A 72089-nucleotide genomic window follows, 5' to 3' on the forward strand; every position below is an offset into this window, starting at 1 on the left:
TTTTAGATTTTTTTTAAAGAGGTTAATAAATATGTGGACAGGGGCAAGTTGGCTGATATACTGGGCCCGATAATGAAAGGTAGCCGGATTTGTAGCTTAGCCGGATATGACTTATCCGGTTAAGTTACAAGGGATATTCAGCGGCACAGCTATGCCACTGAATATCTACATACAAGCCACTACTTAGCCGGATAAATATCTGGCTAACAGGTCAATCCAGTAACAAGTGGTAGGAAGAGCTGCGTTAGTGCCCGGCACACCCGCGGTTGCCGCACGCACAGTCCAGCTTACCTACCGCTCGATCCTGTATGTAAATAGCTTGCAAATGCAAGCTGCGTCTAAGAAGCGTCCGTGAAGCATTAGGCCCGCGCAACCCATTTTACTGTATAGAGCGCTATACAGCGCCTATACAGTAACCTGGGTGCGCGGGCCTAATGCTTCACAGACACGCTGGTATCTGTCATTTCAAATGTCATTTCAAATGACAGGTACCAGGAAGTGGATGGTTCTCCGACACTCGGGATTGTCAGCCCTCTCTCCCCTCCTCCCGAAGCAAGGCGCGAAAAGCAGCCTTGCTCCGGGAGGAGGGGAGAGAGGACTGGCAGTGTAAAGCGACGAAGCGACTTACTTTTTTTGCAGCCCCCCTCCGGAGACGGACATCGGCGAAGACGACGGCGGCTCCCCTGCCTCCAGCTGCCCGGGAAGATGGACGCAAGGGCGAAAGCGGCCACTGTGCATGCAATTGGGCCGCTCAAGACGTGACATCACATGCCGTGACGCCAAATGTCGTGACATCATGCCTTGAGCGGCCCAATTGCACGAACAGGGGCCGCTTTCGCCCGTGCAGGCATCCATATTCGCGGGCAGCTGGAGACAGGGGAGCCGCGGACGTCCTCGCCGATGTCCGTCTCCGGAGGGGGGCTGCAAAAAAAGTAAGTCGCTTCGTCGCTTTACACTGCCAGTTCTCTCTCCCCTCCTCCCGGAGCAAGGCTGCTTTTCGCGCCTTGCTTCGGGAGGAGGGGAGAGAGGACTGGCAATCCCGAGCGTAGGATTGCCCTTCCCCTCTCCCCTCTCTCTCTTGCAACTTTTTTTTTTTTTTCGCTTTTTCGCTTTTTTTTCGCTTTTGTTGCTTTGGGAGGAGGGGAGAGGACTGGGGCTGCCCCGGAGACCAGCACCCATGGACGCGGCCAGGGCAGGTGAGCGGGGGCTGGGGGAAAGTTTGCCGCCTACCTTACCCCTGCCTTTAACGCAGGGGTAAGGGTAGGCGGTAAGTTAGCAGGTTAAACGCGCGGCAAAACGGCAGAGTAAAAAAGTGATAGTCAGGGCGCGCGTTACTGGATGGTAGGGAATAGCTAATTCGATCGTTTACATGTAATATAATACATTTAATATAATAAATATAAATATAATAAATATAATAAATAAATAATATACATGCCGCGTGCGGAAGGGGTTACCCAGGGATTTAAGGACGCGGTAAGAGTAGGTTAAAGGGGATTGTGGATCGCAGGAAGGGCTAACGCGGCCGGAAAGTGAGTAGAAAGCAGGTTAGGAGCGGGGTAAACGTGGCCGCACTTTACTGGATTGACCTGTAAGTAACTCTATGGCTGGTCTAACTTATCTGGTTAACTTAACCAGATATGAGTGAATATCACTAGATATCAAGTTGAGTTAACTGGATAAGTAGTGCCACCCCGACCTGCACATTGCCCGCCCACAAAGTTCTCAGGCTAAGAGATCAGATAAGTTACTTATCCGGCTATCAAGTGCTGAATGTGCTTTGAGTTTCAGGCCCACTGTATCTGTATTTTCAAACAGTGTTTACCAAAGTCTCTTGAGGGGCTTATCAGGAAATTAAAGAGTCAAGGGATAGGAGGCTATGTCCTGTTGTGGACTGATAACTGGCTAAAAGACAGGAAATAGAATGTAGGACTATGTGATCATATATCTTAATGGAGAAAGGTAAATAGTGAAGTGCCTCAGGGATCTGTACTGGGACCGGGGCTTTTAATATAATTTACAAATGATCTGGAAAGGGGAGTGATGAGTGAGGTTATCAAATTTGCAGATGACACAATTTTTCAAGTTGACTGTGAAGAATTGGAAGCCCTTGCAAGACTGGAGGCTTCGATGTCTAAATGGCAGATGAAGTTTAATATGGACAAGTGTAAAGTGATCCATGTAGGGAAGAACAATCCAATCTATAGTTATGCAATGCTGGGTTCTGAGTTAGGCATCACCATCCAGGAAAAGAATCTTGGAGTCACTGTGGAAAATACTTTGAAATCTCAGTCTCAGTGTACAGCAGCAGTCAGAAAAGAAAACAGAATGTAAGGAGAATAAGAATAGGAATGGAAAATAAAATGGAAGATTTCATAATGCCTCTGTATCGATGCAAGGTGCAACTGCACCTCGAGTAGTAAGTGCAGTTCTGGTCACCGCACCTCAGAAAAAAAAAAAATAGCGAAACTTGAAAAAGTACAGAGAAGAGCAACCAAAATGATAAAGGGGCTGCAACAGATCTCTTATGAGGAAAAGCTAAACAGAAGAGCTGGCTGAGAGGCAATATGACACAGGTCTGTCAAATCATGTGCTATGGAACAGGTAAATAGGGAATGATTATACTTGCACTAGGGTACACTCCATGAAGCTAATAAGTACAATTTTTAAAACAAATTGAAGAAAGTATTTTTTTTATTCAGTGCACAATTAATCTGTGGAATTTGTTACAGAGACTATGGTGAAAGCCATAATAACCTATTAACATAACAATGATGGTAGGTGAAGACCATGGTCCGGCCAGTCTGCCCAGCAAGTTGCTCATGGTAGTAACTGCTGCTTCATGCAGGCTACCCACCCCACCCCACCCTACCCCTATACACATAACTATTCTAAATATGTTCTCTCATGGATGTCAAATGATTTGTCTAAGAACATTCAGAAAGGTGCAAGTGCAACTAGAACAAAACCTCTGCAGTTTCAGGATCTGTAATTTTTTTTTCGGGGAAGGGGGTTGGTCTGGCGGCTACTTCTTTCAGCACCAAAACCCATGCCGAGATTCTCAAACCATGAGTCATCATTAACAACTATTTTGAAGGAACCCCCCCCCCCCCCCCCCCTACAGCCTGACCTCCAAGGCTGGGAGACAGGCACCGAATTTTCTTTCCAGAACTCTTGTATCACGGGGTCTGAATTCTCTCACCAGGTATTGCCCTTATTGATGAACACAATCTACTCCGCTATCCCCACCAAGAGTTATAAATGCAGGCCACAGCACCCCCCAGCTCCTGTCTCAGCCAGCCCAGGATGCAGAAAACCTGAACCAGGATTAGGACCCTTTAAGTGGCAGCATTGCCTCTGAGCCATCAAGTCTGTTTTAGAGTTACACCTCCATCCACCGAAAGCATATCATCACATTCTTAGCTTTCAGACTGATGACCCACATACAGTAGCAGAGACTGTCTGATTTTTATTTCCATAGTCCTTTAAGGATTTGAACGTTGGCAGTACTTAAATCAGCCAAACTTCCTGATTTAGGGAGCAGGCATCACAGGCAGCTCACATACGTTCTGATTTATGACTTACAACACATGCAGAACTTTTGTTGCCCAGCAATAGCCCCTATTCTCACAGGAACAGCTGACAGGCATTGCAGGACTTTTGGCTCTAAAGAAAATTAATGTTGCAATTATGTATCCCAGCAAAGTTGAGCGTGCATCCTCTGGGATGAACATATATCTTCTGGGACTCCTTGCCTATGGAAAAACTATTCACTCAGGTTTTGGAGATCAGGATGAATAGATCATCAGAATTTTTTTTTTTTTGTAACACCTACCAGAAAGAGCTTTTGAGCTTGGATCCTACTCCCTGAGCAAGCAGTGCAAGCAAGACTATACTTTTAGAACACCTTTAGAAAAGTGTCAAAACAAAAAAATTAGAATAGGATTTAAATATCAATTGAACTGCGAACAGAGCCACATCTTTTCTGCTTTCTTGAATCAGATTAATCAGGTGTCTAATCAGGCCCAAGTTTCTAGCATTCAGTTTAATGGTTGTGAAGTCTATTGCAGTTCTGAGAATAGAGGTAAGCATTCTTCCCTTTTGCTCTTCTTGGTGTGTAGGTGTACATTTTTGCTTGCTTCTTGCTTGCTGGATTACTTTGAGCTTTATTAAGGATACCATAAGTATCAGATTTTATCCTCCCTCGCTACATAAGATTTGCTATAACCCGGGTCAGACTGAGGGTCCATCAAGCCCAGTATCCTGTTTCCAAAAGTGGCCAATTCAAGTCACAAGCACCTGGCAGGATTCCACACAGTAGAACACAATTCCTTTTTAAGCCATTTACATGGGTTAGAGCAATTTACCCAGAGGGCAAATCTAAAAAAAATCCTCCTCCTCAGAGCAGATAAAATACACACATGGGGTTCACAATGCACATATTTTTATCTGCACTAAAAAGGGGCCCTTTGTTTAGGTTGACGGGGAGGAAAAAATAAAGCCTGTGCATTTGATATTTTCAAAAGCATGTAAGTCATTTATCCCTTTCTCAGGTGCCCACCCAAAAAATCAGGTGCAAATTACGAGTGGTTTTAATGCACATATTTTACCCACATTTTCAAAAGGAAAGTACCCGTATGGTTTCCCTTTGAAAATTCAGATAAAGTACACACATTAAAACTGTTTGAAAAACTGTCCCCATGATACTTATTCATTCAGGCATTACTTGTTGGGATCCTGCAGCTCTTGCTATATATCACGATTTTATCATCTTTTGTAGTGTAGGACTTCTTGTAACTCCTTGCTGCTTACTAATAATAAGGCTAATATTTAATAAGGAGTCTATTTACCTCCACTCAGAAACTTTTATAGCAATAATGCATTTACCGGTGCAGGCAAATTAAAAATAATCATATCCTGAGTTTGGGAAATGACATAAAAAGATCCTGGATATCTTGGCAACCCAAGTAACCCCAAACATCTTTGTACCTTGATCATACATTACATTTCTAACTTATAAGCTTCTGTCCTCAAAAAGAAACCAGAGCAGCTCACAGCAAAACAACAACATAAACATAACATCAGCAAATACAATAATAATTCAAACAGTATAAAAATACAGACAAGTTAATTACTATCCCTTCCCCACCTCCTCCCCCCTCCTCACAACTAAATCCTAATATTTCCAGTCCCCATAAATGCTGCCCATGTTTACTGGTTCCTCCCAAAGGAGCTCTTAAAAGGGCAAACCCCTTTGGCTTTTCCCCTTCAAGACTGACTTGCCCTGGCAGAGGATTGTCTCTTGTAATCAGTCTATGATGGCATCCTGGGGATCGGAGCCCCAGGTACAGGTTCTTAAGCAAATGCCTTCAGTACTATCCAGGGGAGACTCTGATTGTAGCAGTCACTTCCCCTCACAACACCCTCACTCATAACTCACTGGTTCTTTTTCCTCTGGAAAAGGGATGGCTGTTTTAGGGTTAGAGAGCTATGCACTAATCATATTGTATTGGATGCCAATGGCACAGGTGCAGCACAGTACAGAAGATAAGAGGGTCCAGATGTCAAAGGTTCGAGCCTGCAGCCCATTCACCAGCTCTAGTCTCTGGTTAGCTGGTGTCGAATTTTTCTGGACAAGAAGCCATTGTCCTGAAAGCTTTTTATCATGTTCTCTATGTCAATGAAGAGCCAACTGTGTAGAAACTTCTGAAACTGGCTCATCTTGCACCTCAAACAGAAGTCATACTGAGCCTTGGCCTCCGACATAGGATGATGGAAAAAAAGGATCTATGAAAAATGAGAGATGTGAGTTCTGGCCAGTCTGAATCTATTTAGGTACTGTTGCTCAGTTAGTGCCTCTAAATCTTTCCTAAGGCAAAAACCTCTGCTATAAGAGACTCGGCATCTTCTACAATGTGCATAAAATACTAGTTGCACTCTTAGAAATGCTGAGGTCAGGGGTGTTTCTATCATGAGGTGGGGTCAGGTGGTTGCCTCAGGTGGCAAAATTTATCAGCAAAACGTGCCCCCCACAAAGCACCCCAATGGTGGCTACCTCAATTTGCCAAAGAGCAGGGCCACAGTGAAGCCCATCCCACCAAAGTCCAAAGATTGAAGGCCCGAAAGGGCCATGGAGGAGTCCATTCCATTTCGGCTCAATAATTCAAAACCTGGTAGGCCTTGGTGAGGCTGTGGTGGAGACCATTCTGCCATGGCCTGAAGACTGAAGGCCCAGCAGGGCCACAGCAAAGCCCATCATGCTACAGCCTGAAAAGAAGCCCTTTAGGCTGCGGTAGACCTCATTCCACAATGGCGAAAGAGGGGGGAATGCCCAGAGAGAGTGAAAGTCTGTATGCATGTCTGTGCTTATGAGAGAGAGGGTGTGAGTGAATGCCAGCATGTGTGTGTGAGCAAGCTCGTGTACATGTTTGTGTGTGTGTGTGTGTGTATATGTGTGTGAGAAAGAGAGAGGTTGTGAGTGCATGTATGTGTATGTGGGTGTGAGTGCTTGCATACATATGTGTGTGTGAGAGAGCCTGTATGTGTGTATGTATGTAAGAGAAGAGGGGATGAGTGTTTACATGCAGGTGTGTGTGCATGACAGAGGGTATGAGTGAGTGCCTGTATACAGGGGTGGGTGTGTGGGTGTGAGAGAGAGCCTGTATGCATAATTTGGGTATGTGTATATGTGAGTGTGTGAAAGTCTGTATGTGAGTGTGTGTGTATGAGAGAGGGTGTGTGTGAAAGCCTGTGCACATGTATGAGTGTGTATGTGTGAGAGAGAGAGTGTATAAGTGTATGTGTGTATATGAGAAAGAAAGAGAAGATAAAATTTGTGTGGCTCCCTGCCCAATGCAGGATAATAGGGTGACTGGAAATTATGGAGAGTGGGGAATTTTTTTTTTATTCTTATTAGTTTTAATTGTTGGGTGTTATTTGATGTATCTATTGTTTTGAAATATTTTATTGATTTTTGGGAACTTTTTAAAAATGATCTTAATTATTGCATGATCTATTATTCAGATGTTTTGAAATACTTATTTCTGTTAATTTAGTTTTACTATTATGATCAATGTTTTATTACTCTTTTATTGCTTTTTGAAGAATGATGGTGTTTATTTCCCCCCCATTGTTGCACTGTTACCTGAGTCTGGCTTCTTGCAGTTTCCAGTTCAGTTTTTGTCTGCACATTCCTGTTTATACTTTAAGGTCACTTTATTCTATGTTTGCTGATGGTCTGTCTATGTTCTGCATTTGGGTTTGAGGTAAGGTATTCTGCTGACATGTAGTTTTTGTGCAAGGTTCTAAAGCAGCCTGGCTTGTTCTTTTTTCCTAATATGAGGTATATTAATGTTTTAGGGCCTAGTGTAATATTTGCAGTGTTGCCTTTTCTTAGGAAGGGTTGTTACTGTTTGAGTGCGGGCACTATGTGCTATTTTGGAATGGAAGGATTACTATATTATAATTGTAATTCAGTTTATTCATGGCTTTCTGGGGGCCAAGCCCACATCAAATGCATTTTACAATATGCCTAATACAATATGGGTTCCAAGTGTATTTTTTGCAGGGTTATCTGGTTAGTACCAAAGCAGTGCATGTAAAAATAATATACATATTGTGATAGTTTTACCTCAGAAAAATATGATTGTCCTTTTTCATGTAAAATCTATTATTATAAATTCATAATTTTTAATTTTGTGTAGTGAGGGCTGGGAAGGAGGGGGTACAAGGCTGCAAAGTTTGCCCAGGGTGCCTAAAATGTTTGCTCTGACCTGAAGAGAGTCCACCACACACCGACTCCCACCATTCACCCACCTCTCAGTTCTTCAGGGGGCAAATGCTGGGGAAAGGTGAGAGGCGGGTAGTAGGATTCCTGGGAGTGTGGCAGGGTTGGAGGCTTCCTAGAAATGTTATCACTGACACTCTATCTGCCACTCCTCTGCAAACTCTGATGCCTGCTTTTTGGCAAAAGTAGGTTCTTTCTCCTTTTTCTGTTATGGAAGGTGACGTTGATCTACGTTTTTTCCATCAAAGGAAAAGAGTGACAGATTACATTGGGAGCTGTTTGACTGTGGCAAGGGATCTTCAAGTGTTTTGGCTCATACGTCAGAGGCAAAGTCCAGCTGGTGCCTTTTTGGAAAATGGCATCAACTGGTCTGAGGCCTAGGGGTGCTCCAGGCCCTATTAGACAGCAGGGATTTCTTCTAAACATATTGGGGGGGGGGGGGGCACTAGACTACTAGGGACCTGGGGGAGTAGCCGGGGTGGGGGTAAGGGGTTAGGATGCTTTTTTCTTTTACACATTTTTGTGGCTGCACTATCACTACAAGCAGCAGGCAGTGGGCGGGAGTCTTCCAAGATTCCCCCGGGAATTTGTTTTTTTTTTTTACAAATGGTGGGGGGACGGGTTAGGGCCTGCCACTTTCCTCTCTTAAACCTTTTGCATTTATTGCAAAATGCCACTGCAAGGCTTTTTGAAGGAAAAAAATCAAAGGGATCATATTATCCCTGTTTTAAGTAAGCATCATTGGCTTTCGATCCCGCAACAAATCAGCTTCAGGGTCCTTTTGATTGTTCAGAAATTGCTTAATGGAACATCTTCTCCTTGGATAAATGCTCTCCTCAGAATTTATCAACCCACTAGAGCATTAAGATCCTCCCAGCATAGACCTCTGGATGTACGGTCTCTAAAACAGGCACCTCTAGTTGAAACAAGGGATTGTTAACTCTCGGTTGCAGCTCCTGAGTTGTGGAACACTCTTCCCGTGACTTTATGGCAGACGGAATGCACCAAGATGCTTTTTTTTTTTTTTGTCTATTTGTGTTTTTCTTTGTTTTATTATGAATCTCTATATTGTACGTCACTTAGTGCTTTTGGTTTAAGTGATTAACAAAATTTTACTAAACTAATCCTTTTAGAAGATGGAGGCCCTGTGCGAAGGGAGCTGACATCATGCGTTTTTACCCTTTCCCCGTGATATTTTTTATCATGGGTTGTTTCTGCGATATTGTACCAGGGAGGGGCCAATTATCATAGGAACTTCTTGCTCCCTTCCCGCGATATTTTCCCACTCCTGTGGTAATATATTGTGGCTTGATAAATGACCGCCTTCATCTCCTGTGCAATAATTCCGAATTACACCATTCGGTGATCACTGGACCCAAATGATCATCCACTGCAACATCAGAACCAGTATTCCTATTGGTAAGTACCAGGTCCAGTATCAACCCCTCCCTTGTGAATTCCATTGCCAGTTGACGGAACAATTTTCCTTGCAGTGATTCCAGGATCTCCCTTCTTCTAGAAAACACAACAGCCGGGATGTCTCAATCAACATCCCTCACATCAAAATCTCCTAGCAATAGCACCTCCCCCTTCATAGCAATTTTGCTCTTTCAATACGTGGAATTTATTGCCATAGGTCAAATAAAATACAATAATCACGAAATAGTCAGATACAGGGTGATAAAGGGAAGTGAAGAAAGAGAGTTACATTTAATATTTAAACCCGGGAGTTTCCCCAGTCAAGCACATGTAGTGCTAATAAGTGGCAGCGATCATTTCCTGAGCAGATGGGGAAATGAGGTCATGTAGTGTATGTGCAAGGCTCTTTTTCCTAAAAGTCTTTTTCTATAGTGAACTTGCTCCTCAGTTACTGCAGCTATATATCTCTTGTTCCTATTCCTTTCCTCTTAAATCCAAATAATAATCTAGGAAAAGATAAAAGCCGCTACCAGAAACCAATAAAGTGGGAACAGTACCATCGCCAATGTGATGAGGACATGTGCCTCAGGCATTAACTTAAAAGGAACACCTTTGACCACAAAAAAACGAAGGCATCTACTACTGTTTTAAAATAATGCAAAGAAATTGCTGCTAGCAATAGTGTGACATTTCCTAGAACACTTCCTGATGTGATATTACTATAGTAGATCCATTAAGTAAAATGATGCCCCCGCAGAGCGTGGCACCGTAAGTAACAAGCTATTACGAAATGCCAGCACATTCACTTTTAAGTTTACTTGTGTGCCTCTGGTACCTTGCCACTTTTACTCACGGGGCTACTGGAAAGTGGAAGCACTGACTTTGCAATTAAAAGGGTGAATGATGATATTACTAAGTAAGTAGGTCTGTGTGCCTAGTGTTTACTTAGTGGTAGATGAAGAAGGAAGGAGGAACAGGGAGGAGAAAAGGTGGAGAAAAGAAAAAAAGGTAAGGTGCACCAGTTAAAGGGGATCCATCTCCTAGTGCGCTCCTTAAGCAGATTCTTGTTACTTTTTGATATGCCACAGCTGCTGTATCAAAGTTTAGCTGAGTTTTCTTAAAGGGTGACCTTTTCAAACGTCTCTTCTTGCCATTATCAAAATCCAAAGACTTATACTAGCTGTCCATCTTACCGCATACTAATTCCTTTCTCTGAAATGTGGTATAGGAAAAGGGGTGGCAAGAAGATATGCAAAGTGCAGACCACAGACTCAGCAGGGCATAAGCTCTCTATTAGAGGGGAGAAATAACAGCAGCAGGTTCAGAGGCCATTTCATTCAGAAATTAGCTGACCAAACCTATGAGGCAGGTTGTGGCTTCTCAGTTTAAGAGAAATCTCTACTTGATACAGCTGATCTGAAAAGGGCTGTCTGCTGGGGAGGGGAGGAGAGAAGAAACCCCAAGTGGATGGAGGGAAGGATCACATGGGGGTAATTTTCAAAAGGATTTACACACTGTAAAAGTAGCATATATTATAGCAATTTTCAAAAGCCCGTTTGCACGTGTAAAACCCAGTTTTAAGCATGTACATCCTTTTGAAAATTACCCCCTACATGTAGATTTACAGTGTAGTATAAATCTTTTCCAGTAGTTGCCTGTTTGCTGATTTCTTAAACAGAGAAAGAGTAATGATGAAACACCAGCCAGGAACAGCAAAGAAAAAAATTAAATATAGAAAGGAAGAAGTCAGAAATGGCAACATTTCAATTTGAACCTTCTGAATGTTCATGAAATTACATTTTTGTTAATGTTTCTGATTTGTATTTCTTTATTAATTCTAATAGAGAAATACAATAGGCTTCCTTGGTCACCCAAATTATTTTTTGATTGTCCTGATTTTTGTGAGCGCTTTCCTGGACACCTTATCATAGACGAACAAAGAAAGATCATAAATCTGTTTGGAATAAGAGAACATAAAAGAAGTTTGATACAAATCAAAATTATTCACTTCCACTTTTTCTATCCTCACTGGATAGCAAGCCTAAGTGACATGAGGAAATCCCCTCTAAGACTAGGCCCACCAGCAGTTCTGGTCACTGCATCTCAAAAAGGATACAGCTGCACTGGAGAAAGTGCAGAGAAGGGCAACCAAAATGATAAGGGGCATGGAACGGCTACCCTATGGGAAAAGGCTAAAGAAGTTAGGGCTGTTCAGTTTGGAGAAGAGATGACTGAGGGGGATATGATAGAAGTCTACAAAATCATGACAGGACTTGAACAAGTTAATGTAAATCGGTTTTACTCTCTCAGATAATAGAAGGACCAGGGGGCTCTCCATGAAGTTAACAAATAGCTCAGTTAAAACAAATTGAAGAAAATTCTTTTTCTCTCAGCGCATAGTTAAGCTCTGGAATTCATTGCCAGAGGATGTGGTTACAGCAGTTAGTGTCAACTAGGTTTAAAAAAGGTTTGGATAAGTTCCTAGAGGATAAATCCATAAACTGCTATGACAGTAATTAGCTTGTGATCTATCTAATGTTTGGGTACTTGCCAGGTTCTTGTGACTTGGATTGGCCACTGTTGGAAACAGGATACTGGGCTTGATGGACCCTTGGTCTGATCCAGTATGGCATATCTTATGTTCTTATGTACACTTCTGCCAGCAGGCATCACAATACTAGTAGCAGCCAGTTTTTCTCCCCCTGTTTTTGTTTGGCTACAGCTCTGTACATATTAGGAATGGACCATCATACTCTCATTTTTAACTTCTGCCTGACAATTTTAATAGATACTGCAGCATCCTGATCAAAAGTATGAGATTTATTATTATTATTATTAATAATAATAAATGATGATGATGATAGTAATCCTATATAATAAAAAATAGTTTCCATCTGCCACATTCCCTCCCATAAAAGGATTATGGTTCCCCATTCATGGAATCTGAAATCATGCTTGCTCCATCTTTTGCCAGGAACTGAATCGTGGAAAATACAGGTGGTTTCAGCAGTGATGGAGATATGGTATAAATCACCCACACAGAACAGGTCTCCTCATTCCCTCCACCCACCCCTGTTCCTCCACCACCATGTCCAGTGCTCCTTAGTGCAAAAATTCCATCATTGAAAGCATGTCATGAAGTTTGAGTTGCTGCCAGCATGCCATCATTAATGAGGCTGAATTTTCCACCTTGCAACACTGCAGTACCAGCAGAAGAGTCAACATCTTCAGATCAGCCCGCATGACCCGATTTTATGCTGCAGTGGGATGCCACTGCTTGGCATAGCTGCAATTACATCTGAAACCACCAGTGTGGCAAAACTGTGTATCTGAAACTCGCCCCTGCATTGGTCTCAGCTTCAGCTACCTTGGCACCTCAGTGTTGTTTTTTTAAATGGGAAGCATAGACCTCTTTGGGATCTCTACTAATTTTGGCCCTAGCCTAAGACCTAGGAAGAATGTTGGAACTGGAGCAAACCATAGGGATGTGCAGAGGGACCCCATACGTTGCATTCGGTATTCGTATTCGTTGGGGGGGGCAGATACATTGCATTCGGCAAGGGGGGCCCCCGATACGTTCATGCGTTCATTCTTATTCGTTTCCTGGCTAAAATTTAATTAACCACATCCCCCCACCCCCCCTGACCCCCCCAAGACTTACCAAAACTCCCTGGTGGTCCAGCGGGGGGACTGGGAGCCATCTCCTGCACTCACGCTGTCAGCTGCCAGTATTCAAAATAGCGCCGATAGCCTTTGACCTTGCTATGTCACAGGGGCTACCGGTGCCATTAGTCGGCCCCTGTTACATGGTAGGAGCAATGGATGGCTGGCACCATCTTGTGCTCCTACCATGTGACAGGGGCTGACAGCCTTTGCCTGTAAGGGCAAAGGCTGTCAGCGCCATTTTGATTACTGGCAGCCAACAGCTTGGGGGACGCTCCTGACCCCCACAAGACCTTCCAAAAGTCCCTGGTGGTCCAGCGGGGATCCGGGAGCGCTCTCCTGCACTTGGGCCGTCGGCTGCCAGTAATCAAAATGGCGCCGACAGCCTTTGCCCTTACTATGTCACAGGTGCTACCGGTTGCATTGGTCAGCTCCTGTCACATGGTAGGAGTACAAGATACCGCCGGCCGTCCATTGCTCCTACAATGTGACGGGGCTGACCAATGGCACCGGTAGCCCCTGTGACATAATAAGGTCAAAGGCTATCAGCCCCATTTTGAATGCCGGCAGCCGACGGCGCGAGTGCAGGAGATGGCTCCAGGACCCCCCGCTGGACCACCAGGGAGTTTTGGTAAGTCTTGGGGGGGGGGGGGGGGTCAGGCAGGTGGGGGGTTTGTTTAAATTTGCTCCTTTAGATGGCTGAATAATTCGGTGAAGATTCGTTGTATTCATGGGGAATCGCGATACGTTTCGCTTCCCCATGAATACAACGAATATGGCCCTATACGTTACGGATTACCAATACGTTGCAAGCAAATGCACACCCCTAGCAAACCACTTTCTATAGCAATCCAAGAGGTTGCCAAGTGAAGGGCTTCTGCTTTCTCAAGAGCAGGCAGGTCGGGAGCTTGAAGGGAGTGGTTTAATTTGTTTGTTCCTCTGTTTCTGACCAACACCCCTGGCTGCACAGGATAAGAAGGAGACAGTGCCTTTCCAGTCCGCAACCTGGCTGGGGAGGGTTTTACAATCTTTTGGATTTTGTGAGGTTTTTCTTGGATCCCCTCATCTTGACTTGGAGAGGGAAATCTTCCCACTCTTTGAAGGTTAAGATGAGAGAAAGCCAATTCTTCCATCTCACATCCAGTGGTTGGAAAGTGGAGACTCTGTACTTAGAGAAGCTGTTTGGTGATTTTTGTATTCTGGAGGAAAGTTTTGCCCAGAAATAGGGAAGAGAAGAATTGTTCCCTGTTGTTGCTTGTAGAATTTCAGTCTGAAAGATTCAGAAATTATCTGGAGAAGAGATTTGGAAGTTTACAAAAACTTCAGCTGGAGACCTCACCAGAATATCTGTCCTTGGAAAATGGAAGGACTGTGAGAAATGGAGTTTTTTGGAGAACATCTAAACCTCAGGTTTCACTGGGAAGGGAGAGGTACCACAGCTAGGTGACCCCATTCCACCCTGGGATCCTTATTTTTCCATGCCCTGGAAATTAGGATATTTCAGGACTCACATACGTGTACAGAAGTTGGGAAATAAATCTGGATGTAACAAAGACTATGTGTCTGCTGCCACTTGATTCCAGTTGAAGATCTGCTGTAGTAGTTTTGAGTTCGGAACACCCATTCGGAGGGTGCTGTCTTATTTGGCACCTGCCTTTGGCAAACATCCATTTTAATATAACATCCACTGAAAAGATTTTCACTTAATGAAGAGTTTAAAGTGTTGTTAGTGGCCTTGACCTGGCGTCTGCCCAGTTTAGAGGTACTATATTGTTACAGGCTCAGAGGAAACCAGTCTCAGACTACAGAGAACCTGGTGCATGGCCCGCCCAACATTTCTTTTGGTCCTCAGGTGATTCTAAAGGAATGTTGGAAAACTTGGGTGGTATTCTGGGCATTTAGAGAAATCCTGAATCTCAGTGCCTGTTAAGTAGAATCCATGTCTTAAATTGCCTATCTTTGTCCTTGAAGTAGAAGTATTTTGGAATTGATCTGGACTAGATCAATGGACTAAATTTAAGCCTTGCCCTAACTGTGAGAGTTAACTATTTAAGTTGTACCTACAATGCATCATAAGTCAGGAGTGTTCTGTTATTTCCTTGTATAACAATAAACCCAAAACTGAGACATCAGTATCAGTGTGATTGCCCTGCAAGTGTTCCCAATGTAATACAAATATATACTAATTTATTACTGAGCAATGGACTTATGGAGTACAATTACTGTATAGACTCAGCAACCATCATATAGGTTCCCGGATAATATACCAGGTAACCCGAAAGAGCTGAAATGCTTCTATGTGCAGAGATTTTAATCATCGGTTGCTTTGAGTTCTTTTGTCTTTTCGTCAAGCTAGACGTTTGCTTAGCTTAATTAAAGTTAGTAAAGTACTTAACTTGTGAATGATGACAGAGAAGAATGCTCTGTATTAGCTATCGCCAAGTGCCGCGTTGAACTGTAAATTGAAGGTCCCTTTCAGGTTCGCGCTCATATTCCCCAGCCGAGGCTATTGAATAGACGTCCTGTCACTGGGTTCCTTTCAGGTATTCATCACTGCTCGCTGTTGAAACGCCCGACACTGCAGGGTTTTGGAATCTCTTCCTTCTTCAGGGGTGCAGCAAGCTTATATATGCGGCAGATTCCGTGGACATACAACCGGATGTCTACGATCAGTGCTGAATTTGAAGAATCTTCCTGTCAGTGCAGGGATTGCTTGAGCAGGGAATATGAGCGCGAACCTGAAAGGGACCTTCAATTTACAGTTCAATGCGGCACTTGGCGATAGCTAATACAGAGCATTCTTCTCTGTCATCATTCATAAGTTAAGTACTTCACTAACTTTAATTAAGGTAAGCAAACATCTAGCTTGATGAAAAGACAAAACATCTCAAAGCAACCGATGATTAAAACCTCTGCACATAGAAGCATTTCAGCTCTTTCAGGTTACCTGGTATATTATCCAGGAACCTAGTGCAATATGATGGTTGCTGAGTCTATACAGTAATTGTACTCCATAAGTCCATTGCACAGTGAGAAATTAGTGTATGTTTGTATTGGATTTGTTTTTCTCACTATAAGAGGTTCTCTTAATATAAGGTGTTCCCAATCTGACATGTATGCACCTTGGGTCTTGGAGGTTTATCACCTCACCCTTTCAGAAGATCCACCCTGGGTCTATAGAGACTATGTGAGGACTTAGCCCCAGGATTGAATGTGACCCCTGCCTTCTCAATGAAATACCAGGAGAGGGGCTACTGTAAGGCATGCCATCTCTCGGTCTCCGACAGTCATTCGCTAGGCATTTCCAAGCTCTCTGTCTGCTTTGCTCCATTCCACTGTTAGACCTCTCCCACCTGATTCCCTCTGCAAGATCCCTGGAAGGAGTATAATGTTGCCAGCAGTCTAAACCAGCACAGCATTCAACAGACCCAGAGGTGACGGGTGATACTCTGCTAATAATGGGGGCTCTGGCAAGACTCTCCAAACACAGTTCAGTCAAGCTCTGCTTTCCCAGCACCACTGCTTCTTCCTAGCCAGTTCAAGTGGGCTGTACCTGTTCCCACACACCAGTGGGTAACAGCCAGCACTCTAAAACAGAGTTCAAACACTTGGCTTTTCCTAGTACAACCACTTTTCCAAAGGTAGTCAAATCCGGCTGTCTTTCAGGGTTTAAACTCAGACCTGGGCACCCTGAAATCCTCCCCCCCCCCCCCCCCCCCACCCCTGCACTGTTATGTAACTGGGGGAGGATTGCCACCACCCTCTTGCAGGATACACAAACTGTCAGCTTGCCACAGTTTCCTCTGGCTTGTGCAGTCTGTCCCTGTACCTCCGCATGACAATCCTTATTCCCAATGGCCACAAGTTTCAGACTCCTGCTGGGTACCTGGGGAGTCTCTGTTCAGCCACTGTCTCTTTTCATGTCCTCCTTTTTTCTGGTTCCAATGCTTTCTTTCCCCTTGTGGCTCCTCCTTCTCCTTAACCAGGTCAGCACCTAAGCTGTGCTCCCCATCACTTCCTGCCCTGCAGTTCAATTCTTACTATAGGGAGCTGTCAGGGGAAACTGCAGTATGAATTGAACTGTCAGTTTCCTCTCCTGCTTTTAACTTTCTTACGTCCTTTCCCCTAAGGGGCACCAGGAATGGGATGTACCTCCTACTACATTACACTACACAAATAAAAAAATTCTTACATATTAACAACCTTACACATGCGCACACACACACACACACACACACACAAATCTCCGACTCTTACTCAAACAGGCACACATAGTCTCTTTTTCTCTCATTTACCACATTCTCTCATCAGCACATACACATTCTCTCTCAATCATACACATACATACACACATACTCATCCTTCCTTCTTCTTACACACACACACACACACTTGTCCTTCTGAATGTCACTTACACAGACATCATTTCTCATTCATATAAAAAGCAAACACAGAATCCCTCCCTCACTGAGACACACACAAGCAAACTCCCTCTCATACTCCCATAGATACAAATATGCACATTTTCTCTCCCACAAACAAGCCCTTCATTTTTCACTCATACACAAACACACATGTAACCTCTCTCCCTCACCTAAATCCACATGCACACATACAGTCTCTTTCTCTCTCATTTACAACCATATTTTCTCACTCACACATTCCCCATTCTCTCTCAATCATACACACACACAGCCTCCCTCTCTCAATGCACACACTCATACTTGTCATTCCTCCTTCTGAATGTCACTTACACAGACATCATTACTCATTCACATAAAAATACAAACACAGCATCCCTCCCTCACTCAGACACACACATGCAAACTCCCTTTCATACTCAGACACAAACATGCACACATTTTCTCTCCCACAAACAAGCCCTTCACTTTTCACTCATACACACAAGCACACATGCACCCTCACTCCCTCACCGAAATCTACATGCACGCTCCCTCCTCTATCTCATCCACATGCACAAATACAAAAGTCCTTCTTTCACTCACAAAAACAAACCCACAGCCTTCCTCTCTAACTTTAACATACAAATATATCTTCCATCTCTCTTATTCCCTTACAAGCACAGCCTCCCAATCATTCATACACCTACACACACACACAAATAAAAATAATCAAAATACAAAAAATAATTCACAAAACATTTGAAATGTACCTTTTAAGTCCAAAAATTGAAGAATGAAACACATCAACAGCTAAAACATCATTAAGCACAGTAAAGGCAATATCGATATTGTGCACAATAAAATGCTGATCAGGTTGGTAAGAGAATAAAATGAAATGCAGGAGCTCCTATTCAAACTCAAGCAAGTGCAAATCAAGAAGAATTGAAAAAACTGCTAAACTTTGAATGCACAAAGGAAACAAAATTAAGGAGATAAGAAGCACTGTCCTGGAGTACTCCCTGCCTCCATTGCATTCAAATTTATCTCATGCATATTCATTGTGGATATCTTGAAAACCAGACTGGCTAGGGGGTACTCCAGGATCAGCATGAGAAATGGTATATCATTTTATAGTTGAAATAAATCCTTTGAAGGGCATTTTTCTAGTTATAATCTTAAATGCCTGCATTACCTGGATAAAATCATGAGATGCTAAAACTCATCTTGTATGTGCTTTCAACAGCAAACCATTTAGAATAACTTTACAATTGTCTCATTTTGGATCAGTCAGAATATCTATCATTGAGCAAACCATGGAGTTTAAAATGCTGACAGAAATATTTCCATATCTCTACCAAAGAATGCTTGATAGACTATTTCATTCAATTATTCTATTAATTTCCTCTAACATAGAAAAGGAGTATGTGTTTCATTGCCAGTCTTGCACCCACTGTGCAATTTGGTTTTGTTTGAATGACAATTTCAATTTTTGTGCAAAAAAATGTGTGATGGTCACTGGTACTGCAGCCAACAGTAGCCACAGCTGTTGAATTATCTGGAGGTCAATGTTTCCAGATTTCCTAGTTGTCTAAACAGATGAAGAGAATTTGGAAGTCAATACCACTGACATAGTACAGATGATGAAAAATGACATGAATGAGTTGTATGAGCTATTGTTTAACTTTAGAATTATCATTGCCTACATGTACCGTTGTAGCATAGTCGTTAGCATTGAGCTGTCATGCATAGTCCTTCCCAGTTCTCTTCTCCCTGCCTTATGGCTGACAAACTACTGCTGCCACTCTTATAACAAAACATAGTAACATAGTAATGATGGCAGATAAAGACCAAATGGTACATCTAGACTGCCAGCAATTTTCTTATGGTAGTAACTGCCGCTCCATGCTGTTAAAGGTAATAACTGTTGTTCTGTGCATGTTACCCCATGCATTCTGTTAAGGGTTGTAACTATCACTCCTAACTGGTTTTCCCAAAAAGCCTCTTCCCCACAGTAATATAGTCTTCAAATTAATCTGATTTGTTTAATTCAGATAAAATGCAATCCAAGTTTATTAAAAGAAATCAGAAAAGATACAGTTTTGAGATAGATAAGAATTTTATTATAACAGTATAAAATATACAATAGTTTTAGATATGGTAAATATTTAACTTTATAGTTTAGCAAAGTAAATCATGATTGTTACAATGCTTTGAAAACACCCTCTGTCTGCCCACATTCCATCTTGCACTTTAAAGACACATTGCAGTCTAACTACCATGCTTAGAAGTACTAACTAGTCAATCTTATGTTTGAAGGCATCTGAATAGTCTCAGACTTGCTCAGTCTCTGCTGTGGTCCCAGTTGTCCCTCTGGAGAATCAGGTCAGGGTCCAATTTTTGCACGGAGGACAGCCAGCTGTAGCCTTGACTGACAAGAGATAGTTAACATTACAGTCCCCCGGTGGGGCAATCTCAAAGATTTATAAGGTAGGAACGAATGTTAGCTTGGCTGATTTGGCATGGTTGATTTGGCAGATACTCCCGAGCAGGGTTGGGCTGAGTGGAAAGTTCAGTCTTAAAACTTACACTGGAAGTCAAAGTTAGAAGCTCAAAGTAGAAGCCTAGACTGGAAACTCTAGTCCTTTGTTATTCAGCCACCTTTTAAATTTCCTCTTCTGGCTTTCATCACAATTGCATGTATATGCATGAGATCCAAAAGTTAATATTGGGACTGGATATTATCATGATCCACTAGTTTCCAATATTGCTTCTTCCTAGCTGGTATACGCATACAGATTTCATGTGCCTGGTGACATTTATTTATTTGCTTTATATTCTGTCTTTCAGGTGCTTCAAAGCAGATTATATTCAGGGACTGTAGGTATAAAAGTTCTGTTTACATCACCTGCTTCAGATTAACTCTTTTTCATGGTTAAATGCTCCTCTTAAGATTTACACTCCTACTCGTAATCTGTGATCACAGAATAGAAAATTGTTGGAGGTACCCTCACATAAACTGGCTCAGCTTCAAGACACTAGAGAGAGAATATTCTCTATTGCAGCGCTGAGGTTCTGGAACTCATTACCCATCCAACTGCAGCAAGACACGCACACTAAAAAAACTCAAAGCTAAATCGAAGACCTACTTGTTCAACTTGGTTTTTGCATGACCATTGTGATCTGGATGCTAATATCTTAGCTGGTGTGAAGAGCAGTTATGTGAATGTTTTTATTTATTGTAGTGTATGATATGTCTGAATGATTATGTTCTTACTGTAAATCTCCTAGAGATTTATGCATCTGGCAAGTCATAGGTGCGGATTTTCAAAGGGTTACGCGTGTATATTAAGCGCGTAACCCCGAAAACCCGCTCACGCCGAGCCTATTTTGCATAGGCCCGGCATCGCGTGTAAGCCCCAGGATGCGCGTATGTCCCGGGGCAGGGCAGGGTGGGACCGAGGCCTCCGTCACAGCGGTCGTGCCAGGGGCTCACGCGCCGGCGCACGCAACTTACACCTGCCCAGAGGCAGGCGCAACTTCGTCGGCAAAGGTCAGGGAGGGGTTTAGATAGGCGAGGGGAAGGGGGGGGGGAGCGGAAGGAAAGTTCCCTCCGAGGCTGTTCCGATTTCAGAGCAGCCTTGGAGGGAACAGGGAAAGCCATCGGGGCTTTCCTAGGGCTCGGTGCGTGCAAGGTGCACAAGTGTGCATCCCCTTGCGCGCACCAACCCTGGATTTTATAACATGCGCGGCTACGCGCGCATGTTATAAAATCGGGCATAGATTTAAAAATCTGGCCCATAAATTTTAATAAACTGTAAATTATATTTCCCTGTCACCAGAAGGTACACAATCTAACTTGGAGATGTATCAAGTGTGGCGATGATGGTGCCCCTGGTGGCAGGTCCTCAGCGGTGACTTCGGGCTCGAGGCTAATTATCAAGGACTGCTTCCACAAAGTCCTTTATAGCAGATCCCTTCCTGAAGTTTCTCCCACAAGACAGGAGTAGAGGATAACCATAGGGCAAGGAGGCTATGGGTCAGTACCACTTGTAAGGGAAGGCCCTCTTACAATTAGGCCCCTGAGACCAAACTTCCCTCATTCTCCACTAGAGTAAGGGTCACCTCCCTGGCAGCCCTTTAACATAACATATTACATCCAGGCAGAAGCTTCTTATGTATTGAAGTTTATTAATTAAATCAAACTCCACAGAAAGGAAAAACACTCAACATAACAAGTATTACCAGACCTGCATGATTCATTAATCCCAAAACACCAAGCTTCTCACTCTGAGTTTCTAGTATATTTTCCCCTGCACAACATGTGGGCAAAGTAGGTTTTTCCCCCAGTACATTCTACTTCCCCCAAGTATAACATAGTACTGAAACCTCCCCCACTGCAGGAACGTCTCCTTAGGCCAGCTGCCAGGTCCCAATTACCTCTTTTCCTCCAGCTGCCTTAATTAAGTAAAACAACTCTTTTCACTGCCACAAGCTCCCCTTTGCTGTGCAGTCTTAAAACCATCGGTTAGAGCTGACTTAGCTTTTAGTGGAAAAGGTCTGCCTGGTCACCATCCCCTCAGGCTTTGGATCTTACTTGCCTTCCCTCCAGCTCTCCTCTCTCCTTTGGAGGGCTACTCTCTTTGTTAGATAGAGGGCCCCTCCCTAGGAAGACACCGCTTCTGTGTTTCCCTGCCCCCAACCCTTCCTGAGGCTGACATCTGGGAAATGTAGTTTCCTTCCTGCAAAATAACCGTCCCATTGAGGAAAACACCTCAAAGTTTTACAGCACAGAGACTCCGCTCTGGCTCAACTCATCACACAAGCCATGGTAGTGCTCTGGCGTGCGGTTAACAGCCTATATCGCACAATAGAGCACTCTCATGGCAATATTGCACGATATACGTGATATTTAGCATGTCCCCATCCTGGTACTCTCCCCATTACAATGACATTCTTTGCATGCAATTTGCATGCATGAATAAAGCTAATGCATGCAAAGAAGGTCATTAAGACTCAGTTGCAAATATTTTATTGTGGCTGACTGAGAAAGTGGTCAGCCATGATAAAATAACATCTATTTGAAACACAGCAAATGTTAGGCGGGAGCCCCAAGACCCTAACACAGGTCCCGAGGCTCCCATGTCACATTTAAAATGCGAGCAACCAAAAGAAAAAAGTGCCTTGGCTAGAGCAAATGTTAGGGCTGACCCCCCTGCTTAACCCAGGGCCGCCAATCAAGGCAGCCCCAATTGCCCAAAAGTAAAAAAAAAATAGATTATTGTGTTCTCGCAGTGATGACCCCAACAACCTATTCCCCCTGCCCCCAAAACTCCTTAATAATTGAGGGTTCAGCAGGTCCCCAACCCCCTCCCCCATGAAAAGTCCATAACAATCACTGGGATTTCAGCAGGTCCCCAGTCCCCTCCCTCTCCCCTCCAAAGCTGTGAAAACAAAGTATGGTCAGGGCCATCCCAGGCACTCTCCTCCCATGCCCCTCAAACCTTAAAAAGCCAAGTTCAGTCTCACAGTGAGGCAAGAGCACACCCTAGCACCCTGCCTGGTCGATCCCAGTATTCAAAATGGTGCTGACCTAGTTAAAACCACTGTCGCTAGATTAGTGGCTGGTGCGACCTATCATGATCTTATAAGCCTAAATTTCAGGAGCTCCTCTGGCTACTGGTAAATGAAAGAATATAATTGAAAGTTTGGACATTAATGCATAAAGCATTTATAGTGAGAATAATTACTTTCGTGAGTTCCTACAGTTATAAACAACTGCACAGACTCTTCAGTCTACAAGTCAAAACTTTTTGAAGATCCCATTTTTTTAAATTGTATAGACTAGAGGAAACAAGAAGCAGAGCTTTGTCAATTGTCCATCTAAAGTTATGGAACTCGTTAGATAAGGAATTACTGGATGAAGCATATTATTTGTGTTTTAGGGAAAACTAAATACAGTTTTACTTAAGCAAATATATGGGTAGAGTTTGTGAAACAAAGATATTATGGGCCAGATTTGAAAACTTATGCCCGGGCGTAGATTTGTGCACGCAACCTGGCACGCACAAATCTACGCCCAATTTGATAACTTGCGCATGCAGCCGTGTGCGTGTTATAAAATCCGGGGTCGGCGCGCGCAAGGGGGTGCACGCTGAGCCCGAGGGGAGCCCCGATGGCTTTCCCTGTTCCCTCCAAGGCCACTCTGAAATCGGAGTGAAAGTCTTTGCATGATTTCTATTTGAAATCGGAGCGGCCTCGGAGGGAACTTTTTTTTGCCTCCCCCCACTTTCCCTCCCTTACCCTATCTAACCCACCCCCCAGTCCTACCTAAATCCCCCCCTACCTTATTTCGGCGAGTTACGCCTGCCTGAGGCAGGCATAACTTGCGCGCGCCAGCCGGTTGCCAGCACACGAACCTCTGGCATGGCCGCTGTGCTGGAGGACTTAGAATGCCCCTGGCCACGCCCCAGACTGCCACCATGACCCGGCCCCACCCCCGGACCACTGCCACGCCCTGGCCCTGCCCCCGATCCGCCCATTTTCGAAAGCCCTGGACATACGCGCGTCCCGGGACTTGTGCGTGCCGCCGGGCCTATGCAAAATAGGCTCGGCGCGCGCAGGGGTAGGTTTTGGGGGGTTACATGTGTATCTTATGCACGTAACCCTTTGAAAATCTACCCCTATATGTATTATTTCATGTCATATTTATTGTTTTTTGGCAATATATTGTTTTTATTTTATGAGTGTTTCCTTGAAATCCACACTATTGGTTTTACTAGATTTGCAGAATAAAAGATAAGGCAATCAGTGGAAAAACCCTGAGAGAGCACTTTTTCCTTAACTTTAGTGTTATGCTCAGGCTTGTGAACCCTTGGCCGATGGGAGGATGGTATACCTTTCGGAAGATCCGTAGGTTCTCTCGTCGGGTGGCGAGGCAGAGCAAAAGACAGGACAGCTGACCCTCGGCACTGGAGATGGAGGCAACTGCGGAGGCGGATGAAGAGACGAGAAGAGGAGCTGTGTCTTCACCACTGGAAGTCTGCGATCCCCCCAGGAGGAACCCGTAGGGACCCAGACCATTGGGACTTAGGTGGACCTTTGAGAGGTCAGGGTATCGATGCAAGGGCTGACTGGAGCTTCGCCCTGGAAGCCCGCGGTCCCCCCAGGAGGAGCCCATAGGGACCCAGACCGCTGGGACTTAGGCGGGCCCTTGGAGACAGTAGTCTAGAAGGAGTCCTAGGTCATGGCTCAGCGAACCTCTCCAATTCACTCAATCTGCCCGCCCTACCAGAGCAAACCTTGCTTGCACCCTTCAAGTCCCACCCCTCAAGAAAGCCCGCCTCTCAGCAACCAGGGAACGTGCCCTATCTATTGCCGGTCCAACACAGTGGAACGCCATGCCATCCCACCTCTGTCTGGAGCCCTGCCCCCTGAAATTCAGAAAGATGCTCAAAACATGGTTCTTCCACCAGGCCTTCCCAGACTAGCCTACCCCCTCTCCCACCCACTGCCCCCCCAGCTGTAATCATGTAATTTATGCTCACCTTCATGCCCACGATCAATGTTTGTAAATATGACTTTTGTTTGTAAATATGACTTTTTCAGGCTCCCCCTAGAGCCCTTATTCTCTTACTCATATTTTCTCCCGGTTCTCCCCTCCCCTGTTCTATGTAATTTCAACCTTTCGTTACAATGTAAACCGATATGATGTGTACTTTAATGTCGGTATAAAAAAGATGTTAAATAAACAAACAAACAAACAAATAAATAAATAAATAAGTGCCAGAGGGTCGTCGCTCACCAGTCCGAGGTCACACACCGAGGGATCACCACTTGCCAGTCCGAAGTCACACACCAGAGAATCACCGCTTGCCAATCCGAAGTCACACACCAGAGAATCATCGTAAGCCCATCTGAAGTCAGGAACTGGGAACACCAAGACATAACAGGAACAAGATCCAAAGCTCAAGGAACTCACTGAAACAAGCAGACTAGACAGCGCTGGAGGACGTTGCCAAGTCACTGAATGAGCAGAGGAAGCTACCCTTTATACTTCCCCTACTCAGGCTGATCAAGAACAGGTGAAGCAGGTTAAAGGGATCAGGTCCCTTTAAATCTGTAAGGGAGGCCTCGCACCTAAGGATGGCAGTGGCCATCTTTGATTTCCCTGGCGGAGGAGAGACATTGCTGGACACCGCGAGGGGGGAGCAGGGGCTACTCCCCCTGCAGCGAGCAGCACCGAGGGCCGTGCCGGAGCGCCGGCCTGAGTCAGTGCCCTCCCCAGGGGCTCCCGTGGTGGGGGAGTGCCGTGGGCAAGGTAGGGGCCGCGGTCATGGTCTGCCACAGCCGCGGAACACAAAAGTACCCCCCTCTTTAAGGCGCCTCCCCAGAGGCCTGGATTTAGCCGGGTGGTCTCTGTGGAACTACTCCAACAAATTCTGGTCCAGGATGTTAGCCAATGGCTCCCAGGAGTTTTCCTTGGGGCCAAAGCCCTCCCACGCTATTAGGTACTCCCACGTTTTCCGGTGTTTCCTCACATCTAAGACCTCCTGGACCTGATAGGTGAGGTCATCTTCGGAGGCAACAGGTTGAGGGGTCGGAGGCATGCTGGAAGGCCACGACAATACCAGAGGCTTCAGGAGGGAGGCGTGGAACGTGTTGTGAATCTTGAGAGACGGGGGAAGATGAAGTTGATACGAGACAGCACCCACCTGCCGGATGATGGGAAACGGCCCGATGAATCGCGGGGCCAGTCGCGATGATGGCAGCTTCAAGCGGATGAACTGCGTGCTCAACCAAACCTTTTGATCCGGCGTGAGAGGCGGGTATAGTCTTCTGCGCTGGTCAGCATATCTTTTTGCTGCCTGGCCGGCCTTGATCAGGGCATGTTGCGTGGATATCCACAGGCGATGCAACTCATCAGCGGAGAGTTGAGCTATCGGAGACGCAACTGTGATGGGAACAGGCAGTGGCGGACGTGGCTGTTTCCCATACACTATCTGAAACGGGGAGGATCCCGTAGCCGTGGAGATATAAGAATTTAGCGTAAGTTTGGCCTAGGGTAGCAGGCTAGTCCAGTCATCTTGTTTCTCATTGACATACAGACGAAGGAATTGTTTCAAAGTCTGGTTTGTTCTCTCTGCAAGACCATTGGTCTGTGGATGGTAAGCGGACGTATAATCTAGAGTGACGTCGAACTTCTGGCAGAGAGCCCTCCAGAACTTGGCAGTAAATTGAGGCCCTCGGTCTGACAGGATGCTTTTAGGTAGGCCATGAAGCCTGAAGATGTGCTGGACGGACAGCTGTGCCAGCTGTGGTGCGGACGGCAATCCTGGCAAAGGCACGAAGTGCGCCATCTTGCTAAAGCGTTTGACAACCACCCAAATTACCGTGTTGCCACTGGATAGTGGCAGGTCCACCACAAAGTCAGTTGCCACATGGGTCCACAGTTCAGAAGGTGCAGGTAATGGCTGAAGTAAGCCTGGGGTCGAACTGGAGATCCTCTTGTGGTGAGCACAGATCTGGCAGGTCTCCACATATACTTTTGGCCACCAGTAGTACCGGCGCTGGGTCTGCAACGTGCGGGATTGCCCTGGGTAGCCGGAACAGCGGGAATAGTGAGCCCATGCCAGCACTTGTTTCCGCAAGCGTGGCGGGACCAGAGTTTTCCCGGGCAGGATGGTTGTGGTAGCAGACAGGAGGATACGGGATGGCTCAATGATGTACTGTAGTTCCTCAGAACCTTCCGTTGAATCAAATACCCTTGATAGGGTGTCAGCCTTAACATTCTTCCCGGCTGGTCTGTATCGGAGGATAAAATTGAAACGAGTGAAGAACAGGGCCCACCGGCCTTTTCGTGGGTTGAGTCATTGTGCCCGGTGCAGGTATTCTACATTTGTATGGTCTGTGAAGACCGTAAACTGGTGTTGTGCCCTCTCCAGCCATGGGCGCCACTCTTCTAAGGCCACCTTGATGGCCAAGAGCTCCTTGTCACCAATGGCATAGTTCCGCTCTGCCGGCAAGAACTGGAGGGAGAGGAAGGCACATGGACGTAGCTTATGGCCCTCGGAGGCCTGGCTCAGGACGGCCCCTACTCCTTCCGAGGATGCGTCCACCTCGATAAAAAATGGCCACTGTGGATCCGGATGCCGAAGGCACAGTTGTTGCATGAATGCCTCCTTGAGGCGACGAAAGGCAGCCTCTGCTCCCGGAGGCCACTTTTTGGGATCCGCGCCTTTCCGGGTCAGGGCTGTCATCGGGGCAACAAAGGATGCATAGTGAGGGATAAAAGACTGGTAATAGTTTGCGAAGCCCAGAAATCTTTGGAGTGCTTTGAGACCAGACGGCTGTGGCCATTCCCGAATGGCTCTTAGCTTTTGTGGATCCATGCGGAATCCCTGACTGGAGACTATATATCCCAGGAAGGTAAGAGACTCCTGTTCAAACAGGCACTTTTCGAGCTTCGCATGCAACTTATGTTCCCTGAGGCTTTGTAAAACTTGGACGACGTGCCGGCGGTGGGCGGCCAGAGTGTCGGAGAAAATCAAGATATCGTCTAAATATACAACCACGCACTGGTACAAGAGGTCGCGGAGTATCTCATTCATGGTATTCTGGAATACTACGGGGACATTACAGAGCCCGAACGGCATCACCAAATACTCATAGTGGCCGTCTCGGGTGTTGAAGGCCGTCTTCCATTCATCACCCTCCTTAATTCGAATGAGGTCGTAAGCCCCTCGGAGGTCCAACTTGGAAAAGATCCTCGCACCTTGTAGCCAGTCAAAGAGCTCCGAGATGAGAGGCAAGGGATAATGGTCCTTGACCGTTATAGCATTCAAGCCCCAGTAGTCAATGCAGGGGCGAAGCGTCCCATCCTTCTTCCCGACAAAGAAGAACCCAGCCCCTGCAAGGAACTTTGACTTCCAAATGAAGCCCCTCTCCAGGTTTTCTCTGATATACTCATTCATGGCCTGCGTCTCTGCAGGCGAGAGCATGTAGGTGCGACCTCGAGGAGGCTCGGTGCCAGGGAGGAGGTTGATGACGCAATCAAAGGATCGATGAGGTGGAAGAATCTTGGCCTTTTGCTTTGAGAACACATCCGCGTATGAGGCATAGGGAGCCGGCAGGCCTGGAAGACTGGTGGAGGCCACAGAGCAGGATACTGGAATTACTGATTGAATGCATTTGCCATGACAGCTCAGACCCCATCGGGTCAGCTGTAAGGTCTTCCAGTCAAACTGGGGGCCGTGTTCCTGGAGCCACGGAAGCCCAAGACAACCGGGTGTATCGAATGCTCCAGGACATGGAACGACATCTGTTCGCGATGAAGGAGCCCAACCCTTAACTGGGTGGATTCTGTGATGTGGGTCACACGACCCGGGAGGGGTCTCCTTTGATTAGAAGAGATGACCAGAGGAGCTGGGATACGGGCCAGTGGAATCTTCAGGTGCTCCACCAATTTCTGCATTATGAAGTTGCCGCCGGCGCCTGAGTCGACCAGGGCTAATATATGAAACTCACCCGCTGGTGACGTTAGCGCCACTGGTAGTGTTCGTGGAGGTGCTGGTGAAGTTGAGCCTAGGAAGAGACCTCCCCCAGGTCCTAGGCACGTGAGTTTTCCGATCGGGCAGGGCATATGGCTATCCGGTGGCCCGCTGTGCCGCAATAAAAACAGAGGTCCTTCTTTATTTGCTGATGGCATTCGCGGGAGGACAATTTCCCATGTCCCAATTCCATGGGTTCGTCGGGTAGAGATCGGGGGGTTCCCGATCTACCCTTGGGCGAGGGCGAATGCCGAGGGCGCCTGGACGGAGTTGCGGCTTTAGGTGTCGTCTGGGCCTCTTGGCGGCACTCCTGATGGCGACGATCTATGTGTCCTGCCAGATCGATTAAGGCATTCAAGGACCTCGGTATCTCTCGTCCCACGAGCTCGTCTTTAATTCGGGGACTCAGCCCCTGATAGAAGATGGTGTGGACACATTCAGAGCCCCAGCCAAGCTCCAGCCTATGTCCTCAAGCCTTGGCATAACTGCAGCAGCTTCGGGCCTGCAGAAACTTCTTGAGTCAGATCCCCGAAGTTTATCCGGAACAACTCCCGAAACTCCCTGAGGTTCCTTAGGACGGGATCGTCACATTCCCACAGAGGGGAAGCCCACTCTAGGGCCTTCCCTTCAAGAAGAGCCAGGATAAAGGTGGTCTTGGTGGCGTCATCTGGAAAGAGGGGGGCCGGCAGGTGGAAGTGCATGTTGCACTGGTTCATGAAATCCCTGCAGGCCCGAGGTTCCCCGAAGAAGCGTGGCAGTGTGGGCAGGCGAATTACCCGCCGAGCCCCAGAAGCCATAGGCGGAGAGGGCAGCGTAGGATTCACGGGACCCAATGCGTTGAAATGCTGGTTCAAGCTCTGCACTGAGGAAACCAGGGTGTCCAGGGTTTTTTGCTTGTCCACCAGGCACTGGGCCATTCCCGGAATGGCCTGGCGGGTGGATGCCTCTGCTGGGTCCAAGGACTTGGCAATCTGTTATGCTCAGGCTTGTGAACCCTTGGCCGACGGGAGGATGGTATACCTTTCGGAAGATCCGTAGGTTCTCTCGTCGGGTGGCGAGGCAGAGCAGAAGACGGGACCAGCTGACCCTCGGCACTGGAGATGGAGGCGACTGCGGAGGCGGAAGAAGAGACGAGAAGAGGAGCTGTGTCTTCACCACTGGAAGTCTGCGATCCCCCCAGGAGGAGCCCGTAGGGACCCAGCCCGCTGGGACTTAGGAGGACCTTTGAGAGGTCAGGGTATCGATGCAAGGGCTGACTGGAGCTTCACCCTGGAAGCCCGCGGTCCCCCCAGGAGGAGCCCGTAGGGACCTGGACCGCTGGGGCTTAGGCGGGCCCTTGGAGACGGTAGTCTAGAAGGAGTCCTAGGTCAAGTGCCAGAGGGTCGTCACTCACCAGTCCGAGCGCCACGGGCAAGGTAGGGGGCCGCGGTCATGGTTTGCAATGGCCGCGGAACACAACATTTAGTTAACCATCCCACTGACATTTTTTTTCTCTAAAATACTTGTCCAGTTTACTTTTGAATTGGTTTTAATGGTGTACCCATGACTGCCTCCTCTGGCAAAATATTTCATAATTTCATCAGTAAAAGTATAATTCCTTCCTTTGAAGGTGATGAAATCTATATCTTACTCTTGTTCTGTTACTTTCAGGGTAAAACAATTACTTGCAAGATTCCTGTAAGATCCATTGATGTATTTGCCTAATGCAATTAACTGTCCTCTCAAGTTTCTTTTGATGTAAATAGCCCCAATTTCATTCATCGATCAGCATATATAAGCCCCTCTGCCCAGCTTAGCCATTTTTCTAATATCCGGTATCCGCTATTCTTTTCGAACACTGACTCCCCAAAATATGTTCCATGCACGAACTGTGACCCGACAAATGTCTTATATGGAGGAAGATGAAACCCTTGTTCTTTGCTTCCATCCCCCTGTATAATGCCCACCAGTACATTCCTGGTTGTGGTAGCTGCTGCTCTTTTAGTTTTGCACATTCAATCCTAGTTGTTGAGGGTTTTAATTAAAAGAATCCACATAGGTCTTTTTACTGTTAGGTATTGCCCCATCCGGAGAGTAACCAGGTAAGAACCCATTTACTCTGGTAAAAGGGCTATCTGTCAATTTAATACCCTTAACCTGGTTAAAAGTGTCCATAACAAGCATATGTTTAGCCTCCTTAGGAGACCGTATTCCTGGAGTCCTGCTTAGGTGGTGGGTGAGGAAAATAATGCCTAGAGATTGCATTTTCAAATCTATGTGCATTATTTTTCGCTGAAAACATACCCACAGAAGAAGTAGGTGTAAATGTCAATGGATGCATTGTACCTGCAGCAGTTTTCAAAGTGAAACTACCTCAGCTACACAGCCAATTACTGACTTTCCAAACAGACTTTCATTCAGGCAAGCCTATAGTATATTACATACACTCTCCTGTGTTCTATGAACTGACTCTAACAATGTCTGAAGCTATTTATAAGATTATTTATAATAAGGAGGACTATTCGATATCCACATTGAACCTGCTAGCAATTGTAGTATTCCATGTAAAAATAAATCGTTGCTCACGTCCAGTCATCTTCCAGGAAGATGAGATAACACAAAAAATCTCAAGCTAGTGTATGTTGTTTATCCCCCCCGGTGTTCCACCAGGGGTGCTTGATGTTTCTTGGATTGAATGCAACTTCTATGTTCTACAATCCTCAATAAAGAGGATAAGGGCAAATGTGCTCTCAAGTTGTACATAATTTTTAAAATGTATGTTTTTTTATTTAAATATAGTATATGTTTTGATATATTAAGATTATGTATAAATAAATTTACATTTATGGTAACATATAATTTGTTATTTTTGCTTAAATGTTATATTGAAAGCTGATGGTGCCAGGATCCCAGCCATGGTTCTGACTGGACTGGAGGCCCAGAGGAGCAAGAAGAAATAAAAAAAAATAAAAATGAAGAACTTTAAACGTTATAAATTAAAGTGCTGTATTATTTCTAATTGAAATCTCCTCTTAAAAACCATTACTTTAAAAAACCTGGCTTGTTATGGTGTTGTCTTAATGTTAATGCTGTAACATAAATTATGTTAAGGAGGTCTTACTTGTTTACTATCTTGCCACAGTATGCTGTATAAACACCCATTTTCACATGACTTTTGCTGTAATCACAGAACGAAAGATCCTTTTTAAAACAAGATGTAAGCCATCCATCTTATACTGCATTTTGTCTATATACAAAGAACTAAAGAAGGTTATGTGAAGAATTAACGTAATTGGCTTGCATGTGTTTCTGCTGAACTTTGCAGTTTTCTTCTGGTCCAGTGACAAGGACAATGAGCTAAAATAAATTTGTGGATTCTGTGGTATGGACTATTAATACTCTCCTGTGACATATAACAGCTAGATGGCTGCCATTATGTCTAGGAATGGAGAAGATAATTTGAGCTATTCTAGACCATAGCCATATTTCCTTTCAAAAAAATGTGGATGGCATACCAAGTCTAATCTGGGAATAATCTTAAGAGTCAATGAAAGTTGAGGAAAGTGCACTATAACCTTGCAATAACTGTACTTATTTAATTTATACATGCTACATGCAACCTATCTCCAATCCTAGGCAGGTTCCATTCATAAATTACCATAAATGCTACAAAGCATAATAAACACACCATGAAAAAACACATCATATAAGAGTTCATTTATGCTGGTTTTGAAGGCCACAACCTTACTTTATTCAGATATCCGTTTGGCTTTGGTAAAATACAAGGAGGCAGCATTTGCGTGCGTACTTTTTTAAAATCTGCACCTAAATGTGGCAACCTAAAAATTGATCATGCTCATCATGTCTTGGTTCCGGTCCCTGTAGCTAGGGGTAGGCCGTGAGCTGTTATTCTGAGATTGTGTAACTTCATGGACAAACAGTGTCTGCTCAAGGCAGTGAGAGATCAGGGAAACATACAGGGGCAGATTTTAAAAAAGTACGCCCGCGCGTACTTTTGTTCGCGTGACCGGCGCAAACAAGAACACACCGGATTTTAATAGATACGCACGTAGCCATGCATATCTTTTAAAATCCGGGTTCAGCGCGCGCAAGACTGCGCAAAATCGGCAGCCTGCACGCGCCGACCCACGCAGCCTGCCTCCGTTCCCTCCGAGGCCGCTCCGAAATTGGAGCAGCCTCAGAGGAAACTTTCCTTCCACCCCCGCACCTTCCCCTACCTAACCCACCCCCCCCCAGCCCTATCTACCTTTGTTTGAAAAGTTATGCCTGCCCGAGGCAGATGTAACTCACGCACACTGGCCGGCCAGCCTAGGAGCAGTTTCGGAGGCCTCGGCCACGCCCACGAAACGCCCCAGGCAGGAGCCATGCCTGTGGCCCCGCCCCCGGATGATGCTTCACTGTGACAAGCCCCCCGACACGCCCATGACACTCCTCCCAGGAAAGCCCCAGGACTTACGCGTGTCCCGGGACTTGCGCGTGCCACCGAGCCTATTCAACATAGGCTTCGCGCGCAGGGGGAGCTTGGGGGCAGATTTTCGGGGGGTACGTGCGTATCTTACATGCGTAACCCTTTGAAAATCTGCCCCACAGTATCAAGGCTACAAAATCATGCTATTTCAGTATTTTTCTGTGAATTTACAGAAAAAGAGGCAGGAATACAGAAATGTAAAAAAGGAATTCCAGCTATAGACGTAAGATATGTGCTGATGTATCCCAAATTGCAGGTGGTGATAGACGGAAAAGCCACAATATGTCCTGATGTGAAAGCAGCTGAAAACATACTTGTGGAGATCAGGAAGTCAGTGACTTGGGATGCTGCGAACCTTCTTAGATCCTAGGGCAATCGCAGCTATGTATGGGTGAGGGTGGCTGTTTAAGGATGTGGATTAAAGCCAGAAGTCTCAGCTTGTGATTTTTTTTTATTACATTTTGTTTTTGTGGTTACTACATTCTTTTGAACAGAAATGCATACCATGTGAGACCCGTTATTTGTTTTATCAAGTGTGGGCTACTATCTTCAAAAGCATGCTGTTTCAGGCCAACATGGGTTCTGCTGGCACCCCCCTCCACCCACCCAGAGGAGCATTGATTGTGTCAGAGCTAGCAAGATTCAAATATCTGCGGGTTACGTGTAAGAATAATAGCAGGATAAAGTGGAGAGCGGTGATTCTACATGTTGTGCAGTGTATATTGCCTTGGAGAGGGAAACGAAACATTACAGTGTACTAGGGTGAAGACTCAGTTTTGCTCAATTTATAACCCTTAGTGCTCTCATTATTATTTTTTTCTTTTTTGAACTCTTGCAGTCGCTTCTCTTTATTCTGACTATTGAGATTGGCTGGTTTGCCCTCTGTACTCTGCAGTTTTTCTTCGCATATTTTTTATTTGTTTTTTGCTGCAGGAGGAGAGGGTACAAGATTTTATATATTGTTGCTTTATGCAGAACATGAACCATCAATCGTCAGATATTAGAATTTTGGTTATTTGTTTTGCCTAACTTGGAATCTATTTTCCTCATGATGTGCAGAGGGGTGCAGGAAGGGGAGGGGATGGGGTTTGTAGAGGTTAGATGGTTGGTTAAGGGTGGTTGGTTCCACTGGGGTGACCTGTCAATTTCTTAGGAGGGCCAGATACATTTGATTAAAATGAATATTCTCCCACATTTACTGTACTTGTTTATGCATTTATCCTCTAAGGGACCTGCGATGGTCTTTGACGAGTTACTCAGCAGGATAGCCAAATTTGTTTGGCAACATAGATCTGCTAGAATTAAACTTAGTACTCTGTGGCAACCTAAGAAGCAGGGGGGGTATGGCACTTTCAGCCTTAGGTATTATTATTGGGCCTCCAAGCTGCAGTGCTTGAACTCATGGATTAAGGCAGGATTGGGACCGGCCTGGGTAGTCTATGAAAAGACCCTGGCTGTAGACCTAGGTCTCCATTCTTTTCTATTTTTTTCACCATCCTCCCTCAATGTGTGGAAGGCTTGCTGGCAAAGTCCCTTACCATTGGAGTGTAGCACGAGGTTCTGCGGCACTTGAATCTTATGGAGAATAAGTTCAGTTGCCTCCTTTCTCCCCTATTTTTCAAAATCCCTGCTTGTCTGGACTTACTGTGGGGCTTGCAGGACTGAGCAAAGGCAGGCCTGATTTTTATAGTGTGAGTCAGAGCTAAAATCCTTTGAAGATCTAAAAGAGGAATTTGAGTTGGAGGGTGGCTCAAGGACTTTGTACTTCCAATTATGTAGAGGTCTGTCAAGACTGATTGATGTATCATGTCCCTCTCGAGTACCTAACTTGATGGAGTCCTTTTTCATGGCTCTAGACAAACAGTGGCGAGGTGTTTTGGTAGTTTACCAGGGTAGTTTATTGGCTAAATATGGGGTTAGCATGAATCCCTGGTTAATTGTCACACAGAATGAAGATCTGAATCTTACTCTTTCTGATAAAGACCTGGCAAAGTTGTGGGTTTCTGCAGGCAAAAGTTCTGTGTTAGAAGATTTGAATGAATGATTTGTTTAATTCACAGGACCTACCATACTCCCTGTTACTTTGTTAACATATATACTGGAGTGAGTGCCAGTTATTGGAGGGATGTGGAGAACTGGGTACATATCTACATACAGTATGTGGTGGGAATGTCCAGGTTCAGTCAGTTTTGGGAAGTGGTGACCCAAGAAATATTTGACATACTGGATTGTCCTTTTCACCTGTTCAGGACTCTGGGCTTGCTTGATAAAAGGGCAGGAGTTGGGGTGCCCATTAAGAGCCGGGGGCTGATTTCTCAATTGCTTCTGGCCACCCGGTTTACAATAGCTTCCACATAGAAGACTAATTCCAGCTTGGACACATGAAGAGCGCAGACTAGGTCCATAGCCGATATAAAAAAAGCTACCATATTGTTTAATGGCCTGCAAGTTTAAATATGACTTCATTTGGGATTGTTATTGGAGGTTTTATGGTATACTGCTGATGCCCTGAAGAACCTTACATGTAAAGTATCTCTTGTCTCTCAATTGTGAATTTGTTGTGCATCCTATATATTTTATGTTGTTTATATTTTATGTTACGATGTGTTTTATCAGCTTTCTTCCTTTCGTACACTTCTGTACATTTGACTGTATGTGTTTTCTTAAAATAAAAAGTTTAAAAAAAACCACAAGAGTGCTCAAACCAGTTCTTGGACTCCCAGCCAGTTGGGTTTTCAGGATATCTCTAATGAATATGCTTGAGAAATATTTTCACGCATAGGAGTTAGTGCATGCAAATAAATCTCATGCATATTCATTAGCGATATTCTGAAAACCCAACTGATTGAGGTGGTCCAAGCACCGGTTTGAGCACGCATGGTTTACAAGCCATATAAAGGCTAGTCTTCCAAGATGTAAAGCTCCTGTGAGCCACATTTTTTAAACAATAGACAAGGCTGATGAATATTTTTCTGTCCTAAAGTTTCCTAAGTCCCAAATGTGAATGAATCAAGCCTCCTTGACCTCGAAATATATGCATGCCATGGTAGATTCTTTGCCTTTGAATAAATCTAATTCTTCAACCAGATGAGAGCCTCAAGGTGAGATTTTCTGCCAGTTCATGTTTTAATTTTTCTAAAACAGTACAGACTGATCCATCTGTGTGGTAGGTAGACGCACGAGGCTTAAATGCTTAAAGTTCCTGCATAGCAATTGAGTTTATGATTTCCCCAAAGACCATTTCCAACGGATAGAGGATGTTTAGTTAAACTGGCAACAAAATTCAGTAAATGGAAGCAAGGGTAACATATGCCTTTCCTATCACTTGCTTGCCAACATGGGTTTCTCTAGACTCGTGTTGATAAAGTATCCTCCCTAGCATATGGAAAATTAAACTCCAGTGAGGTATAATAAAGTTTTGGCAGGTACTTTCCTTCCTGAAGCAGGCTAAATAGTGCTTGTGAATTTGCAGCTGACATTTTACACTCAAATAGAACGTTAATTATAAGTTTCAGTATGTATTTAAATATATGGTACAATTTACCCCGTTACCTTTATCTAGATTCCACTTATCTGGATAAAGGTACTGCTGAATATTTGACTAAATCTACCCAGTCATAATTTGGCCATCTAGATTTAGTGCAGCTGTGGTTCCCTGTCTAAGTTCTTTTTAAAAAAGCAATACAAAACAAAATACCTTGATATCCCCCTCCCGCCCCACACACACACACACACATTCACTTGTAAATAAATGCTTGACACTGAGAAGGCATAGCCCGTGTATAATTTTGCTCTGACAGTAACACAGTTATCATATGCTGTCAGAGCAACTCTGGATGCCAGGAGGATGGTAAGCCTGTACCTCCTCCCTGATTGGCCTCGAGTTTCTTTCGAGAGGTAAAGGAAGATGGGGGGGTGGGGTAAAGAGACAGGAGGGGGCCCGGAGGCAGGTGTTTTATTAATATCAGGTGGGGGGGCAGGAATGGGATTGGTAATGGGCTTGATCACTTTAAGAAATTATAGGAGAAATTGGAAGGGAAGGAGATCCCTGTGCTACATTATCATCTTCCTGGAAGGGAAATGGGATCCCCTGGGGGGGGGGGGGGGGAGGTAACAGGCCCCTACACATCATTCTTTTGCAGGTGGGAGGACAACTTGAATGCTACATTTAGGATTGCAATTGCTCATCCTACGTTTATCCTGCCACAAGTTAGCCCATTAGCACTTTATATTATACTAACTGGCTAAATTCTGAAACCTCTCCTGGCATGCTTCCAACCCAGCCCCTTTTAGTTCAGCTAAATTTATATAGAGAAAGTTAGCCAGGTAAATCTTTTGAATATGAACCTTATTATTAATTTATATAGTGCTGTAAGGCATATGCAGTGCAATACAGACATATATAGTAGACATTCAATCCCTGCTCCGTGGTACTTACAATCTAGCCAAGACATACAGATGGTGCAGGGCCCAGATTTGTGGGAGTGCTCTTGGACCCACTAGGCCACCAGGTTCTTAAAATATGCCCTGGGAGTAGGGTGGGGTGTGGTGAGGGATCCTAAGACCAGAAGGGCTGTGGAGGCTTGGGGAGGGATCTTTTTTTTGCAAAGAGATTGGAAAGGGAGGGGAAGAAGCATTCTCTGCAGTTTAAACAAATTTCTTTTTTTTTTTAAATTGTGAAATTAGGGCCACCTCTAGAGAGAGCGGGGAGAAAGGCACAGGGAGTCTCAAAAGAATCCTAGGGTTTTGGGACACTGTAGGAAAGAGGGCTTACTTTGGTTCACTTGGGCCCTAATAGAAACTGCCTGGGAGCATTGAAATGCTCCCAGGCAGAACATCAGAATGTTAGCATTCTGATGTTCTCAGGAAACGTTAGCTACAACTCCTGAGTATTTCCAAACCCTCTCCTTAAGGCACACTCAGCCAACTGAGCTTTCAGGATTGTCACAATAAATATGCACTGATTCTCCACTGCATACAAATATATCTCATGTATAATCATTATGGATATCCCAAAAACCAGAGGGGGTAGGTGTGTCTCCAGGAGAGAGTTGGCAAACACTGAGCTAACTTTCAGGAAAACACAGCTTGTCTGAAAAATCACCTTATATTATTTAGATGAAATTACCATTTTGCTCTTTCCAGGAGGATTTGAACTCTTACTTCTCTGGTTTATAGCATGCTACCCTAACAATTAGGTTACTCTTGCATGTTTACCTTCTGTTTGAAAATTGGGTTGGTTTTGGGCATGCTTGTGCATACCCCATGATATAGTACCTGCCTAATTACAGCATGCGTATTCTGTATTATCCCCTTCTAGATATGCAGAGCTGCTCACCTGATATCCCCATGATATATAAATTGGCAAAGAAAGGCCGCTGAGCATACTTCCACAGTGACATCTGCTTGAACTAAGGGCAAGTAGTCAAAAGTGCTTGCCCAGACTTCAGCCTCCAGACTGCCTCAATATTTCTTTATGTCTCTTTATTTAAAGTCACACAAATAACAAACCATGAGTCCAGGCACATTGAAGTGAGTAGCAGAGCTGATAGATATCCACAATAACAAAACAATATACCATCAAATACATACGTTCCTCCATTTCCAATAAACCTCTCATATCTTATCATAACCCTCCACATTGTCTCTCAAAGCAAACATTACTTTTCCCCATAATAGCAATATCTGCCACTACTGTACTCCAATGATTCTGAAGTGGTGTTCTCTTTCAAAAGAGCTGCATGAAGGAGGTGGAAAAGCAATTTTCTGGTCATCTTTGGCAAATCTTGAGACTCTCATTGCCACACTGACTCATTTTATTACAGCCAAAAGCACTCACTGTATGTGGGGAGGGGGCAATTGCGAAATACTTTCCCGATTTCCACCTGCTTTTTCGGTGGGTAAATTTTTGCTGCAAAACAGCATGTATAGATTTGGAAAATCCAATCTAGGTGTGCTGTTTTCCAACCATGCCCTAAAGATGCCCCTGGGAATGCCTCCCATTCATCTAGCTAGAAGTACACGCCCTTTGGAACACTGCATGTACCATTAGCTGCATTGAGGGCACGTTTTAGACAGCCAATTTGTCTAGGTCAATGGCTTTGAAAATTGTCCTCCACATTGTAATAGGATGGCTCAGGAGTAGTAGAAATATATTGTAGCAAGATGGCTCAGATATAGAAGCAATATATTGTAGTAAGATAGCTTAGGTACAGCAGCAGTACACTTGTGATGAACAGAACTCCTTATAAAGAAGCAGCCCAAATGGGGAGAAAGTAGACAGTCAGAGTCAGAGTGAGTTGTGATGCCAAATGCTTGGGCAACTAACCAGACCGTACACTTTCTTCAGCCATCTGAGCACTTCTTTTTTGCTAAGCACAAGATTGAACACCTAACAGAAAAAAGTGCAAAATTGTGCACCTAACAAAAAAAAAGTGTGTCTACAATATAACAGAAATATATTTGGCCAAATGCATGAGTATTTCTTTTGCTCATTCTTGAAAAAAAAAATCCCATAAAATTTATTGTGTTAACTGAGATAGTGGTGCACTGGAACTGATAATTCTATTCAATTCTAAAACTTCTATACTGCCTTTCAAAAACACAATTGCTGAAGGCAGAATATAATAAAAAAAAAACTTAAATCATGCAGTAAAACAAACAAAATAGAAATGACATTCTATAAGCAATCGTAACACATAAGAATTAATAAAAATCAAATGAAGCATAAAACATCACAAAAATCTAAATAAAAGTGCATTAAAACAATAAACAAAACAAAAATAATTTAGTTTGATGAGCAGTATCATATCTGGTAACATAATACATTTAATTGAGTTAACTATAAGTCATCATTCTTGCAGGAAATAATAACAACTGACCATTCTGAATTATATTATAGCACAGAAAACCCTGTCAAAGTACCACGACTAGATTATAATTAATTCATGTCCCTACAGTATTATTATCCTTAAATCAATGCTTTGAAATCTATTGGAGTACAACACACTTTATGCTCGCCCTTTAAAACATGTAATCATCGGGCCCTAGGTGCTGAATAGTAAGAAAGAAGCATATTATTAGTACACAGTGACCCCATTCTAACAAGAGCAGTGCTACTGCTTTATCACCCTGGCTATGTTGTACATTCTGCTACATATTTACGTTTCTACCTCCACCTGGCTATCTTAAAGGGAGAGAAAAATGTATGTTATAGTGCCTTGGAAAAAAATAAAAAGCATGCTTTTATTAAGTGATGCCTCTTTCCTTAATTTAAGTATCAGAGATGCATAAAGGTTATCAATTCTGCTCTTGGTGGGGGTAAGGCATTGTAATCACTACAGGGAAAGACGGCACTTGCCATTCATTCTTATAGTTTAACGATACAATGAACCCATCTTGAAGCAAAGCTTCTCATACCAGGAAAGGTCACGTCACCTGGGAGGATTTCCCTGCTGCGTCTGAGACACAGAGGAAATAAATAAGCTGTAACAGTACATGTTGTCATGAATAATATTGCACAGTTAGAGATGGTCATTGAAAAGTAAGAATACACATTCTCATGTGGTTTTCAGATCAAATGTCAGGGAAAACTATAGAAATCATCATCTTAGGTTTCCAGATGGAGAAGATGGCCATCACATAGCTGTCTACCAGCCAACTAAACGTGCACATTGCACCTGCTTTTTGTTCGGGTGGCCGAGGAGAGGGGAAATAGCACATGTCCTTTTGAAAATCATAATGTCCGTGCGCTGTTTTCATCCCCTGACCTAAACACACCCCCATAGGAATTCTTCTTCACAATCTGGCTAAAAGTTTGCTCACGAGTACTTTTAGCTGGGCAGTGGATGACAATTTTCAGTTAGGGCAATTTGCCTGGCTTCAAAAACTGTCCTCCGCAAGGTATGCACTGCAGTCAGTGGATATGCAAGAGCATGTGGCGAAAGTAGCTTTTGTTCATGTCCTTCTCTCTGAAGAGCTGCCTGTAACAAACCTTCTAAATTAAAGAACAGTTCCTCCCAAACTGCCTGGTATAGAATGACAGAGCTTCTCACCACTAGCATGATAAAACATCCAGAGGGCTAGCCATGTTAGTCTGCAGAAGCAAAAATGACACAGAGGTTGGTGGCATGTTATAGATTAATAGATTTATTGAGGCCTAGGACAAGACCTGGACTCTACCTCAATAAATCTGTTGGTCTAGAAGGTTCCACCAGCCTCTGTGTTGTTTTCACCACCGGCATGTTGATTCAGATCTGGTTTATTTCTCCAGGGACTGCACTTGATTACCAGGAGGTAATTGTCTGGTACTATTTGAGAAATGAATTTATTGCCTTTCCAGCTGTTTCTGGTAAGGTATTTTAAATTCTTACCCTTGTTGTGCTGAGGACGGTGGCCATGTTTTGTGATCTCAGCCCCTTAGTCAGACTACGACATCTTTAGTAGAATTGTTACTAATTGTCATTCTAGTTAGCAGGCTTAACAAGTAGCCCAAAGACTGAGCAAGCATGGAAACTGCCCCCCCCCCCCCTCCCAACTACACTCACTTCTAGAAAAGAGCCCCCTCCTGCTCCTCCCTCCCCTCCCTCCCAAGAAAAGAAGCTGAGGCAAACTGGTAAAACTGTATAGGAGGAAATTTGCACAGTAGTTATCAATGCTATTCTCTGGATAAATCATGCTGTCAAACTCTCACCTTTCAAAAGCATTACATGCACTAAGAAAATACTTTATGCAAAAAAAGGCAAATATTAAACTTCAAAAGAACTGTAGCCTAGGACTATGAAATATTGCAAGTAATGAATAAAAAAACCTGGCAACTGGAGAACTGTATTTTAAAAATACAGTCGAACTAGATGTAACTCAGTCTCTTTGCAGGGATTTTGTCTTACCGGGACATGGGAAGTATTCAACCCCCAGAGTTTGGATAAGTGAGGTCCCCAAGTGGATAGGGTATCCTTAGGTAGGCAGGATAAGAAACCTCAAAATCCAATAACATGGAATAATACAGTCTCAGCACGGAGAGTCTAAACTCTTTCCTCAGGACTCAAAGGGTCTGACTGGGTGTCCTCTGATTTCCAGATGGTTTTACTCACATTTAGATGTCATTATAATATTCTCATACTCTTTCTCATGTCTCAAATCCCAAGATGGAAGGGATCCTCTCAGGAACAAACAGCTCTTGATGCTCCTCCTCAGGCAGGAAGGGGCAGCACAAATCTTCCTCCTGATTCTTCTAACAAAAATCTGTGTCCCCACAACTGTCCAAAATTTCCAGAAGATCCTTGAATCGGATCACCACCATTCCTCTGGTCCCCTAAAAAGGGTACAAAGGGGCAGGTCTTCCCTATCCTGAACCCCCAGGGACAGGGTTTCCCATGCCATCTCTCCAGATGATACCCAGAGGACTTATTCCTACCACGAAAAATATCCAAAAACCTAAAATAACTCTGGAGGCCAACCCAACCAGCCAGTTAGTGGACTGGAAGAGCAGCTTCCCGACTTTGCTCAGCATCCCCAGACAGGACTTGCCTTGCCTTTCCAAGTAGGCCCCAAAAAATTCACACAAGAAAAATATTCCCACACTGCCACTTAACTCCTAACTCAAAAGCACTTCCTCCAGTCTTTCAACAGAGAGCTGCTTTTATTACATATCCAAAGGAATGTCCATCACAGCTCCCTCAAAAAGAAGGGCTACCTAAGAATGGTGCCTTCCCTTCATTCCAACCTGCACTGACCTAGCTAAAAGGAGGTTTCCCAGGACCTTAATGTATTGAGCCCAGGAGGCCTTTACATAGACATTTAAAAACACAAGTTTCCCCACCCCTCCTTTCCAAGGTAAAACCCGAGACTTGGCTGGAGAACCATGGCGGAGTTCGGCCAGAGGGGCTCTGGCAGCGGAGGTGGGAACCAGAGTGTTTACAGTGGACCTAGCTGCATTGACAGATGCCCTGGCGAGAAGCCCGGAGAGCAGCATGGAGGCTGCGGGTATAGGACGGGCAGAGAAGATCATGCCGGGCCCAAGTGGATTGACTAACAAGCAGATGAGGGGTGAGGACTCGGCAAGCGAATCCAGACGGAGAGTGGGGTAAGACAAAACCTTGCTGTGCAGAAATTGTCTAAGCCAAAGGTGGTTACTTTGGATTCAATATGGGGTGCATTGGTGGTGTTAGAAAATCCAATTTCTTCAATAGTTAATGCTATTAACCATTCTCAGAGTTTCATTCAAAGAATTGAACCGATGGTAAAGACACACGACATTAAAATTGAGGAAATAACTGGGCAAATAACATCCGTAAAGGAAGTACAAACAAAACTGATTCAAGGAAATAATATCAACACGAAAAGAATAGAAAACCTTGAGAATAAACTGAGATATTTAAACCTTAGAATATTACATTTCCCAAGTGTTAAGCTGATACCTTTAAAGGATCAATTAAAAAAGTACCTTATTGATATCCTTTCAATACCTTCAGAGGCTGTGCCACCGGTTTCAAAGACTTACTTTCGCTCCTCACCAAGGAATTTGAATAATTTACCTGTGTCAGTACAAACTCAGAACATTGAGTCTGATTTAACAGCTTTTTTGGAAACTTCCTCAGAAGATCAACCTGAATTCTGTGGAACATTATTGGTTTCTTTTATATTTCCTACCGACAGAGATACAATTTTGAGTTTGTTCCTCCGCAATAGAAACAAGTTATTCTATGGACAAAAAGTCTGGATTTATCCGGATATTACATGAGCAACACAGATCTGCAGAAAACTTTTCCTTGGAATTTCTCAGGAAGTTAGGCAAAGAGGTGGTCAAATAAAAATCAGATATCCTTGTAAATGTTTAATAAGATTAGAGAATAACAGATTTATTTTCTTTGAACAGACACAGTTACGATCTTTGCTGGATAATCGCATAGCAGAGACTAATATTACCTGACTTCAGGAGATGTATAAGAGATAAAGAATGGCAATTCCTCCTTAATTTCTTTTATATAAGTTCCTATATGGAAGTGTTCTAGTGAATTCTTGGATCGCTCAATCACTTTATGACTTTACTAGCAGAAAAAGTATGTTGTAAAATAAGATTGCTATGAAATCTGTTTCTTTTCTTTATGCTTATAATACTTATTTAAACATAAGAGCTGTGAGATAAATATGCTCGGTGTCACTTTTCTGTTTGTAACTTTTTCAGAAATATCAATAAACAAAGAATTAAAAAAAAAAACCAAACACAAGTTTAAGGATTGTATATCTGGATCTCTTCTTTCTCTCAGTAACATAGTATATGATGACATAAAAAGACTAAGTGATCCCTGCAATCTGCCCAGTTATTCCTGACTACACTGCAAAGAATATATTGCAGCTATCAGGTGTAGAACGTTACTGCTTGTAAGATATCACTCCTTATCAAGAAAGATTTTATCTTCCTCATTTGTACTCACCCTCTTGGTAGATGAGCAAGCATCATCCTCTGTTTAGTTTGTACCAACTGGCCCCCTCCCTCCACAGCTCTACCAACCACCATATATTCACACACACTGCATTCTGACAGGGTCATTTATCAAATTGCTATAAGGCGTTTTTGCATGCGTTAAGCCCCTTTAACACATGCAAAAATGCCTGCAAAAGCACCATAATGCATGGTGTGATGCAAATCAGAAAAAGGGGAGGAGTTTGAGATATGATTTGTGACTGAGTGGGCTGGATTAACAATTTTGCAAAGCTGTATCACATAGCTTTAATGTGTATTGAGAGAGAGAGTGTGAGACAGAGAGCCTAACCATAGTACTCTCATCCTAGGTAGGTATTTATATCCATAGGAGGCCCGCCTACTAACTCGAGGTGAGGTTTAAGTATTCGTTTAGGGGTTAGGGGCCACTTTGACATTCAAAATGAGACGTACGAACAGAACAGTGCTCCCTTGTGAAGATTTGATGCCCTTTGGAGTGAGGAAACTCACCCAAAGATGAGATTTGTGCAGTGTTCTCTTAGGGTAACATCAAGCTAGGCTAAGAGAACACTGCACAAATCTCATCTTTGGGTGAGTTTCCTCACTCCGAAGGTCATCAAATCTTCACAAGAGAACACTGTTCTGTTCGTATGTCTCATTTTGAATGTCTCATTTTGAATGACAAAGTGGCCCCTAACCCCTACACGAATACTTAAACGTCACCTCGAGTTACTAGGTGGGCCTCCTATGGAGATATAAATACCTAACTAGGATGAGGGCATTATGGTTAGGTTTTCTCTCTCTCCCTCCCCAGACAGCTAGGCCGGCTCTCTGAGAGCTTAGAATTAGAACAAATTGCAATAAACTGCCTATTACCATAAAACATACCCCTTTTCCCATCACATGCAATATTTAGTGCATTTTGATAAATCCAGGCCTAAGTTGCTTCTTTTATACATGTCATTGTTGCCTCAATAATCAAAAGAACCCAAAAGTGTAAGAATAATATCAATACCCAAAATAAAATCTCACTTTGTGGCACAGTCCAGATGTATTACCAGGAGATCCAATGGGAATAGAATAATTATGAAATTTTTCAATTTTTAATTGTTTTAATAACCATCATAGTTACAGCACAGGTACTAGCACATGAAATACTGCTCCATGTACCCTTGTGAAAACAGGGGGACAATTAGACCCCACTATGTGCTAATAGTTATAATTATCAGTCATTCATTTTATGAACAAAATGCACTTCACTATGAGTGCTTAAGTACCGAGAGATAAAGACTGCAATGGAATTATCAAGAAAAGCAAACCTCTTCTTTTAAATACGAGTTAACCTCTTCTTTTAAACCCTACATTGCAATGTTTCGGAAGGGTCAATACCTTCCTTCCTCAGGGGGAATACCAATGTTCCATGAAGAACAATACAACCCTGTTTACTGTGAAAATAGAGAAAGAATATGACAAATATGACCTGAAACGCATCTTATGAAAAATGTTAAACCTCAGAAACAGACTGGAATAAATAAATAATATCTGAGGAACCATGCATAGATAAAATGAAAAAAATATTGAACACAAAATAAATACTAGGTAAAAGAAGTATGTTTCAGAATTTGGTCTTACGTGACCTTGAGACTACTGAACAATCATTTCCGCATATTTTTTTCAACTTGTCTGCTGAGGAGAATAGAGCCTTGAAATCCTTGGCCTCTAACAAAGATATTACCATCAAGCCCATCGAAAAGGAGATACATAGTCAACTGGATAATGTGAAATTTTATAACAAAATTGACACTGATCCTTCACCAGGCCTCTAGTGAAAGATTCAACACTTCTATTGATGGCCAAGCAATCTGGATTCTTGACATCAAAAGAAATCTCGTTTCTACAAGTCAATTCCCCTCACACCCCAGTCATCTATGGTGTTCCGAAGATACACAAGACATTAGTCAAACTGCCACTTAGACCAATTGCCTTAGGCACCTGTGTTGATGAAGATGATTTCTGAATGCAATCTGCAGACTTGTTCTCTCAATTCCATGCATGAGGGTAGCCCAAAAAGGTTTTGCAAAAAGCATTCACCTGAGCACATTTCTCTGATAGACAAAAATTGATGCAGTATAAAACCAAATCCACCACCCAGCAATTGGTCTGCGTTTTCAAGTTCTCTAACATGGCGGATAGAATAACAAATATTATCAGGAAACATTGGTACGTTTTGAACTGGCATCATATCTTCAAGCAACCACCCTTATTTTCATATATACGGGGTTCCAACATCAAACAATGGCTGATCGGAGCTCAAATACCTACGTCACAATCTTCCCAAACAGACATCCAAGGGCATACTCCATGTCATAATTGTGACTTTTGCCCCACCACTATTATGGGAATACGATGGCATCTACCAAAATCAGACATAGTAGTTACCAGACTACACAGTACTAACTGTAGATCTTGTAACATCGTTTATGTGATTGGTGCAGAGACGTTCCAAGTAAATTGCCCGACTCAGGCCGAGTTTCGCAGCTTTGTAGCCGCTGCCTCAGGGGCTCCAAAATTCAAATCATTGATATTGTATGATCCACTCAGATCAAATAATGTGCCAGCGATGATAAAACAACAGTTTTCCAAATCTAGACTGGAAGAGTTTAAAATAAAATTACAACAGGTAGGTTGAGAAGGCAACCTACCTGTTGTAAGTTTATTTTATAAATATCAATGATTTTATAAATATCAATGATTTGAATTTTGGAGCCCCTGAGGCAGCGGCTACAAAGCTGCGAAACTCGGCCTGAGTCGGGCAATTTACTTGGAACGTCTCTGCACCAATAAAGTATTGAAAAAGATTAAGGCATCTATTCCTTTTGTGTTCACCTGACGGTACCATAGATCGCCTACCTCTTTGTTTTCTTGGAACATCGTTTATGTGATACAGCATCCATGTCAGCAATTATTTATTTATTTATTTAATACGTTTTATATACCGTCATTCGGTAAAGCCATCACAACGGTTTACAAAAGCTCAAAATGCAGGATTTTTAACAATTGAGCAAAAAGGGATAACAGGAAGTATATTAAACAAAGGAGAAATATTCAATTGCAAAGATATTAACTGGCATTTGCACTACAGGTTGCACTAAGGGGTGCACAAAGGGGAGGGCCCCTTTGTCGCGCCCCTTTGGCACGCGACACACAGCGCATGGCGCCTGGTGGCAGGGCACCTTTCAACGGTCTGAGCTGCCCCTGGTGACGTCGGGGGGGGGGGGGGCCTTCCGATCGGGTCTCTCCCTCACATTGCAGTTCTGTTTTTTTTTCCTTTTTCAATTTCAGGTGATATTTATTTCTTCTCTTCTGTTCCCATGGTGATGGAGAAGTGCCGCAGGGCGCCCAAAGGTGGTGGGTGGGCTGCCAGTTCGAGGGCGCCAGTAGCAGTGTTGCGAATGGATAAGTGGACTCTTGGACCGGCCTTGCGGAGAAGATGGTACGTGCTCCGCTGAGAGGAGCAAGGCCGGAAGGCGGAGTCAGGCGAACGCGGATGTGGTACTCTGGCTCTGGAGACCTAGGATGCAGAAGAGATGACTTTACCCTGGAAGCTCGCGACCCCCCCCCCCCCCGGAGAGGAGCCCGTGAGGTCTGAGCCGCTGGGACTTAGGAGAGCTACGAGGCTGAGAAGATGGCTTCGCCCTGGAAGCCCGTGGCCCCCCGGGAGGAGCCCGTGGGGTCCGAGCCACTGGGACTTAGGAGATCTACGAGGCTGAGAAGATGGTTTCGCCCTGGAAGCCCGTGGCCCCCCAGGAGGAGCCTGTGGGGTCCGAGCCACTGGGACTTAGGAGATCTCAGACGCTGAAGAGAAACCGGAGACTGACCAGGGTCGGGGCAGGCGGCAGGCAGCAGAGTCAGGAACAAGCAGAAGTCAGGAACCAGGAAGTCAAGCAAAGTTACACGGACAGGAATCCTCAGGAACAGGAACCAGCACGGATTGGAAGCACCTGAAGCAGCACAGCACAATGAGGATCAGCAAGAACCTCGTTGCAAGGCGATTTGTTGTGACCAGATGCCGGGTTTAAATACCCACCGGGTCTGACGTCACTTTGGGGGCTGACCTGCGGTTTGGTGGGAAGTGCCCTTTAAATCCCTGCTCCTTGCGCGCACGCACACCTAGGAGGGGAGGGGCTATGTTTAGAGAGTCGGCGGCGTCTCCCTTGTGGAGATGCCGCCGCGGCACCATCCGACCAGGCCCAAGCCAGCGCGATCCCCGCAGGAGCAGGCACCCTGAACCCGGACCCCACCGGCCACGGCCTGAAGAGACAGGTAAGGGCTCGGTCGCCAGACTGGTGACTGCGACTGCAACAGTACCCCCCTTTACGCCCCCTCCTAGAAGGCCCAGGTTTACTGGGGTGAAGGAGATGAAACTGCTGAAGAAGTGTCTTATCCAAGATGTGGCGGGCAGGTTCCCACAAATTCTCCTCGGGGCCACAGCCCTCCCAAGCCAGCAGATACTCCCACCACCGACGGTGAAAGCGGACATCAAGTACCTCACAAACTTGATAGACAGGGTCATCTTGGACAGGCGTGTCCGTGGGTTCAGGAATCTTGTGGTGATACCTGGAGAGGATGAGAGGCTTTAGCAGAGATACATGAAACACATTATGTATACGCATGGAGTAGGGGAGATGAAGGTGGTATGAGACGAGACCCACTCTCTCTGCCACACGAAACGGGCCACAGTATCTTGGGGCCAGGCACCAAGATGGTACCCGCAAATGAATATTTTTGGTACTGAGCCAGACGCGATCACCAGGAAGGAAGATGGGAGCTGGCTGGCGATGACAATCTGCCCACTTCTTGGTTACTCTAGCTGCACGAGAGAGTTTCCTTTGGATGGAAGACCAGAGAGTTTGAAGCTGTTGCGCAGACAATTGCACCGCTGGTGTAGCGCTCAGAGTGGGTAGAGGCAACGGAGGCCTGAGTTGCTTGCCATATACTGTGAGGAAGGAGGAAGTTCCCGTGACAGAGTGAGTATGGTTATTGTACGAAAACTCTGCACATAGAAGTACTTGCGCCCAGTTGTCCTGTCTTTCGTTGACAAAAGTGCGGAGAAATGTCTTCAATGATCGATTAGTGCACTCTGTCTGCCCATTGCTTTGCAGATGGAAGGCAGTAAATAGATTTAGTTGTACATCAAACTTTTTGCACAGTGCCCTCCAGTAACGGGCGGTAAATTGAGGTCTCCTGTCTGACACTATCTTGCGGAAGCCCGTGGATCCGGAATACATGTTGAATGAACAGCTGAGCCAACTCTGGGGCTGAAGGTAATTTGGTAATTTGGGTAATTTGGGGAGTGGAACGAAATGGGCCATTTTAGAGAACCGATCCACAGTTACCCAGATGACCATGTTCCCTTCTGACGCAGGTAGGTCTACCACGAAATCAGTGGCGATATGGGTCCAGGGTTCTACCGGTATCGGGGAACATATCTGCATGTATGTAAAAAAATTTTTTTTGGGATGTATAGGTAAAAAACTGATATGGTTGTTTGAAGGCAAAATTTAAGGGTTTGGTGGGGATTATAGTTTTTAAGTAATATTGATTTAGATTGTTAAGTGTTGTAGATGAAACCTGCGTGGGAATATGTTGATGGTGTATAAGCAGTAGGAGATTCTTCAAAAGTTCTCCTGAAGAAGCCTGTGGGAAGGCGAAACATGTTGAGAAGATGAAGAAGAATTGAAGGATTCTCGTTCCTTGAACGAAGACAAATCTGTGAAACAGAATTCTGTCTGCTTGTGAACAGATTGTTTTTGAAGGATTTGTACTGTATTGTGAAGAGGTTTTTTCACTTGTGTGTGATACAATTTGGAAAAATGGAGGGATTTTAATGATGGGAGGTATGAAGGATGTGTGTGGGCAAGTGGTATGAATGGTGTATGATTACTGTGTGAGTATGAATGGGTATTTTTAGGTGAATATTCCTTGGGGTGATGCTGTGAATTTTTTGCGCATTAGGTTGCTTGTAATTTTGTTTGAATTTAATAAAGATTGAAATATTGTATATGTCACTATATGTTATTTAATATTAACAACTTCGTGATATACGATTAAATTGCCATAATAGTTGTATTTTTTTGGGTTCACAACATTGTTTATATATTTTCTCAGTGACAGCATTTGGTATTCATTCAATATGAGTGCCATGCACCGCTGTGGGGCTTTCCTCAGATTCTCACTGTTTTTCACTGCTATAGAGTGGCATTTCACTTCATTTCACATCCGTGGTTTTCTCTTTATTCTGCTGTGGGGTTCTGGTTCATCTCTTTCAGCTCATGTCTCTCATGTTTCACATTCATTTAGTAGCATTTTATTTTATCTTACATCTGCACTGGGGTCTTTATTTTTCATGTATTTTTTTCTAATGGACATTCTTCTTTTACCATAGTATTTCAACATTTTTTTAAATGTTATCTATGCATGGTTCCTCAGATATTATTTATTTATTGATTTATTCCAGTCTGTTTTTGAGGTTTAACATTTTTTATAAGATGTGTTTCAGGTCATATTTGTCATATTCTTTCTCTGTTTTCACAGAATTTCGGGTTGTATTGTGCTTCATGGAACATTGGTATTCCCCCTGAGGAAGGAAGGTATTGACTCTTCCAAAACATTGCAATGTCAGGGTTTAAAAGAAGAGGTTAACTCTTGTTTAAAAGAAGAGGTTTACTTTATATATTTCTTGATATTTCCATTGCAGTCTTTATCTCCCTGTAAAGCACTCATTGTGAAGTGCATTTTGTTCACAAAATGAATGACTGATGATTATAACTATTAGCACATAGGGGGTTAGTCTAATTGTCCCCCTGTTTTCACAAGGGTACATTGAGCAGTATTTCATGTGCGGGTACCTGTGCTATAACAATGATGGACATTCAAAAAATTAAAAAGTGAAAAATTTCATAATTATTCTATTCTATTGGATCTCCTGTTAACACATCTGGACTGCACCATGAAGTGAGATCTTTATTTTGGGTATTGTTGTCTCAATGACATGAATAAAATGTTTTCTCATTGCTTTTGTTTTCACAAATGCATATCCCTCTATCAACTGAAAAACACAGATCAGAAAATTGTCACAAACTGTTTATTTGTTCTCTTGAATTTCTTCCCCATGTTTGTGGACATATTGATGATATAGGGTTATACATTAAATATAATCAGGGCAGTGCCAAGGGTATTAGGAGCCCTAGGTGAACCTTACAGACTTGCATGTCCCCCAACACATACAATTAAGAATTATGCATCTAGAATAACAGATTTTACATGAAAAAGGACATTCAAAGCAGTCTTCTGGGGTATATTTCATTTTCATGCACTGCTCTGATACCAACCGGAAAACCCTGCAAAAAAAAAGTCACTCAGAACCCATATTATATTAGGTCTATTGTATCACATATTGGTTGTAGGCTTGGTCCTCTGAAAGTCATAAATAAACTGAATTATAGTTATAATTTAGTAAATCTCCCATACCAAAACCTCACAAACTGCCAGCACTCAAACAATAATAACCCCTACCTATGAAAATGTAACACTGCAAATATTAAACCAAGCCCTAAAACACCTATTAGAAAAAAGAACAAGCCAAGCTGCTATAGATCTCTACACAGAAACTAAACACTAGCAGCTTACCTCACCTTGGTCTTACAAGTAGAACACTGACAGAGCTTCACCACATATAGAATAAAGTATAAACAAAGTAGAAGTGTAAAGTACAAATGCGCAGAAACTGAACTGGAAACCACAAGAAGCTAAACTCAGTATACAGTGCAACAACGGAAAAAGAGAAACATCACCATTCCTCATAAAACATCAAACAAGAAATCTAGAACATCAATCATAATACCGGTAGTTAAACCATACTAATAAAAAGGATATTTCAACAAATGAATATCATCCAATAATTAAAACCTAATATAAACATTTTTAAAAATTTCCCAAACACCAATAAAATGTTTCAATACAGCAGACACATCAAATCACACCCAATAATTCAAACTAATAAGGATTTTACAAAATCCCTTGCTTTCCATACCTGGAAATACTCTCTCTCTCGTATATACACATCACATTCTCTAACACATACATCAGTTTATTTTCACACAGACGCACACTTTCTTTTTCATATGCTCACACTCACATACAGACACGTATAAACACTTTCACACAGATACATACTCTCATACATGCTCATATACACATGCTCACTCTTACTTCTCTGCCTGCCCTATCCATAACAACAAGCAGCATCAGCCTCGTCCTATGGTCCTCGCACTAAAGGAACTCCTCTTTCTTCTGGCCACATGGGCTGATTCTGCTCCTGCTCTTTCTTCTGGCTGCAGCAATTGCTCCTCCTCTTTTCCATCTGCACAGTTCCATGTGACATGACTTCTTCTTCTAGGCCCACATGACTGCTTCTAGTGCAGCACCCATTTTTCAGTGTTTGTCTGGAGACCCAGCAATTCCTTTAGAATTTCAAAGTCTCTGGGTCAAACCCAGAGAGTTGCCAGTAGGTATATGAATGGTCTGGTTCTGCCACTGCCACTGCCACACTGTCTCTAAAACTGTGGCTCTCTAGGCAGCCACTTAGTCAGCTTAGTGCTTCCACTGGCCCTGTGAGTAATATATATTTTTCTTCTATTATTTTCTGTTCCATTATATCATGTTTCTTCTGTATTAAATTTTATGTTTGAACTTATTTGAAAATACTTAGAAAAAGATAAAAAATTATGTCATAAAAGTACCCAGCAAAATGGTTCTCATTTGTTGGATTACAAAATCATGTCCATAACAACCCCACAATTAAATAATTCACTTTGTTTAATGACTGTCAATCCTGTATTATAGAAGCTCAGATTTAGTAGCTGGCATTTCAAACACTTGTCAGTGGACTGAAATATGTTTTTTATTTCCATATGAGCGTACTCAGTAAAAGCAGTTATTTTTAAGAACCACATTGTCCACAGAAACAGTTCATGCCAATTGAAAAAGGTAATTCTCAGTTTTCTAAATGAAAGCAGCTTTTAAGATTTTCTGTTGGAGAGGCATGATCAGTAATTTGACGTATTGTAAAAATGTATTAACATGGGCATGCATGACACTCCCCTTACTATCCCTTTCCTGACCCTTTCCCCAAACAACTCACTACACTAAACACCAATGTTGTAGAAATTAAGGCTACTTCATATCTAGCCATACAAAGGGACTCCATTGATCAGATCGACTGTTTACAGCTTGGTTGACTGACAGGATAACTGGTCGATACTCCACAAACATGACCATGGCAAGTCTAGCACGAGTCTGGAACCAAGATATGAAACCTTATATCGTTGCTAAGCAGACAAGGCAGTGTAGTTATCAATAGTCCTAATAGCAAACCTTAAAGTAGCTTAGAAGTGAAGCACTGCTGCACACACTTTCCTTCTAATCAGTAAAACAATCTTCAGTTAGTTTTCCTCCCACACAGTACAAATGTGTACAAAAGGCAGATACAACTTTATTATGGCAGACTAATCTAATTCAGTCCTAACATTTCCTTGCATAAAATCCCTTTTTATTTATTTTAATAAAATATGTTAATACAGAAAAAGGAAAAAGGTGCGTGGGTTTTGAACTTCTGCAGAAAGTGATTTAAAACAATTGTAGGGATTCAAATTTCGAGAGCGCTTTAGCGTGGAAATGAATATGCTTCTGAACTAGTGCAATGTACTGCAATTTAAAATTAATGGAGTGCTGTAAGTTTTTAAGAGCCCTTCAATTTGTGACCAGAGTTCTGGGAAATGCACAGAGTAAAGCAATTAAAAATAAGTGGAGCTCTTCAAAGTATTTATGAGTACTTCAATTTGGGAAAGAAACAGCATTCTAGTATAAAGTATGGCAGTAGAGCACCCACTCCACACATGTTATGAGTTGACCATAAAGATACTAAACCTGCAAATGCAACCAAAACCTTTATTAATGATATTTAAAAAAAATCTAACATATCATTAAAGTTGCCAAAATATTTGTTGAGCAAACAGATAAGAATATATAAGAGCTGTTTCCATTTAATATTCATCTAGAAAACATTTTTGCAAAATAAAACCCATTATAGCAGGGGTCAGGAACCTTTTTGGCTGAGAGAGCCATGAACGCCACATATTTTAAAATGTAATTTCATGAGAGCCATACAATATGTTTAAAACTAAATACAAGTAAATGTGTGCATTTTATGTAAGATCACACGTTTAAAGTACAATAAGTCTCTGAAAATATTACACCAGGCCTTAAGACACCAATACATCTCCTATTAGGAAAACGGACCAAGTCAGGCTGCTATAGAGTCCTACACAGAAACTACACGCCAGCAGAAAACCTCACCTGAATCACGCGCTGACCCTCACCTAACATAGAATAAAGAGACCAAAACGCATAACTAGAAGCATACAGAAAAAACTGAATTGGAAACTGCAACAAGCCAGAGTCTCTGTATGCAGTGTAACAAAGGAAAAAAGAAACATCACCCATCCTTATAAAACAAATCAAGAAATATAAAATCATCAGCAGTAAAACTGTACTAACAAAAAGAACATATTTCAAAACAGCCGATGAGTAGAATATCCAATAATTAAAAACTCATATAAAAAATTTCCAGATATCAACAAAATATTTCAAAATAGCAGACATAAAGACCCAGTAATGGATAGATTGTAAACTGGTTAAAATGATGAATCTCCTGAATTTCATAAGATATTATGATTTATTTTTTGTTTTCTTAAAGGTAAGCTCCCCATTATGTGGACAATAATGGGAATGTGTATAGATTTTATTTTTCCTTTTTGGTTTTGTAAACTGAAGATATGGTAACCTAGAATTCTTACTTTCTTTTCATTGAATAATATATGAGAAATTTAATAAAGTATAAATTGAAAAAAAAAAAAAGACCCAGTAATGAAAAATAAGGATACAAAAATCTTTTGCTCTGCATACCTGGGAACGTTTGATATCCAGGTGTCCTGAGATTGTTCTGAATTAGCAGGAGGAGGGGTGGTTTGCTTGGAACTTTCTCCTCTCTCAGTCACATACCAGCGCTCTCTCTCACACTGGCTCTCAATTACACAACACACCTATACACACATGCTCTCAGTCACTCACATATACACATGCTTTTTCTCTTCCACTTATATAGGCTCTTAATTACACATTTACACACATGCTGTCTATATTTTCACGCTTACACACACACACAGGCTTTCAACACATAAATACATGCTGTCTTTTTCTCTCTCACACAGACTCTCATTCACATGCTTACAAACATGTCCTCTCTTTCTCTCATTTACACACAGGCTCTCTATCTCATACTCACATGCTCCATCACCTAAACCAGCTCTCAATCACACACAGACACACATGCTCTCTCTTACTTATACACACAGGCTCTTAATCATACATACACATGATTTCTCTCACACACAAAGGATCTCAATCATACACACATACTCTTTCACACAAACAGGTTTTCAATCACAAACTTACACATACAGGTTCCCAATCGTAAACTTACATTCATGCTCTCTCTCTCACAGGCAGGCTCTCAATCACAGACATACTCTCTTTCACATATACAGGCTCTCAATCATTCACATACATGCAATCTCTCACTCACATACGCAGGATCTCAAACACACATGCTTGCTCGCTCATTCACTCTCTCTCTCCCCCACCCCCACCCCGGGAACTCGCGGCAGCAGCAGCCTCCTCCCAACGCTAACCTCCTTCATTTTCAGCCCTCGCGGAGGAGGAGTCCCATCGGCCGCGGTTGAAGCTCTTCTTTATTTTCCTCCGAGCCGCGCTGCACAGTCTTTTTTTCGTCAGACTGACGCTGACCACACTAGTGTGGTCTTTTCTTCCCGCGCACGCACCCGATGCTCACCACTTCCTCTTCCAGGCCGCGGGGGGGGCGGAAAGAAGAGAGCATGCAGGTGCCGCCGACTCCAGCTATTCTGCCGCGTTCCGCCCGGGCTGACAGCATTTTAAGCCCGGGCGGAGGAGGACCGGGGAGCAGCTGGGTCAGCGGGGGACTGGAATGTGTGGCGACACACTGATTTAGTAGATTTTGTCTGCGAGTCAGATGCAGCCATCAAAAGAGCCATATCTGGCTCGTGAGCCATGGGTTCCCAACCCCTGCATTATAGGAACTGCTAGTGATTAACTAGTGGCTGACTGGTTTGCTTTATTGGCCAGGTAGCCAGGCTTGAAGCTTGATAATTAGCACTACTGCTCACAAGTTTCAAATTTGATTCAACCCCTTGTTGTGCTGTTACTATGCATTCAATATTCATTCACATATTTTTCTCTGTTTGCCCAGAATATTGGCTAATATGAGCAATCTCTGCAGGATTATAACACCCGAACTGTGTATACAGTGGATATGAGTAGAAATGTGCAAAAATATTCACAGTAGAAAGAAAAACTATGCTTTTCACCATTGCAGAAAAATAAATGGAAATCTCATGTGAATTTCTTTGCCATAAAAATTTAATTGGGAAAATGCTTGATGAAATATGATATGATTCACAGTACAATGTATCCTTTTGGTTATAATTGAAAACTGTCTTTAATAAGAAATAAAAGGTAAACAGGATAATTTTGACATGGTCTACCTTTTGCGCAGAATTGGGTAAATTTTAAAAGGGGAGAGAGAGAGAGAGAGAAAGAGACAGAAGAGAGAAAGAGACACTGTATAGAGAACATAAGAACATAGAAATTGCCATGTTGGGTCAGACCAAGGGTCCATCAAGCCCAGCATCCTGTTTGCAACAGAGGTCAAACCAGGCCACAAGAATCTGACAAATACCCAAACACTAAGAAGATCCCATGCTACTGATGCTAGTTAGTTATAGCAGATGTCATTCCCTAAGTGAACTTGATTAATAGCAATGAATAGACTTCCGCTCCAGGAACTTATCCAAACCTTTTTTTAACCCAGCTACACTAACTGCACTAACCACATCCTCTGGCAACAAATTACAGAGTTTAAATGTGCGTTGAGTGAAAAAGAATTTTCTCCAATTAGTCTTAAATGTGCTACTTTCTAACTTCATGGAGTGCCCCCTAGTTCTTCTATTATCCGAAAGTGTAAATAACTGATTCACATCTACTCGTTGAAGACCTCTCATTATTTTAAAGACCTCTATCATATCCCCCCTCAGCCGACTCTTCTCCAAGCTGAACAGCCCCAACTTCTTTAGCCTTTCCTCATAGGGAAAGGCTCATCCCCTTTATCATTTTGGTCGCCCTTCTCTGTACCTTCTCCATCGCAACTATATCTTTTTTGAGATGCGGTGACCAGAATTGTACACAGTATTCAAGATGAGGTCTCACCATGGAGCGATACAGAGGCATTATGACATTTTCCATTTTGTTAACCATTCCATTCTTAATAATTCCTAACATTCTGTTTGCTTTTTTGACTGCTGCGGCACACAGAACCGACAATTTCAAAGTATTATCCATCATGATGCCTAGATCTTTTTCCTGGGTTGTAGCTCCTAATATGGAACCTAACATCATGTAACTTCTGCATGGGTTATTTTTCCCTATATGCAACACCTTGCACTTGTCCACATTAAATTTCATCTGCCATTTGGATGCCCAATCTTCCAATCTCACAAGGTCCTCCTGCAATGTATCACAATCCGCTTGTGATTTAACTACTCTGAATAATTTTAAATCATCTACAAATTTGATAACCTCCCTCGTTGTATTCCTTTCCAGATCATTTATAAATATATTGAAAAGCACTGATCCCTGAGGCACTCCACTGTTTACCCTTTTCCACTGAAAAAATTGACCATTTAATCCTACTCTCTGTTTCCTGTCTTTTAACCAGTTTGTAATCCATCACCTCCTATTGTTAGGAACCCTGGCTTCGCTGGCCCGCGACTGGGTCCCCTCACCTACGCTAGCCAAGGCCCGGCTCTGCCGCCGCCGCTCCTGGCGGCCAACTCTGCCCGCAATCTGCTCTTTCGGTGCCCTGAATGCCACCGATGCCAGCTCCTCATGGTCTCCTCTCTAGGCACAGACGAAGGCTGAGTCACGGGATTTAAAGGGCCAGCGGCAGGAAAGATCCCCGCGGCCCGGGCTGATAACGTCAGGCTAGGTGGGTATTTAAACATTGCCTCTCTGCTTCCAATTCACCTCAGCAACGGGTCCTGCTCTCCTGAGAGTGTAAGTTGTCTGCGTTCCTGATACCTGCGTTCTCGACTCTGTCTTGCTTTGTTCATGATCCCTGGTTCCAGGTTCCTGTTCCTTGCCTCCGGTTCCTGCCTTGCTCTTCGTCCCTTGGATTACTTTCTCGATTCTGACTCCTTGCCTGGTACTTGACTCTGCTTGATCTCTGCCTGCCCTGACTCCCTGCCTGGTTCTCGACTCTGCTAAATTGCTTCTGGCCTCTACACCTGGACTCCTCCGACGCTGCCTCTATCCTCTCCTACTGGTTCCATGCCTGGGAAGACCCACACCTAAGTCCTGCCAGCCCCGGTATATAAGGACTCAATCTACAGGGAACAAGGGCTGGTATAGATGAAGGTCCTGTTGGGTCTTCTATCCCAGAACTGCTGCCCGATGATGAGGACCTCCAGGGGCCAGCCCCTGAGGGGCAGCAACAACCTTGTCTCAGCTCAAGGGTCCACTATCATAATACCTAACTGTCATGATCACGCCCATCCGCTCAGCATGCTGTGGGGCTTTGCTGGGCTTCAGGCCTCCGGCTTCGCTCCTATGCCACGTCCCATCCACTTGCACAGCTCATGCACAGCGCTGCTATGAACTCCTCACAGCCTCTAGTCAGAGTGCCAGGCCTAGTCCTGGCACTCCCAAACAGTACACAGAGAAAAAGGCTTTTATCACAAAAAGAACCTGGGAAGTGTAGTCTTTGCTACCTTCCTCAGCGCCCTCCGGTGGTTAGGTTTGGTACCGCCAGCTTCTGCTTTTCTGTGTCCCGGCTGTTTCTGCCCCGGGCCAGGTTGTACTGCATCACACCAACCCATGACTTTTTGGTTTTCTTAGAAGCCTCTCATGAGGGACTTTGTCAAATGCCTTCTGAAAATCCAAATACACCTTTAACCTTTATCCACATGTTTATTAACCCCTTCAAAAAAATGAAGCAGATTTGTGAGGCAAGCCTTCCTTTGGGTAAATCCATGTTGACTGTGTTCCATTAAACCATGTCTTTCTATATGCTCTGTGATTTTGATCTTTACAATAGTTTCCACTATTTTTCCCAGCACTGAAGTCAGGCTCACTGGTCTATAGTTTCCAGGATCACTCCTAAAGCCTTTTTAAATATTGGGGTTACATTGGCCACCCTCCAGTCTTCAGGTACAATGGATGATTTTAATGATAATTTACAAATTTTAACTAATAGATCTGAAATTTCATTTTTGAGTTCCATCAGAAACCTGGGATGCATACCATCTGGTCCAGGTGATTTGCTACTCTTTAGTTTGTCAGTCTAGCCTACTACATCTTCCAGGTTCACAGTAATTTGGGTCAGTTCATCTGACTCATCACCCTGAAAACCATCTCCGTCACTGGTATCTCCCCAACATCCTCATTAGTAAACACAGAAGCAAAGAATTAATTTAGTCTTTTTGTAATGGCCTTATCTTCCCTAAGAGCCCCTTTAACCCCTCGGTCATCTAACGGTCAAACCGACTCCCTCACAGGTTTCTTGCTTTGGATATATTTTAAAAAGTTTTTATTATGCATTTTTGCCTCTACGACCAACTTCATTTCAGATTATCTCTTCGCCTGTCTTATCAATGTTTTACACTTAACTTGACAATGCTTATGCTTTTTCCTATTTTCTTCAGATGGATCCTTCTTCCAATTTTTGAAGGATGTTTTTTGGCTAAAATAGCTTCTTTCACCTCACCTTTTAACCATGCCGGTAATTATTTTGCCTTCCTTCCACCTTTCTTAATGTGTGAAATACGTCGGGACTGCACATCTAGGATTGTATTTTTAAACAATGTCCATGCCTGTTGAACACTTTTAACCTTTGCAACTGCACCTTTCAGTTTTTTTCTGTTTTCCTCATTTCATCAGTTTCCCTTTTGAAAATTTAGTGTTACTTATTGTCCCCCTTCAACGTATTAGTTTAAATTTGATCAGTTTATGATCACTATTGACAAGTGGCCCCACCAGTTACCTCTCTCACCAAATCCTACGTTCCACTAAGAATTAAATCTAAAATAGTTCCCTCTCTCATTGGTTCCTGAACCAATTGCTCCATGAAGCAGTCGTTTATTACATCAGGAACTTTATGTCTCTAGCATTTCCTGATGTTACATTTACCCAGTCAATATTGGGGTAATTGAAATCTCCTATTATTACTGCACTGCCAAATTGGTTAGCTTCCCTGATTTCTCTTAGCATTTCATCATCTGCCTGACCATTTTGTCGAGGTGGATGGTAGTATACTCCTATTACCCAACACATGGGATTTCTACCCATATAGATTCTACTGAGCATTTAGTCTCTTGTATGATTTTTATCCTGTTGGGCTCTAAACCCTCCCGGATATAAAGTGCCACACCCCCCACCAAGTTGGTCCTCCCTATCATTGTGATATAATTTGTACCCTGATATAGCACTGTCCAATTGGTTATCCTCCTTCCACCAGGATTCTGTGATGCCAATTATGTCATTCTCATCATTTACTGCTATACACTCTAACTCTCCCATCTTACTTCTTAGACTTCTGGCATTGGCATATTTATTTATTTATTTATTTTTATATACCGGTGTTCGATTTTACATATCACATCGGTTTACATTCCAACATAAATGCAGGAAATCAAGCGTTTCCTTTGTCAATACATTGAACAATAATAAACATAAAATTGTTAACAAGGGAGATAAAAACATGGGAAAGGTTAACACTAAGGGTTGCACGAAGGGGTGCACAAAGTGGAGTGCCCCTTTGTCGCGCCCCTTCAGCGTGCGACGCACGGAGCACAGCGCCTGCTGGCTTGGTGCCTTTCAACGGTCTGGCTCCGTTTGCAATGACGTCGGGGGAGGGGACGGGTCTCTCAATCATAGCTTTCCCCACAGTGCTCTCATTTCAGTTTTAAAGGTAGTTTTTTCAATTTGTTTAGTCTTTTTTTCCCTTGGATGTTATAAGGTGTTCAGCACTGGTGGGTAGCCCTCCCCTTCATGAGCGCCTGCTGGCTTGGCGCCTTTCAACGGTCCGGCTCCATTTGCAATGACATCGGGGGGGGGAGGGTCTCTCAATCATAGCTTTCCCCATGGTGCTCTCATCTCAGTTTTAAAGGTGGCATACAGACATTTCAAAGTGTGTTTTTTGTTTGTATTAACAACCTGCTTTTCAGTTGATAGGGATAATTTGAAATCTTTAGCTCAGGTGATTTTTTTATTGGAACCTCTCTGTTCGGATGTCCTAACTCTCCTATTTCATTAGTATCCTTCAAGGATACATTCCTCCAAACCATGTACTGCTGAGTGATTGTCGGCTTTCCCCCTTGTTCTTGTTTAAAAGCTGCTCTATCTCCTTTTTAAAAGTTAGTGCCAGCAGCTTGGTTCCACTCTGGTTAAGATGGAGCCCATCCTTTTGGAAAAGTCTCCCTCTTCCAGAAAATTTTCCCCAGTTCCTTACAAAACTGAATCTCTCTTCCCTGCACCATCGTCTCATTCACGCATTGAAACTCTGCCTCTGGGGACCTGCACATGGAACAGGAAGCATTTCAGACAATGCCACCCTGGAGGTTCTGGATTTCAGCTTTCTACCGTAAATCCTAAATTTAGCTTCCAGAATCTCTCTCCCATGTTTCCCTATGTTGATGGTACCCACATGTACCATGATAGCTGGCTCCTCTCCAGCACTGTCTATATTCCTATCTAGGTGATGCGTGAGGTCTGCCACCTTTGCACCAGGCAGGCAAGTTACCAGGCAATCCTCACATCCACAGCCACCCTGCTATCTACATTTCTAACTGAATCACCAACTATGATGGCCGGCCTAATCCTTCCCCCCTAGGCACTAGCCCTGGGAGACTTGTCCTCAGTGTGAGAGGATAATACATCACCTGGAGAGTACGTCCTTGCTACAGGATCACTTCCTGCTACACCAGGGTGATGTTCTCCAATTGGGAGACCTTTCTGATCCAGGGCAGCACTGGGACTGCCAGACTGGATTTGGGACTTGGCTACTATGTCCCTGAAGGTCTCATCAATGTACCTCTCTGTCTGCCTCAGTTCCTCCAAGTCTGCCACTCTAGCCTCCAGAGATCAGACTCATTCCCTGAGAGCCAGGAGCTCTTTGCACCGAGTGCCCACATACAATCTCGGTGGGTAAAAAATCATATATGTGACACTCAATACAAAAGACTGGAAAGCCCCCCTCTTGCTGCTAGACTGCTGCCTTCATCTTAATTTTGTTGAGTTCCTAGTTAAGTTTAGGATACTAAGGGAGTTGGAATTAGAGTACTTTAAATTTACATGTGTATTTACTAATTAATTTACTAATTAATCTGCTAGTTAAGTTTAGGATATTAAGGGAATTGGAATTAGAGTAATTTAAATTTACAGGTGAATTTACTAATTAATCAGCTAGTAGAGATGTGAATCGGTACCGGACTCGTTTCCGGTATCATGTTCGTAGAACCACCACGGGAAACCTTTGTTTCCCACGGTTCTGACTGTTTTTGTTCAGCTGTCCCGATCCGAAGAAAAAAACCCCCCACCCCGACCCATCTTAAAAAATGGCGCGGGCCATCCATTTCTCCTACCATGTGATAGGGGCTGGCCAATGGCACCGATAGCCCCTGTCACATGGTAAGGGCAAAGGGCCATCGGCATCATTTTGATTAGTGGCAGCCGACAGCCTGAGAGTGAGAGATCACTCCCAGGACCCCCTCTGGACCACCAGGTACTTTAGAAAAGTTTTGGGATGGTCGGGAGGGTGGGGGATTCTAAATAATTAAATTTAAAGGGTCGGGGTCGGTTTGGGGGTTGTTTTTCTCTGTGTCCTTTATTCCCGCCCCCCCCCAAAACAATATGAAAACCATATAAAAATGTTGTGGGGTTTTTCTATCGCTTTTGGGGACCCCCTGATATCTGACGGATGAGAAAATATTGTACAATTCACATCACTATCAGCTAGTATCCTACAAGGGGATAATAAAACGTTCAATAAGGGCTGGTGCAAAAGTATGATTTAGATAACAGCCTGATTGATTTTTAATGAGAAAGTGTCTCCTGCCTAAAAATCAAGGATTGAGTGGGTGGGAAAGAAGGTATACTAGAATTAACTACCTCTGGCTTGCTTATTATCTCAGACACACAAACTACTCTAAAGAATATATCCCACTATTTCATCTTTCTCCAAACTTTTTGTCCAAAGATTTCCCAGCTCTATACTTACCAGTTCTCTTTAACCACAATTAAAATTGTCTTCACTCAAAGAATTGAAGGGTTTGAGATTCATGCGCCTTTAGGCATGCGCCTTCAGTCCTCTTCTACTGCAAAGGGTGTGGGGCCTCCGGAAGCTGGGTCACTTGCTGTGACCTCTGGAGCCTCTCCCAGGAGATGCTGGAGCAGTATGCAGATAAGCCTTCCGATCCTCTTCTACTGCAAAGGGTGTGGGGCCTCTGGAAGCTGGGGATGTGGAGTTCAGTCCCTGGATTGCTTGCTGTGACCTCTGGAGTCCTCTCCTGGGGAATGCTGGGAGCAGTATGCAGATGAGCCTTCCAGCCCTTTTCTACTGCAAAGGGTAAGTTTGACAGTTTAGAAACATGTACCACTCTTAAGAGGCACTGAATCGGGGTGGGTTTTCGAGAGGTGGGTTGGGGGTCAGGGTTTGGAGGGTGTTGTTACAGACACATTCAGAGGTATTCATAGTAAAATTGACATCAGTAAAGAATTATAGCCCTTATAAGTGATGAAAAGTCTAACAAATATGCACATTTTTCAGAATGTTGTTGAAAATATTCAAAATGAAACTTTATTTTTTCACATCCTGGTATGTGACATCACACATTTTTTGATCAGTATTCAAAAGTAAAAAAGTTCTTACCTTTCTATAACTCAACTTTTGGATCAACCAAACCAAATGAGTGCAGTCCCTGAAAAACTCCAAATCCTTTTCAGCTCATTCGGTTCATTTCTGTTAAAGTCTATGGGGGAATCAAAGCGATACATTATTTTGAACTTAAAGACAGACAGACCAGAGCTGGTTAAGGATGATACAAGGAAGGAGCAGGACCAATCATGTCAGAACTTCATAGGCATCACAACTTGGGGGGGGGGGGAGCGCAAGGACCATACCACCCCCCCCCCACCCTTAAAAGTTTCAGCCGGCAAGCTCCCTCTCCTTCCCACCCACCCCAGAAAAAGAAGACATTGGTGGCAGTGGATGGAACAATCCTACCTCACTGGGTCACATCATTTTGAAACAAAGAAGAGCTCCTCTTTGGTGTCCTCCCCCCTCCCCCCTCTTCCCCTACTGGCACCTGAATTGTGCACTTTAAACCACATGGGGGAGGAGGGAGGAAAGAGGATGCAATGGAGGAGCTCCTTTTTATTTCAAAATGATATGATCGGTGAGTGAGGGAATCCAAAGGGGGCAGGGAGGGTGTGAACTGGGGATCACTATGGGGTGAGTGAAGGCTCTGAGAGAGAAGTGAACTGGGGAAAGTGAGGGTTTGGGGGGGAAGGAAGGAACCAAGGTTTGTGGGGGAGTGAGGAAAAATACTAGGGTGAGGGGACAGGCTTCTCCACTCCCCCCACCAGCATCCCACCGTCATCCCACCTTCTTCCCCATCCACCTCTTCTCCCTTCAGTCTCTCCCCTCAGCCCCATCCCTCTCCACCCTTGCTACCTTTGGCCTCCCTTATTACTTCTCCTCTGCCATTGGCCTCCCTTCTCCACCTCCTCCTCTCTTTCAGCCTCTCTTCTCCTTCTCCCTGCTCCCATACACCTCCTCTTGCTCTCTCTTCTTCCTCTTGTTCCCACCCCCTTCCCTACCCTTACCCCTATCCCACACAAGAAAAGTAGCAAAGGCAAGGCAGGCCCAACATATTACTGTATTATGTTAGGGCTGCAGAGCCTTTGTTGTTTGACTTGGAGGCAGGCCTCTCTTCCTGGTCCCCAGACCTTTCCTCTTTCTCTCCTGTCTCCCCTTCAGCTCATTAGCACCCCTCCAATATTCTCATCCCCCTTCTACTTCAGCATTCTACCTCTCTCTCTTTTCCTACTTCTTGCTCTCTTCCCATATCCCTCTTCTCCAATCTTCAGCACCATACATATTTCCCCATCCCCCCTTCCTCCCCACATCTCTCCTCCATTTTCACTCACTCTTGCTCTCGCCCCTTGTTTTATCCCTTTTATCATTTCATCCTCTCTTCTCCCTATTCCCACTCCTCCTCCTGTTGCTCTTTCTACTTCCTGCTCCCATTCCTACCCACCTCCCACAAAAAAAAAAAAAAAGACGACAAAGACTCAGCGGCTCCAACATAAAACCTTGTTATGTGAGCACTGCTGAGCCTTTATTGCTTTTCTTGTGTGTGTGTGTGGGGGGGGGGGGGTGTTATTTAACATAACAGCCCTCATTCTTGGTACTTGATGATCTTCTCCATGCAGTACAAAATAGTTGCTTAGTACTGACATTTCTAATATCATTTTCTCCTTTACCATTATGTCTGGTTCTTTAGCATTAAGCATTTATTTTGTCTGGGAACGAGTAATTATACTCTTATGATGTTTGTGAAGAATGTATGTAAGATAGAATGACAATCTATAAATGTAATGTAAAAAATTGGCAGTGGAAATGTGAGCCAAGCTTGGGGTGGTGTTGGGAGAGGAGCTTGGTTGCCCCCCCCCCCCCCCAAAAAAAAAAACCCAGAAGCACATTCTACTGCCAGGGTATTTGCAACCAAGGCGAACCTTCTGCCTTGCGCCCGCTCCCTCCCCTCCCCCTCTGCCGCTCACGGCCCTCCAAGTCTCTGCCGCTTGTAACTCGCTCAGTCTCAGCTGTGAGTGGGATGAGATCCGCTGATGGCCCCTCATGGCTGCTGTTTGCCACTCCTTAATGGCTGGTGCCCTAATTGACCACCTAGTTTGCCTATTGGAAAGCGCTGGCCCTCTCCACTGCTCCTGCATGACTTCATCATTTTTTTTAGGTGAAGCTGAAACTAAATGCATTTGGAGCAGTAACCATTTTGTTCAGTCATAGAAATATATAGAAACATAGAATTGACAGCAGAAGAAGACCAAACTGTCCATCTAGTCTGCCCAGCAAGCTTTCACTTTTTTTCCCCCCATACTTATCTGTTACTCTTGTCCCTAGTAAGTGACTTTTTTGTTCTATTTCCCTTCCACCCCACCATCTAAGTGAAGTATCTAGCTAATTGGTTAGGGGTAGTAACCGCCGTCATAGCAAGCTACTCCCACGCATGTTTATCCAGCCTGTGCAACTCAGTCCTTGTTGGTTGTTTTCCGAATATAAATCATCTTTTCATCATTCCCCCTGCCATTGAAGCAGAGATCTTTTCATCATTCCCCCTGCCATTGAAGCAGAGAACTATGCTGGATATCATTGAAAGTGAACTATCAGGCTTATTTGGTTTGGGGTAGTAGCCACTGTATCAAGCAAGCTACTCCCCTGCTTTTTTGTGGATGCAAATCCTTTTTTTTTTCTTCACATTTCCTCTTGCCGTTGAAGAATAGAGCAATGTTGGAGTCGCATTAACCATGTGTATGTTTATTGAATAAGGATATTAATCTCCAGGTAGTAGCCGTCATTCCAGCAAGCCACCCCCATGCCTCTTCATTTCATTCACATCCTCTAGACTTTATGGATCCACAGTGTTTATCCCACACCTCTTTGAAATCCTTTACAGTTTTGGTCTTCACCACTTCCTCCAGAAGGGCGTTCCAGGCATCCACTACCCTCTCCGTGAAGAAATACTTCCTGACATTGGTTCTTAGTCTTCCTCCCTGGAGTTTTAAATTGTGACCCCTTGTGCTGCTGATTTTTTTGCAACGGAAAAGGTTTGTCGTTGTCTTGGATCATTAAAACCTTTCAAGTATCTGAAAGTCTGTGTCATATCACCTCTGCTCCTCCTTTCCTCCAGGGTGTACATATTTAGATTCTTCAATCTCCCCTCATAAGTCATTTGATGAAGACCCTCCACCTTTTTGGTCGCCCTTCTCTGTACTGCCTCCATCCTGTCTCTGTCCCTTCGGAGATACGGTCTCCAGAACTGAACACAGTAGTCCAGGTGAGGCCTCACCAAGGACCTGTAAAAGGGGATAATCACATACCTTTTCTTACTCAATATTCCTCTCTCTATGCAGCCCAGCATTCTTCTGGCTTTAGCTATCACCGACGCCTTGTCACATTGTTTCGCTGACTTCAGATCATTAGACACTAGAGATGTGTATCGTGTGATCGATCGTCTTAATGATCGAGTTCGGCTGGGGGGGGAGGGAATCGAATAGTCGCGGTTTTTTTTTTGTAAATATCGTGTAAATCGTAAATCGGGGAGGGCGGGAAAACCAGCACACTAAAACATCCCTAAAACCCACCCCGACCCTTTAAAATAAATCCCCCACCCTCCCGAACTCCCGCCAAATGTCTTAAATTACCTGGGGTCCAGTGGGGGGGTCCCGTTGTGATCTTCCACTCTCAGGCTACGGGTGCGTTGATAGAAAATGGCGCCGGCGCTACCTTTGCCCTGTCATATGACAGGATACAATACTCCTGGCAATTTGTCTAATACATCACAAATCAATCAATATTCAATAATATATAGTGACATATAAATATATTTTTCTCAATCTTTATTCATGAAAAATTATTAAAAAACATCCCAAACAACATTTCTTCAAAATTACCCCGGATCACCAAACATTTAAAAATATCACCATACTCATTCATATCTCATACATACTACATCCCACTCACACATATTCTACTGCATAAAAAATGTTTACAAATTTTTTAACAATTCACATTAGATGCATGAGAACATCTTTCCACATTATCAATTCTTAATTATAGTTCATTTATAAGCAGAGAGAGTTCAGTTCCACAAAATTTTCTTCGTTCCCAGAACGCCAATGCTCTAATCCATCTTCATCCTCTCAACATGTTTCGCCTTTTCCCAGGCTTCTTCAGGAGAACTTCTGAGGAATCTCCTACTGCTTATGTATCCTCAACAACTATCCAAAGGATTTATTCATCTACAAACTTTTCACAAATTTAATTAATATCTTTAAAATACATTTTACTCTCAACATCTTTTCTAAATTTACTTATAAATATTTCACCACAAGCTATTTTACCTGAACGTCCCAAACACCTTTTCTCAGACGTACAGCCAGATGTATCCCCGACTCTTATTTCGCATCGTCTTGCAAATTTAAATGTATCTCACATTTTATATACCTAAAGTGAAGTAAATCAGGATCATAACTTCCAAGATTCTAATCATCTTATTTTACACAAGCATAGTTTACGTAAAAGAGAAACCTTACCTTTTCAAATTTCAGTGAAAAAGCACCGCCACCAAACCTCAAAAAAAACGCCGCCATCGAGTGAATCAACGGAAGTATACCTTACGTCTTCCTCCAACCTTTTAAACTTCTCCACACCAATCAGAGAGGTCTGTTCATCAAGACTCCACCCCCATATTCACCCGCCAAATCCAAACCTATCAGCACTGTTTATCCAAACATCTCAGACTCATACCCATCCTTGAAATTCAAAGACATACCGCCCAATCAATTTTGTCATTCAGTCCCTTAGGCCACATAGTTCCCAATGTAAAAATCCATCGCTGCTCCGTTCGCAACAATGTCTTATTAACATTTCCTCCACGCCTACTATGTATCTCCTGTAATATAAAGAAACGAAGTTCTTCCACTGAGTGTTGATAATCACGCCAATGTTTTACAAGTGGGGCGGTCTCTACCTCATTTCGAATCCTACTACAGTGCTCAAGTATTCGAAGTTTAATCATTCTTGATGTTTTCCCCACATAAAAAAGCCCACATGGGCATTGGACTATATATACCACTGACCGTGTTTGGCATGTTGTAATATTTCTCAAAAAGAATTTTCTCCCAGAGACTGGATGAACAAAAGATTGGATTGATAAAGAAAGTTTACATACACTACACTTCGAACAAGGATAGTGACCACCAATCCCATTGTCTTTCTTCTCTTCAACTCCTAAATCCGAGTGTACCAAATATCTTTAAGATTCCTAGATATTTTAAATGAGAACAACGGAGGATCCTTCATGCCCTCAAAACTACTTACAAGATGCCAATGATCCTTTATCACCTGTATTAAATCCCCTACTCTATTTGAATAGGGCAACACACATACTAATGATGGTGTTTTTTGTTCTTTCTTTGGATTTAATAACAAATCTCTGTTTATATAATGGGCTCTTTTATATGCCCGATGCACTATACGTTTTGGATAACCCCTTGCATCAAATCTCTCCTGTAAATCTTTCGCATGAGTTTTAAAAGATGTTACATCCGAACAAATCCTCCTAACTCTAAAGAATTGTCCTACTGGGATATTCTCTCTAATATGTTTAGGATGGAAACTACTAAAATGCAATAATCCATTTCTATCAATTGCCTTCTGATACAGGTCAGTAACAAATACACCATCCTTCTTACCCACCTTCATATCTAAAAATGGAACCCATCGTGTCTGAATATCACAGGTGAACTTGAGATTTCTATCTTGATTATTTAAATATTGAAAAAAATCTCTAAATTCACTTTCAGTGCCAGACCAAATCACAAGAATATCATCGATATAACGACACCATAACCTTACATGTTGGTACCATATTGAAGAATAAACAAACTTTTCTTCGAACGCTGTCACGTACAAACATGCAAGGTCTGGTGCCATTGTAGCACCCATTGCGGTTCCATGAACCTGCTGGTAGAAATCATTCTGAAACAAAAAATAATTCTGTGTAAGTGCGATGGTTGCCAATTCAACCAAAAAATGTGTTGGAACCTTCTTATCAACTCTTGTATCTAAGACCTCCTCTATTAGATGGATCGTTGCCCTCTGAGGGATATTAGAATATAAAGATTCTATATCCATCAATATCAGCAGAGTAGAATCTGCCATATCAGGGAGAGATCGCAATACCGTTATTAAATGTGATGAATCTCTTATATATGATCTGAGGGTAACCCTCAGATCCCTGTCTTTTACATATTGCCTAAAGTGCATAAATCTTTACAGTCCCCACCTGGGAGACCAATAGTGGCAGGAATTGGCTCTGTATTAGAACCATTATCAATTTATATAGATCATTTTGCCTTGTTCCAGTTTGCCTTTGCCTTTTCCCCAGCCTTGCTTTTGATCTTTCCTGGTCCTGCCCAGCTGCCCCTCTGATTGCTCTTCTGTGCCTCGACCATTGCCTGGATTCTATCATTGCCTGTTCTCCACCTGCCTCGACCATTGCCTGGCTTCTGATGTCTCCACCTGCCTCGACCACTGCCTGGATTCTGACGTTCCCTGATTGACACCTACCTCGACCATTGTGTGGTTTCTGTTGCTGCTCGTCTGTCGCTTGCCCTGACCCTAGCCCTCTCTCTGACCTTTCCTGACTGCTCTAATGGGACCCTTGCCTGCCAGGGCTTAACCTACAGGAGAAGAGGTTGGTATAGGTGAAACCAGGACCTGGACCCCATCTGAGTTAGTCCGCCTCCTGTCAGTGAGGAGGACCCAGCTGGTTCACCAGTTGGATGGCACACAATCTCCATACAGTTCAAGAGCTCACACATTGTGAGAGTTTTTAGTATAAAAATAAGATCAGATCAATACACACTTAAGACTTCTGGAAGCGGCAAAGCAGACTGATTCCTTGGATCCTTGTTTTCAACAGCAATCAAGAATGTAAGCTTTTCTATATATAAGTACCACATATATATATATATATATATATATATAGTTACATGCAAAAATGACAGGAAAAAATATTAAGCTAGTTACAACCTGGTACATATATGTAGAAATACGAAACATGAAGGAACACTGTGATAAAATGAAAAAATATATTAATGCTTCATTACAAAGAAGAAAATGTTTAAAAGGACTTATGAAAATATATTAAAATAAATGCTTTGCACATTAAATGAAAAATACAGCGGCCGCCACAAATTGTTAACAATGACTAATCTGCAGACAGTTGTGCGCAAAGGTATATTGTACATGAACAGATAATCCTCTTTCAAAGGCAAATTACAATAAGTT

Source organism: Rhinatrema bivittatum, chromosome 4 (assembly GCF_901001135.1).
Source record: "Rhinatrema bivittatum chromosome 4, aRhiBiv1.1, whole genome shotgun sequence".
In the NCBI taxonomy this organism is placed as follows: domain Eukaryota; kingdom Metazoa; phylum Chordata; class Amphibia; order Gymnophiona; family Rhinatrematidae; genus Rhinatrema; species Rhinatrema bivittatum.